This window comes from Salvelinus namaycush, chromosome 2 (genome assembly GCF_016432855.1).
Source record: "Salvelinus namaycush isolate Seneca chromosome 2, SaNama_1.0, whole genome shotgun sequence".
Taxonomy (NCBI): Eukaryota; Metazoa; Chordata; class Actinopteri; order Salmoniformes; family Salmonidae; genus Salvelinus; species Salvelinus namaycush.
In genome coordinates, this window is record NC_052308.1 from 66,136,614 (window position 1) to 66,208,702 (window position 72,089).

Below are 72,089 nucleotides of genomic sequence, written 5' to 3' on the forward strand. Positions count from 1 at the left end.
ATTCGTTCCAGTCATTGGCAGCAGCGAACTGGAAGGAAAGGAGCCCAAAGGGGGAGTTGGCTTTGGGGATGACCAGTGAAATATACCTGCTGTAGCGCGTTCTATGGGTTGGTGTTGCTATGGTGACCTGTGAGCTGAGAAGGTGGGGATTTACCTTGCAAAGACTTATAGATGACCTGGAGCCAGTGGGTTTGGTAACGAATATGAAGCGAGGACCAGCCAACGAGAGCATACAGGTGGTGGGTAGTATATGGGGCTTTGGTGACAAAACGGATGGCACTGTGATAGACTACATCCAATTTGCTGAGTAGAGTGTTGAAGGCTATTTTGTCAATTACATCGCCGAAGTCGAGGATCGGTAGGATAGTCAGTTTTACGAGGGTGTGTTTAGCAGCATAAGTGAAGGAGGCTTTGTTACAAAATAGGAAGCCGATTCTAGATTTCATTTTGGATTGGAGATGCTTAACGTTAGTCTGGAAGGAGAGTTTACAGTCAAACCAGACACCTAGGTATTTGTAGTTGTCCACATATTCTAAGTCAGAACCGTCCAGAGTAGTGATGCTAGTGTCGCGGTAGGGGATTTTGCTATAAGACCGTTAAGGTACCCCCGTCGAGAGTGATACAAGTCGTCTCACTCAGGTTCTTATGTCACCCGGCTAACAGGTGACTCACAGGTCCGCCGGACTGACCTGGTTATGTATCCTGCCCTTTATTCGGAAATTAGCCTTATTTGATGCCGTTAGGCTTTTTCCGGGATCTTAGATAATATTAATCAGACTTAGAGTACCTCACTTTCCCTTTGTATGCTCTTATATCTAGGCTCACGTAAGCTATGACGTAGTTACGATTTACAGTCTATGTCCGTCGACTAATACTACTTGAATATTAATATAGAGGATACTTGTTACAATAAAATGATTAATCTGTCCAAACCATTATATTGTCTTTAGTGTAGAAACTAGACTTATTTCCCTAGATTTGGGAGTGTCAGAGGAGTTTTCTCCCATAGGGCTTAAGATCTAGTTTCTACTTTTTATTCATTCAATGTTTGCAAAGCACACAGTTATACACGTCATTACAGTTTCTTTACGTCCTTTCAATAAAACATCAATAATCATCAAAACACTTACTACTATTAATGCCTTATTTATGTATTACAACAAGCGGTTAATTACCTTAGCGTAGGTTGACCTGCTTGGTTCCCAGAGTATGTTCTTCAACTCACAATTGCTCTACCGGTATAGCCAATCACTTCAGTATCTGTTCCTCCTGCTAGAAGTTGTACTATGACCTTTTTCTTTTTTATATATTTTTTCTGATTAGTAACGAGACTGCTATCGTAGATCAAGACCCTTTGTAACACCACTAAGAGTGTACGGGGTACTTGTCTCAGTAGGTCTCGCCCAAAAACCAGCGGTCAAAAGATACAATTGTTCTAGAGTACGAAAGTCAGATATGTATCTGTTACTCCTACTAGAAGTTGCACTATGATTTACTAATTAGTGAAGAGACGGTTCGAGAACAAGACCCTTCATAACACCCCTGACGCTATTCATCCACTCCAGCTTGGTGGATATATTCAGCGCAAGGAGTGTATAGGGTAGTTGACTCAGTATGTCTCGTTCAGAAATCAGAAGTCAAGAGATACAATTGTTCTAGAGTATGAAAGTCAGATATGACCTTTTAGGTTGATGATAGTGGAAGTATCACGCGCTGTCTGTCGGTGATAAGTCAAGTAGCACTATCACACCTTTTTTTGGGAAGGCATGCTTCTTATATACTCTCTTCGGGACCCAATCAGCTTAGCGCTGAGTCACATTCTAACATTGTGGCGAGCTATTTCTGTAAAGGGGTCAGTTTGACATGTCACTGTGAAACATTACTAATGACAGATGCACCCTCTATCCCCAATTCTTGCATCAGTTTAGATCCCCTATATCCCCTATATATGTGCAGAGCTGATCTCCACTACTCCCCTCTTCATCCTCCACTCTTTCTTCTTCCTATTATGTTTTGGGGAAGCAAGGGGTTAGTCTCTACTTTTTTTTCTATCAACTCATAATGTTTCCCAAGTATGATACACATTTGCTGTATTACCACTATGGGTACCATTGTCAGCATAATTTTCTTTCCTTTACTTAATCCAAATCGTATACAGGCACAGGTTACCGTTAGTAACATAGCTAGGCCTGTAACTACCCCATGGCCCTGTCTATTCTTACAGGCCAATACACACCATATTATTACTTGTAAAACTTCGCAAAGACAATTATTTACCATCAGGCCGGTTTCAGGGTTCAGCTGTTCATCAGTCTCATTGTCAGTCATGGAGTAGTTTGAGGCCATTTTATTGAGTTTAAATCGAGCTTGTCTTCTTAACTCTGCAAGTGGTGTCTAGCAGATAGTTGTAGTTTTTCTGAGTGTTCTAGTTTTCTGGAGTGGTTGAGTCTCAACTAATCAGCCACAATGATTTTTTTATCAACCTAGGTTCTGTATTCATCCCATACGAGCCCCCCTTTTTCTTCTACCCCTCCTTTTCACATTGTCTCTCTTTAAGCCAGAAACCTTACTTGTTTGTGGTTTCTCGGTTGTTTTATTTATACCGCCTGTTCGTCTTGGTTCTGCAGCAACCGCTGTTGCTGTTGCCCCATCATGGTTTCCTGACAGACAGAGTCGTCTTTAGGTGTTAGTACAGGCGGATGTCTAAGGACCCGTTCATACACCATACTCCAGATCACTAAGCTTCTCACCAGTTTCCATATTATTTTATAATGATTCTCATTATCCATAAGATGCATTTTAATATTTTAAGGACTGCCCAGGCTATCCCTTTCCAGAATTTATACAGCACTTTATCTACTGGAAGTCCCATTTTCTTGGCCCATCCTATTGCTAACATCAGGGCCAGAAATATTAGGATGGCTATGGTTATCCATAGACCCATCCAAAATTTAGCCACTTAGCGCTAGGGGTCAGAATCTACTTTTTTTTTCTCCAAATAACGTACCCAACGTAAACGGAAATTGTCTCTGGCCCAGATCGTAGAATATGCATATAATTTACAGATTAGGATAGAAAACACTCCAAAGTTTCCAAAACTGTCAAAATATTGTCTGAGAAAAATAATATTTATTCTGCAAGTGAAATCCTGAGAAATTAAACCGGAAGTGATATTTAAAAAATATATATATTTGTTTCCTTTCCTTTCTAACCTCCATTTAAAGGGGTATCAACCAGATTATTTTTCCAATGGCTTCCTCAGGCTGTGACCAGGCTTTAGACATACAGTGGGGCAAAAAGTGACATTCTCCCAATCTTCTTCTGGATCATCCAAATGCTCTCTAGCAAACTTCAGACGGGCCTGGACATGTACTGGCTTAAGCAGGGGGACACGTCTGGCACTGCAGGATTTGAGTCCCTGGCGGCGTAGTGTGTTACTGATGGTAGGCTTTGTTACTTTGGTCCCAGCTCTCTGCAGGTCATTCACTAGGTCCCCCCGTGTGGTTCTGGGATTTTTGCTCACCGTTCTTGTGATCATTTTGACCCCACGGGGTGAGATCTTGCGTGGAGCCCCAGATCGAGGGAGATTATCAGTGGTCTTGTATGTCTTCCATTTCCTAATAATTGCTCCCACAGTTGATTTCTTCAAACCAAGCTGCTTACCTATTGCAGATTCAGTCTTCCCAGCCTGGTGCAGGTCTACAATTTTGTTTCTGGTGTCCTTTGACAGCTCTTTGGTCTTGGCCATAGTGGAGTTTGGAGTGTGACTGTTTGAGGTTGTGGACAGGTGTCTTTTATACTGATAACAAGTTCAAACAGGTGCCATTAATACAGGTAACGAGTGGAGGACAGAGGAGCCTCTTAAAGAAGAAGTTACAGGTCTGTGAGAGCCAGAAATCTTGCTTGTTTGTAGGTGACCAAATACTTATTTTCCACCATAATTTGCAAATAAATTCATTAAAAATACTACAATTTTCCTCATTTTGTCTGTCATAGTTGAAGTGTACCTATGATGAAAATTACAGGCCTCTCTCATCTTTTTAAGTGGGAGAACTTGCACAATTTGTGGCTGACTAAATACTTTTTTGCCCCACTGTACATACTGATGGATTCTGGGTACTAACTCCTAAACTTGGGATAGGGTTAATTATCAGGTATCCTATTGAAATATTGAGTGCTTAGGTTTAGAGGGTCTACACCAGAAGTTATCTGTAGGAGGAAGGTATATGGTGTGTGTGCAATTAAGCTTGTAATGTGCTGAGGGCAGGTCAAGCGATCACACATGGCAGCATTGATAAGGGGAGAGAAATGGATTAGTGATGAAGGGGGTCGAGGTCAGGTCAGGTCACATTAAGGGAGAAAGAAAAGTTTATGGCCCATATCCTTTAGTTTCCTGACTAGCAGTAAAGATACAATATTTGTTCAGATGTGTAGGAGGAGACTCAGCCTAGGAGGAAGGGTTAAATAGCTGTTTGGCCCTTTATGATGAATAAACATGGTATGAGCTTTCATAGTGTGCGTCGAGTTCTTGCTATAATAATTAGAACCTAACAATACTGTATATTTGTTTCCTGTATGTAAATGTACATTCTGCCAGTGTGTGCTAAGTTGAGGGTCTAACATTCGAGTGATAGACTCAATGTGAACACTAGGGACTGTCATTCTAAATTTGGGTTGGATCAATGTCAAATTATGATTCGGAAAGGTGAAAAGGAGAGACAGAGAGCTGCCCCTAAACTGTGAAGAGAGCACAAAGTGAGGGGAGGGTGCACTGTTCATCTTGCAGGTGGTTTTTGAAACTAATTGAATATTCGTAAGAATCCAGTGAGTGTATGGAGGGTTCCCCACCACTACGTAGCACCGCTTCCTTTTCTGTCTGTCTGTGTGTCTTTGCAGCAGTGACTCTCAGTTTCCCTATTGGTAAGCTGCCAGAAGGACCCACTCCACAGACTGATGTTGATAAATTGAGAAAGACTCTGCCTGGGCCAGAGACCCTAGTGGCGGAAGGAGGTTACGAGCCAAAGGGACCGACGCAGGCCTGGAATATAGGCCCAGAAGTCAGAAGCAGCAGACAGAGGAGGGCATTGAAGGAACCCCCCCTGTGGAAGAACAGTCCAACTTATTTCTGAGTAGAGCTGAGTTGGTGGCTAAAGCAACAGTTAGTGAGAGGTCATGTTGGGTCTGTGGGCTTGCTCCTCAAGGGCGAAACAAGGGACTACCATATATGGGGGTCCCCCTAGGCTTGAATTACACCTTAAGTGTGATGTCATTCCTGCCCTTTGTCACCTATCCCCAAAGAGACCAGATGACATGACCTTTTACTAGATGTATAAAGCCCCCAAACTGTGTTACTTATGGACGTCCTGATAATAGTAGTAACCCCCCTATCCCTATTGTGGGTTCTCTGGTGGCCCCCTGGTGTATTTTAGTGTTTTATTTTATTTAACTAGGCAAGTCAGTTAATAACAAATTCTTATTTACAATGACGGCCTACCCCAGCCAAACCTGGACGACGCTGGGCCAATTGTGCACCACTCCTATGGGACTCCCAATCACAGCCGGATGTGAAACAGCCTGGAATTGAACCAGGGACTGTAGTGACACCTCTTGCACTGAGATGCAGTGCCTTAGAACGCTGCGCAACTCGGGAGCCCCATATTAAAGGTAAAGGTAGTAATCATGTGGGAGATACAGCCTGCAATTGTACACTTGACCAAGAGGGAATCAAAAATGTATTTATGTGTAACTCATTGGGATACTATAGATATGCTGAGGTGGTAGTACCTCCTCAGAGCTTCTGACTAACTTGTACTGAGAAGTGCTGTTTGTCTGTAATCGCTCCGCTGGCGTGAATAAACATAAAATAATTTAAGCTTGACTTTGGGGTCCTTAGTGGTAATTTCCACGACACATCCAACAAATGTTTTTAGTCACAAGCTTGATGTAGTCATTGCGTGCTATGAATATGGGACCAAATACTTAACTTTGGACTTGAATACACATTCAAGTCTTTGTACCAATACTTTTGGTCCTGTAAAATGGGGGGGACTATGCACAAAACGTGCTCTAATATATAAACGGTTCACCTGATATGGATGAAAATACCCTCAAATTGAAACTGAGAGTCTGAACTTTAACCTCAGTCATTGTATAATTTCAAATCCAAAGTGTTGGAGTAGAGCCAATAAATCTATATACTGTATTTGTCAGGGTCCCAATACTTTTGGAGCTCGCTGTATATAGACATGTAATTGCTTTATTCTTTGAAATGTCTATCAATGTGTTTTATAATCGCATATGGGATGGGCCACATAGTGTAAGTGGCATTGCACAATAATAAAATATAAATGTATATACAGAGCCCCTCCTGCTGGATCAGGTTACCAGCCTGATTGGTGATTTGCCAATAGAAATACCGCCCTTAACACCTATTATGCTTTGGTCTGATTCGTTTACGCCTGATATGTCATGGCTGTCGTCACGGCTGTCGTCACGGCTGTCGTCACGGCTGTCGTCACGGCTGTCGTCACGGCTGTCGTCACGGCTGTCGTCACGGCTGTCGTCACGGCTGTCGTCACGGCTGTCTGTGCCTGAAGCTGGAACACTCTTTCCCTAACCCATTGTTGCTACGATGGAGAAGAACAGAGAAAAAGAGTGAGAGGAAGAGACACAATAAGATGCTCCAAATGGAAATGGAAAGCAGGGTACAACATCCATTGAAGATACTGAAATTGATATTAAGTGTCAGTCACCACTCATTGCATAAACTGGCAGTACATACAGTACGTCTTTTGTGATGTCTTGGTCTGTATACTGATTGAAACTGTTTAAAACTATATATATTTAAGTCTTGAAATGAGACCAGGGTGGGTGTCAAATCAGAATTGATTTGAGAATTCCCATTCCAATTAATTTATTTTGAATTAAAATAGTAGACAACTATAAACAGTACCACCATCAGGATGTTACACTATACACAGTGCCTATAATAAGTATTCACACCCCTTTGTTATGGCAAGCTTAAATTAGTTCAGGACAAAACATTTACTTCAAATCGAATAATAAATTGCATTGATTCGCTCTGTGTGCAATGACAGTGGTTAACATGATTTTGGAATGACTGATCCATCACTGTAATGTACCCCATACACACAACATAACTGTAAGGTCCATCAGTCATCCCTGCTCAGGTATGTCACGATGAGGCTAATCTTGTCCCCAACCGGCTCTCTCTCTGTAGCAATTAAGCCTGGGGATGTGGTCACAATGAGGCCAATTGTGATTTAAAACCTAAACCTAAAGCATTTATTCTAAATTATGTATTTGCCTACGTCTGTGTGTTCTTCCTTGGTGGTGCAGTGGGGGGTTGAAGGGATCAGGTGTTTTAGTGCAGAGTGAAGAGAGGCTGTGCTTTTATAGGGTAGCGCTGACCGAGAGAGAGGGGGCATTCTCAGCCCATCACAGGTATTTAAATCCAGGTAAATGTTTTGGTTCCAGAGAATCAAAGAGAATGAAGATAATGATTAATTTCCAGATAATTCCAGATAACCTACGTGGGCGTCGCACACGGTTTAACTTATTTTATCTCAAAGTGACATACCTTTAAAACCACCCCGAGAGGTAAATCATTAAAAAGCAAGGGAGTTTGATCACTTAAAAAAACAATGATCATTCATTCATAACAATAATATCTTGTTGTTATCCAAATCTGAAAGTGGATAAAAGATTTTTAATGCACACACAAAAGACAGCGATAGTTTGGAATAAAGTTCAAAGGTGTTTTAAACATATTTTCAGATATGACCCTATGATGACATTGAAAAAGCTTAAATATATACATGTAGGCAAAATATACAGTTGGGATTCAACTACAGACAAGGTAAATGTTCGTTAGAATTTTCTTGTGGAGCATCCTTCCCTTCTTCCATCCATCCCCAGCTTCTGTTTAGCTTGTGCAGTGGTGCCCCTTATAATGAAAACATTATCTGGGGTCAGCTATGACCATGTGAGTTTTTTTGTTGTTGCTATCTATGTACAGTGGTTCTCCTGATTGTGAAAACTGAGCTCAGATCAGCTCTTAGCTAGGGTCTTGGCCTAAAGGTCTATGTACGGTGATTCTCCTGGTTTTGTCTCAGGTCCTGTTTGCGCTGGAAGCCATAGAGGCAGCGGTAGGGCTGGTTGCGACTGTGCTGACGACTGTGGGTGATGAGGTTGGAGCTCTGGCTGAAGGCTTTGCCACACACCTGGCACACATGGGGCTTCTCACCTGGGATAGGAGGGCAGAGGGGACATACTGTATTAAAGGGGAAGTTCACTCTTTTATAACTGAATGTTAGATGGTTCCTCACCCTGAAAGTGAGCCAGGAAAAATTGTAATGCATGGTTCGGTTTTCTTTAATTTAATAGCCAATACAAACTTCAGCTAACTTAATCCAAATCAATGAGAGTGGTAGGGGCATGCAGTGGCTGTTATATTTATTAATTCTAAAGGCCAAATCACTTCCCGCCGGATTCTGGCATGTATTCACTACATTTAGGCACCACATGCCCCTACCACTCTCATAGTTTTTTAAACATATTTAAAATAGATTATATGTTTCTAACGTGACTGTGACAAAGACAAGATCCCTATTTCCATAGAATAAATATTGATTCACCTGTGTGAATGAAGGTGTGTTTTTTCATATCAGATTTCTGGTGAAATCTTTTGCCACAGTATTGACAGGGGTAGGGTCGCGTGTCAGAGTGGATTAGCAGGTGAGTGGACAGGGTGGAGGAGCGCTTGAACACTTTCCCACACACCTTACAGGCAAACGTACGCTCCTGAAACACATGAGAACACAGCATATATGGCCATATATTTTGTAAAAAAAAATAGATTTATTGGGCTCAGTTTCATGAGAAGTTTAATGAATCTTATTTATTTTTTTACACCAAACAAAAACAAATATAGGCCATATAATATGGGCCATATAGTCATGTATAGGGTCTACTGTAGTGTTTTTTCCTGTATATGGTTTATAACTAGCATCAAACTCTTAAAACTCCCTAATGTTGATCTAATTAGCATAAAAAAATCCCCCAGTTTAAGATAGAGAGATGTTGTTTTTGCATTGGATGCGTCTCAATCCACCACATCCCCCGATGTTGCAGATGCTCAATCCACCGCATCCGCCTATGTCGCACTTTCACATCTGAGGTGAAAGGTGACAGAGCTAGAGCGGTATTTGTCAGACCAGGAGACATCTTGAAAATCGGTCTTCGCACAAAATCATCTGTAGTGTTCCGAATGTCCTACAAACTATTTTGACCCCTCTATGGATTGATGAGACTCTCACCAACATACATGTTCTGCTCTAGGACTCTCGCAAGACTCGTCTGAAGGTCCCCTGGTACCAGCTGAAAAAAAATGTATGGAAGTATATATGGAGACTATTTAATGCCCAAAATGTGGGGTTAAATACATGTAAAAAAATATATAATAAAAAAATATATATATATACAGTGGGGAGAACAAGTATTTGACACTGCCGATTTTGCAGGTTTTCCTACTTACAAAGCATGTAGAGGTCTGTAATTTTTATCATAGGTACACTTCAACTGTGAGAGACGGAATCGAAAGCAAAAATCCAGAAAATCACATTGTATGATTTTTAAGTAATTAATTTGCATTTTATTGCATGACATAAGTATTTGATACATCAGAAGAGCAGAACTTAATATTTGGTACAGAAACCTTTGTTTGCAATTACAGAGATCATACGTTTCCTGTAGTTCTTGACCAGGTTTGCACACACTGCAGCAGGGATTTTGGCCCACTCCTCCATACAGACCTTCTCCAGATCCTTCAGGTTTCGGGGCTGTCGCTGGGCAATACGGACTTTCAACTCCCTCCAAGATTTTTGGCAAGGCCACTCCAGGACCTTGAGATGCTTCTTACGGAGCCACTCCTTAGTTGCCCTGGCTGTGTGTTTCGGGTCATTGTCATGCTGGAAGACCCAGGCACGACCCATCTTCAATGCTCTTACTGAGGGAAGGAGGTTGTTGGCCAAGATCTCGCGATACATGGCCCCATCCATCCTCCCCTCAATACGGTGCAGTTGTCCTGTCCCCTTTGCAGAAAAGCATCCCCAAAGAATGATGTTTCCATGCTTCACGGTTGGGATGGTGTTCTTGGGGTTGTACTCATCCTTTTTCTTCCTCCAAACACAGCGAGGGGAGTTTAGACCAAAAAGCTCTATTTTTGTCTCATCAGACCACATGACCTTCTCCCATTCCTACTCTGGATCATCCAGATGGTCATTGGCAAACTTCAGAGGGGCCTGGACATGCGCTGGCTTGAGCAGGGGGACCTTGCGTGCGCTGCAGGATTTTAATCAATGACAGCGTAGTGTGTTACTAATGGTTTTCTTTGAGACTGTGGTCCCAGCTCTCTTCAGGTCATTGACCAGGTCCTGCCTTGTAGTTCTGGGCTGATCCCTCACCTTCCTCATGATCATTGATGCCCCACGAGGTGAGATCTTGCATGGAGCCAATACTCCAATACTTGTTCTCCCCACTGTATATATATATATATATTTTCTGATCTTTCTTAAATCTCTCAGATATAGGAGAGACACTTCAGAACTAACTTCCTTTTGATCTTTTTGGGGGACTATCTGTTGTTCCGTGTAGTGAATCTGTTATTCAATGCGTTTTTATGGGCTAATAACAGTAAGGACAAAAATATATTTTTTATATATTTTTTGGGTACTTCAAGGAGTCTTAAAATTCAAAATCAAATAGCTAAATTATCCTTGCTATGACCTTAAAACAATTCCATATATCTTAGTAGAACAGTGCAGTTAATAACTTGATTTCCAGTTCTTTTTATGATATTTCCATACTATGAGGTCGAAATAACATTGTGAAATTATGATAATGCCCTTTTTCTGTAAGAGCTGTATGAAAAAAATGCCTGCAATATCAGCCTTTTCAGGTGGGATGGAACTTATGTCCCACATCTTGACGTCACCATGTGATCTGATTATAATAGACCTGACCCCAGAGCTGCTTTAAAACCCTTCATTATACATGTAATGTGGCAGGTAACAGACCTTATTTGGCGTTATTAGGTGCGTTATTCCTACCTTGACCCTGTAGCTCAAACCCAGGTCTGGCCTATAGCCGTACGGCTGACTGTTAGTCTTGATGTGTGCTGATGATGACTGCTTGTGTCTGCCACCATGGGACTTGTGGACGTGGGACTCCACACTGGAGAAAGAAAAGAAACTCTGAAAAGAAAACAAACACTTTAATGTGATTTGCAGAAGTGGAGAGCAGTGTAGTAAATACAATAGACCTCTTATCTTAATCTAATCCTCACACTGGTCTTCCAGTAAAAAAAAAAACAGAATAGAGAGTTAAAGCATGTCAGACTTCAGTTGCTGCACTTTGACCTTTGGTTAATAAGAAGGCTGTGTGTAGGTCTATCCAATCACCTCAGTGCTATTCCAATGAGTCCGAATTGTTTACTATCCATGATGGAAGCAAACATAGCTTTCTCTTATCACTAATATCAAACCTTTTTGATGGAGAGGAGGATTGATGTTTAATAATTCATCTTTATTTATACTGGTAAATCAATTAAGAACATTTTATTATTTGCAATGAGGACTTGTCAGAGGGTTAGAATAACAAAACTGATTTGGGATCATCCACTAACCTTTCCACACAGTGGACATTCAGTCCCAGTGGTCCTGTGGTCACTGATCTGGGGACAGTCTCTGTGTCGGGTCTCTCCCAGGAGGGGAGAGCCCACCTCCTCAGCAGGGCTGCCAGGGTTCAACTGGGAGGGAGAGTGGTGGTGCAGCGCAGCTCTACCGTCTTAAGATGGAGAATAGCAGGAAGTTACATTAATAGCCCCTCTTACAAGCAATCACTGATCTCTAGGTCTTAAACACATTGCTGTTTCAGTCTTAACTTGAATGAAAATTGTTAAAGAATGAACGATTATGAAAGAACAATAATACACAAAACTGTCAGATGTACATGAGCTTGTGTTAGCTGAGCCTCAGTGTTCAACACCTACCTGAAGACATGGGACTGGTGGGGTGAAGGTAAGGGGGACTATATGAGGCAGGGTGGAGGGCTGGAGGTGGAGAGGGCTGTGATGGGTAGGCCTCATTGTGTGTCACTAGAGACACTGCACTCTTAGGTGACAGCTGGCCCTGAAGGGTACCCCCCTGCCTCTTGTCTGTTTCAGAGGGACCTACTGGCACCAGGGTTGTGCCCAAGCAGGGGCTACCTGCTTTGGGGCGCAGAGGGTGAGAGCCCCCCCTCCTCACCAGGAAAGAACGAGGCATGGTGGGGAAGCGAGAAGCAGCAGGAGCACAGAGGGTTTTGTAGACTCAGTCTAATGGAAGGGAAGTAGAAGGCCCTGCAATATGGAGTACATGAAAATTGACATAATAGTCCAGGTGTTATTCATATCAACCAACATACAGCAGGTGGCAGCAGTGCTTTGACTAACACGGTCACATACTACACTGCCGTATTCATAAAGCTTATCAGAGTAGTTAACTTTCAGATCATTATGAATAGGATAACAGGAACAAGGGGGACCTGATCCGAGATCAGCACACCTAATCGGAAATGCTTTCTGAGTACAGGCCCTGGTCACACAACCACTTTGAAGGTAACAGTACTGTGGGTTTTGCTGACACTAAAATTATGAAGACAACATTTTGAAACCATAAAAACGAGCTCCATAATGAAATCAGTTCAAATATGCTGAATGGAAATATAGTATTTTCCCAGCAGAGCTTTTGCTATTGTATCTATTCATAAAGGAGGTAATTTATTTGGCATTAAATGTGTGTTATGTATAATTCACAGACATCTCTAGACAGATCGCCTCAGCCAAGTCATTGCACATACTCATTACGCTTGAGCTTGGTTGGATTGCTGCATAAACTGTGGCAGCATATACTAGCACCCAGTGTTTTGAAACCATTCCACAGCAGCTACCACCCAAATTCAACCAAACACAGCAGACCGTTATGTATTATCCCGACTCACCCTGTGAGCTCTCTCCCCTCTGGTTGCACAGCCTTACAGGTGGCAAATGGTAGAGTATTGAAGACATAACAAGATAGAAGACTAGGGACAAAAAGGCTCCCAAAAATAGCAAAACTTGATTTATTTTTCCTCTGCTGGATTCATAGTGGTTAAAAGCTTCAGATATAAAATATTTCTCATTTGAAGTATTCTATGTTCTAGGCAGAATAGTTCATTTCTTTTGCCCAAGGGCCAATGGATCAGTAAATAAAACACAGAACTCTTTCTACTGTGCAATTTTGCAGATACAAGGTGATATTTGAAATAGCATAACTAAGTATGATGCAGATACACCCGTGGAGATAAATGATTAGATTGAACACATTGGCTGAATTAATTTGGTACGGTAAATGCAGAAAAACTCACCTAATAAAAGAGAAATGAGAAATCTCTGCAGCTAGCCCTCTTGGAGATGATGTCTTCAGTCAAGTCACCTGGTGAGATGACAAAAGAGCTTTGATTTTAAAAGATGGTGATACTGTAATTTATGCCATTACGGCGAGAATGGAAAATGTGAAAATCTCACTACAAAAAAGTGTTTCATACAAACTTACCAGATAAGGTTCTTTAAAAGGCATACAAATGTCAACCTTTCACATCAAGCAAATAGGCTGAACAAATACATTCAGGCTCAAATTCTAAATGAATTAAAACAAAAATAAATATCAAAATATGATATGCCAAACTGTAAACTTTACTCCTGAATCTCCAACTACGTAGTAAACGAATGAAAATTGAATAGGAAGCTCAAATCATGTATCATTACAGTAAAAATCTATCTATATGCTCAAGTTGAAGTTCTAGGCTGTATTCTGCCACTGAGACGTAGTGTTCAGTTCAGTGAAGCCCAATGAAAGTGATGGGGAAGAGCGTATCTGTATAGCATCGCTCCACTCAGCAGCAGCCACCTCAACCACAGAGCTTCCTCAGAAAGACCAGACAGACTCCACTGCTGAGCAACAGGTCTTTCTGCTGCACTAAAAACCCACTCATCGCCGCTCTGCTACAGTATATAGGACCAAACAAGTCCAGATGTACTCTCTCTAATCACTTCACTTTCAAATGACCAAATGTCCTCTTTGACTTGAGGTTGGTATACAAATCTCTAATATCAGTCTACTTCATTGTTATATCAAAATGATTCACATGATCACAAAACAGGAAGATGTGTGGAAGTGAGGCAAGAGAATACCAAGTAACTGAATGAGAGGAGGTTGGTGGGGTCACTTGAGTAATGTGCGGCAAAGTGTCGACACACACAAGTGTTGAGACAGGAGGGGGTTTCAAAATGGAAGTTAGAGCAGAGAGCGATGGAGACGAAAAGCCCAAACAGAAATTAACTGGTAACCCAATGTTGTGATGAGCAGGACGGGAGAGAAAGATAAGAGAGGGACAGAGAGCCAAAGAGGATAACAGGTTCAATGGAAGATTACAATGGATTTTATATCCAAATGAAGACAGGGGTGGAGACAATCAACACAACACCGTGCCACCTCGACATGGCATCTGAGAATGTGGTGTCAATGTTTATTTCATATCATCAAGTACAGAACACAAATGTTTTCATAATATTGTCATTAATATCATCTTTATTACTGTCATTAATATACTTGACAACACATTGGTAGAATTGCAAGAGAGATTGAACAAGGTTGGGGGGAGTAAAGTGGATACCGACCTGCTGTTACATACATGAGAGAAGTCCTACACCGGGGTTGTGTTTGAGGCACCAAATGGAAGAAAAGTGACTGAAACCGGGAGGTACTTCATGGACTTGTCCAATAAGAAACACTAATTTTTGTTTTCTGTTGCAGAACATTTAAAAAATATTTTACATTGTGTGCCCTAATGAATACAACCCAGGGTATGCATGAGGACACCGTCCATAAGGGGGAGTCTCCATGTTTAGTTTCTTTCTTCTTTGAGACACAGACAATGGCATGTATAGCGTTCCAGTTTCATTCTAACATGGTTACACACATACATACATATATATATAAATCTTAAACATATTGGGGATCCTTCAGTCCTAGCTCAACAGTGGCCTTCACCTTTGAGATATTTTTGGTGAACACCATCCTAAACCAGAGTGCAAACGCTGAACTGTCTATGAAAATTGTATTTGATATACTATGTATAAATCTACCTACATTATGGCACTATATAGATTTAAACATGGAACCCTACCATTCGCCACACCCTAAGATTTTAAACATGATCTTGGTTCAGATCAAAGAATAGCCATACCAACGCTAATCATAAAACTACACGGATGACAAATACTGAATCAGAGGGCATCTTCATGTGTATCAAAAAGTATTTTAGTCACAGTTATACCAGTTGTAGTTGGGACACTGGGGAACTCCGCGTCTGAGCACCATCTCTGAACAGCAGTATAGTGTTTGTTTTATGCAGGGTTGTTATACACCCTGGTGTTATGCGAGTGTGGAGCGAGTGCACAAGACTTTGTGTAAATTAGACACTGTCTAGTAGTGTCTAATAGTGGAGTAAAGTACTTAACTAAAAAATTATTTAAAGTACTACTTCAGTAGTTTTTTGGTATCTGTACTTTACTATTTATATTTTTGACAACTTTAGGAATTTAGTGGCGTAAAAGTTACAGAAAATACATGTACTTTTTACTTCATACATTTGATCTGAAACGCAAAAGTACTCGTTACATTTTGAATGCTTAGCAGGACAGGAAAATGGTCAAATTAACACACTTATCTAGAGAACATCCCTATTGCCTCTGATCTGGCGGACTCACTAAGCACAAATGCTTTGTTTGTAATTATATCTGAGTGTCGGTGTGCCCCTGGCTAACCATACATTTAAAAAAAGCAAGAAAATGGTGAAGTCTGGTTTGCTGAATGTAGGGAATTTGAAATGATTAATACTTTTACTTTTGATACTGATGCATATTTAAAACCAAATACTTTTACTCAAGTAGTATTTTACTGGGTGACTCATTTTTATTTGAGTAATTGTCTATTAAAAGGTATCTTTACTTTTACTCAGGTATGACTCAAGTTCTTTTTCCACCACTGACCAAGACTATACTCTACCACAGGTTGACAACACATGGCATCCGAACTCCCTCCCATTGCTAAAGTAATACCTTAACTGACTGGTTCAGGATGTTACAACAGACAACAGTGATTTCAGCTGCTGCACTGGTTTAACCTCTAAAAGGTGGTTATTTGTAATAGTTGAGCGAGTGAAAGATGGGCTACATGGCAGTGGAACCCCATTGGAGGAGCTCCCTTATTTCCTTGGCAGTTGGCGACGGGTTCCCCCTTCATTCAGCATCACTGTGCAACAAAAGCCAGGCACACACCAAATCTGAGTGCATGGCATAATTTGAACACAAGAAAACATGATACAAAGTTGGGATGCATAGGCTTGGTGGCATAGCATTATACAGTACCTCAATACTACCAAGAAATCTTGCAAGTGCTCACTAATACTGACATGAGACAGGGCCTTAGCTTGCTACACTAACCACTACAAGCATCCACTCCCATATTCCCAGAACAGCACTCACTGCTTTAAGTCAAGAGGAGATCTAGAATCTTAGATCCAGAATCTTAGGATCGTATATCCAGAATCTTAGGATCGTATATCACCCTGTTGAATATATTACTACACATCCTCTGCATCAGCAAATCAACTCAATTATTCTTGTGATATATTTATATTAATACTTCAGTTCAGGTTGTCATATGGAATATTATTTAATTATACAATATGTTTTGCTTCCACTGTTGTAAGAATATATAAAATGGGATATGTGAAGTGTCTGCCACAGACGTAAGACAATATAGAGTTTGTATGGAATCCTTTCCCCCTTGACATTGGGAAAGCAACCACATGGCGCTTCTTTCCAGTTGGCTATCATCAATTCCCATGATCAACTCTGTCCCATTGATATAAACACAGAACATTTGAATGCTTTGGAAACATGACACCGAGGCGATGCATTCGTCTCCCCACTCTAACAAGCATTTGTCATATATTCAAGACTATTGGGATGATATGCCACATAGTTAGCCAGTGAGGTATATACTAGGCAAAATACTACCCCCAGTCTGTTAACCTGTGCATTTTAGCCATCTGAAGCTGTAGTAACAGCATGCATCAGATAGTCAGACATTTTCAGTCCACACGTTCAACTGAATGTTTCCATCCATCCTATTGGTAACAGGCAGTAGAAAGAGGAAGTGATGTCACAGTTGGCTATTCTGGAAGGAGAGGTATTGATAATTCATCATACAGCACCATGACTGAGACGAGAACAACAGAGAACAGAACAACAGAGACATAAACAGAGTGATGACCCTGGTCCAACTTGATAATGATATTTATGATGATCTGATCAGTACACTTGTAGCTGGTAAATTATATATTTTTTTGCCTCCGATTGGTCAATTTCAACAAATTCTCTTTTTTTTGGTAACTTCAAATTAACCCCTTCACGTCACTCACACAGCATTTTGACGGACACATGCCAATCAGTCCCAAACTAGTAAACTCCAGCCTCACCATTAGACAAAATGAATGATTGACTGAGCCATTGCTCTTATAAACACTTGTGGGTTGATACCTGCTCTTAGGGTTTAAAAATGCCTTAACACATTTCAAATAGATTATAAAAGGAGTTGTTTATGTGTGGCTATTTCAGAAGTCATAGGTAGAGACATTATGAAGCATAGCCATAACCATTCAACAATTTCTTCACAGTAGTTTTCACACTCGCATCTGATTCCTAAGGGGTGCAAAGTTCAACTGTATGTCGTGCAGATAGAACAGAACATAAAAGAAGACTGGGAGAAAAAAGGATAATCATAGCAGCGCATTTGCTCTGTCTCTCTGACACGCATCGTCAAGGACGCCGTCCGTTGACACCTCAGCCTCGGGATTCAAGTTGGCACAAAGGACCGAGGGAACTCAACGTATATATAAAGTTTGGCCGCCGTTGGTATCTATATAGATCAGGGGTGTCAAACTCATTCCACGGAGGGCCTAGTGTCTGCAGGTTTTTGGTTTTTCCTTTCAATAAAGCCCTAGACAACCAGGTGTGGGGAGTTCCTAACTAATTAGTGATGTTAATTCATCAATCAAGTACAAGGGAGGAGCGAAAACCCGCAGACACTCGGCCCCCCGTGGAATGAGTTTGACACCTGTGATATAGATATATAAAAAAAATATTCAAATAAATAAGAACATAAATAATAGCAGAAAAATGACCTAAGATTTGGCAATGTTGAGATTTTTGTTGTTGTTGACATTAGCCATCGTAATTCGCTTGCCTTGTTTCATTTGCAAGTCATTGAGACACACACAACAAACATATTTCAGTAAGGGAAATTGTTAATATTCATCTATGCATGTCATGTCATCTAGTAACATCCCTATGATATTGATGTGTACAAGTCCATGCCATACTCCTCTCTTTTCCTACCCCTATCCTTCCTTCGTTCCCTCTCGCTCTCATTTTTTTTGAAGTGTGCATTGTGAGGTTACAGTGGATGGTTGTTTCCATTTTAACAGGCAGTGCAGGTGGCCAATGGGTCTTCTTGGAATGATGGAATGACAGAAAGAGAGATGGAGAGAGAGAGAAAAGGAGGAGGAAAGAGAAAGATGGAGGGAGACAGTACGTTCCACATCTCGCTCACGGGACAGTAAGAGCAGGGTCAAGCCCAACAAGTCATCCATCCATATCCTCTTTTACCGATCCCAAGTCCATATTGAAGTCCTTCCAAACTTGAGGGGAATCATTTCATCAAAGCGATGTCCTTTGCATCTCATAGTCACTGCTGTGTGGTATGGTTGGAGTATTGAAAGTTGAAAGCAATTTTTTGTGTCTATTTTCAATCCCTTTTATTTTCTCGGCTTTCTGTGCGGATAGGATATGCTTGCTGCACAGTGAGCGAGCATACTGAAGTTATCTGTTCTTCACTCAGGTCCGGAGTGCAATGTGGAAACTAATGCCAAGGACAGGACAAGACAGGGGAATAGGACTGGAATTGACTCTACCCCATAGGGAATACAGGGTCTGTGAGAATGTAAAGGAGAAAGAGATTGAGGGAGATAGAGGGAGATAAAGAGGGATAAGTGAAGAGAGATAGGAGTGAACAGAGAAGTAAAAGGGGGAAATGGAGAGAAGAGAATGACAAAGAGGAGAGACCATGGCACCAACACGAAGAAGGAGGGGAGGATGTCCGTTACAGGTTACAGTAGTTTAGGGTGAGAACAGTAGTACAGTAAAGTTGGGGCGAGTACAGCATCTCTAATACTAAAGAGATACTGAGTACAGTATCTTTAGTAGTCTAGGTCAGGACCAGGGAGTTCCAGGGACCTCCATGGCTCAGTTGTCCAGAACCTCAGCACACACCATGCTAGTGTAGAGCTGCTGCGAGGGGCCGTGGTGGGGGTGGTCCGGGTGGACCTCTGCTTCGCTGTCGGTGCTGCCCTCGCTGTCCAGCCTGGCCGAGGGGTGGGGCAGGGCGGGGTACATGGCGTTGGGGGGGATGGGGCTGGGGAGAAGGTCCTCATCCGAGCTCAGGTAGTCGCCTCCGGCCGACGAGGGGCTAGCTAGACACAGATCCGGGTAGCCCCCGCCCCGGGAACTAGGAGCGAACTTGGAGCGCTGCCCGCGGAGCTGCCTGATCTAAAAGAGAAAGAAATTAGGATAAGACATTCATACCCGTAGATTATTGTCACAATCATCTAGGATATTACTGATATCACAAAGAAAGGCTTTTGATGCAGTTTGTTGGTGAGAAGAGTGTGTACACTGGTTGGATAGTGACCCATTTCTATAGCAACCTGGTATGGTGGTCTAGCCTGCAGTGACAAGGTTAAATCCAGTCTGATGTGCCTGTGTGTGTCTGCGTGAGTACGCATGTGTAGATACAACACTGATTCAGTACTTACAGAAAACTCTGAGATTTGTACCGAGTTAGGCTGGTAGGAGGGGGAGGGTAGTGGTTAACCAATAGGAACACTATAACTAGGCACTCGCCCACCTCTTCCTCTTCTGTCTCGGTTTACACAGCAGAGTTCAATCATGTACACTATACTGGTCTGATTCTAGATCAGCCCTTCTCGAAGTGTATCAATACTGTACTATGTTGAAGTGTATCATATTGTTCTGGGACAATTCAGAATATTCAAAAGTCATTGGTATGACAAACACTTTATAATCATAACTTCGACAGTTACAAAACATGAATTAATTTGCAAAATAGATGCCTGAGATTTGAGACAGGAAAATTACTGCTTGCTAATTTCAACTTTGTCACAAATGTTTCGGTACTCTTTACATAAAGGCTCCATATGACAAATACAACCAACAGTATGCACTCTAAGAACTAGTGAACAGAAAAGGGCAAGGCAGTCCCATCACTCCCTCCTCTGACACATCCTTCTCACGCACAGCCGCTCTCTGAATGAGCAAGTGTATATTACGTGGTTCAGCTATGTTAGTGTGTGTGTGTTTTTAAGCATGTGAGAATCAGTGTTGTCTTGTTCTCACACGCATTTGTCGCTCTATTTCTGAGGTCTGGGGTTTTGAAGGGGTAAGGGGGGGGGGGGGGGTACGTCTGTTCTGTGTGGTTGGAAATGTCATACAGAGGAAGGCCAGAGTAGTGAATCTAGTATGTCATGCTTCATGTGGCGTCTATCATTTCAGAGAAATACAAAAAGCATGAGGGGATCTGATTCACATGTAGCTGGGTTTCAATGGCTAGACTAACCCCAGACACGAGGGCTTTTACTGTGTGTGTGTGTGTGTGTGTGTGTGTGTGTGTGTGTGTGTGTCTCAGTTGGTAGAGCATTGCGCTTGCAACACCAGGGTTGCGGGTTCCATTCCCACGGGGGACCAGTACCACAAAAAGTACAAACTCACTACTGTAAGTTGCTCTGGATAAGAGCGTCTGCTAAATAACTGTTAAATGTGTGTGACCTCATTCTTGAGTTCTCCGATCTGGTCTCGAAGCTGGGTGATATACTGCCTGGAGTCAGAGTGGTTCAGCTGGCCCTGGATCAGACCCTCCTCCTTCTGTAGGACAGGGATAGGGGGATTAAACACACACAATCTCACATGCTCACATACTCGCCCACATACGTACACAACCGAACAGTCAACGCCAAAGAAGCAGGGAAGACGATCTCTCCAATGCACACATACCACCCAGAAGAAATCTAAACACACTTGACAATGACATCCATTCAATATGGAAGTCAAGTTCAGATCTGTGTACAAACATCCCACCTGTATCTCCAGCTCAGCCATCTTCTGTCTGAGCTCAGCCATGGCGGCCATGCTGTCAGCCTCCCGCAAGCGCACCGTCATCACCTCCTCTTTACTCTACAGAGAGAGGGAAGAGTGTGGTAGAAGAGAAAAGACAAGAGAGAGAGAAATCACCTCTGGCGCACAGCCTGAGTGAAAGCCACTAGACCATCTAGTTGTGCAATGGCGTCTGTTTAGATTGCAGGCTCACACACAAAGCCCACTTATCAATGTCACCCTAGGCTGCTTCCTTTTCCCCCACCCTCTCCATCTCCTCTCCTCTCTCACCTGGCAGTCAGTCCACTTATTCCACTACCTTCCTCCATATACCTTCTCTACTCCCCCTCTCCTCCCGCTTCCATTCTCCATCCCTCTTTCTTTCTGCGCATTCATCCCCACTCTCCCTCCCCTGTCTTAACTTGCAGCACACTTATTCCACACATTTCAACGCTACCATTGGCTACCTCCATCCTCCTCTCCCCCACCTTGCAGTCGAGCTCGGCCTGTTTCCTCTTCATCTCGGTGAGCTGGGCCTGCAGCCCCTTGTTCTGGCTCGCCAGCTGCTGCAGCCTCTCCTGCATGGCGGCGCTCTCCACCTCATGGCGCCCAATCAGCTTGCTGTGAATCTGGTTCTGAAGGTGAAGAGAGAGTGGGGACAGTGTCAGAAGGCTGAAAGCGTAATTAGTCACTGGATTAGCGTCTGCTAAATTACAAGTATTTAAATGTCATGTACAGTACAAGTCAAAAGTTTGGACACCTACTCATTCAAGGGTTTTTATTTATGTTTACTATTTTCTACATTGTAGAATAATAGTGAAGACATCAAAACTATTAAATAACACATATTGAATCATGTAGTAACCAAAAGTGTTAAATCAAAATATATTTTATATTTGAGATTGTTCAAAGTAGCCACCCTTTGCCTTGATGACAGCTTTGAAAACTCTTGGCATTCTCTCAACCAGCTTCATGAGGTAGTCACCTGGAATGCATTTCAATTAACAGGTGTGCCTAGTTAAAAGTTCATTTTTGGAATTTCTTTCCTTGAGCCAATCAGTCGTGTTGTGACAAGGTAGGGGTGGTACACAGAAGATAACCCTGTTTGGTAAAAGACCAAATCCATATTATGGTAAGAACAGCTTAAATATGCAAAGAGAAACGACAGTCCATCATTACTTTAAGAAATGAAGGTCAGTCAATATGGAACATTTCAAGAACTTTGAAAGTTTCTTCAAGTGCAGTCGAAAAACCATTAAGCGCTATGATGAAACTGGCTCTCATGAGGACCACCACAGGAAAGGAAGACCCAGAGTTACCTCTGCTGCAGAGGAAAAGTTCATTAGTTACAAGCCTCAGAAATTGCAACAGAGTTCAAGTAACAGACACATCTCAACATCAACTGCTCAGAGGAAACTGCGTGAAAACAGGCCTTCATGGTCGAATTGCTGCAAAGAAACCACTACAAATGACACCAATAAGAAGAAACACGAGCAATGGACATTAGACTGGTGGAAATCTGTCCTTTGGTCTGATGAGTCCAAATTTGAGATTTTTGGTTTCAACCGCCGTGTCTTTGTGAGACGCAGAGTAGGTGAACGGATGATCTCAGCATGTGTGGTTATCCACCATGAAGCATGGAGGAGGTGGTGTGATGGTGCTTTGCTGGTGACACTGTCTGTGATTTATTTAGAATTCAAGGCACACTTAACCAGCATGGCTACCACAACATTCTGCAGCAATATGCCATCCCATCTGGTTTACGCTTAGTGGGACTATCATTTGTTTTCAACAGGACAATGACCCAAAACACACCTCCAGGCTGTGTAAGGGCTATTTGACCAAGGAGAGTGATGAGTGCTACATCAGATGACCTGGCCTCCACAATCACCCGACCCCATCCAATTGAGATGGTTTGGGATGAGTTGGACCGCAGAGTGAAGGAAAAGCAGCCAACAAGTGCTCAGCATATGTGGGAACTCCTTCAAGACTGTTGTAAAAGCATTCCAGGTGAAGCAGGTTGAGAGAATGCCAAGAGTGTGCAAAGCTGTCATCAAGGCAAAGGGTGGCTATTTGAAGAATCTCAAACATATTTGATTTGTTTAATCTTATGGCTGGGGGGCAGTATTGAGTAGCTTGGATGAATAAGGTGCCCAGAGTAAACTGCCTGCTACTCAGGCCCAGAAGCTAAGATATGCATATTATTAGTTGATTTGGATAGAAAACACTCTGAAGTTTCTAAAACTGTTTGAATGATGTCTGTGAGTATAACAGAACTCATATGGCAGGCAAAAACCTGAGAAAAAATCCAACCAGGAAGTGGGAAATCTGAGGTTTGTAGGTTTTCAAGTCTTTGCCTATCCAATATACAGTGTAAAATGTCATTCAATTGCACTTCCTAAGGCTTCCACTAGATGTCAACAGTCTTTAGAACCTTGTTTCAGGTTTCTACTGTGAAGGGGGGGGGACGAATAAGAGCTGATTGAGTCAGGTGTCTGGCAGAATGCCATGAGCTAAGTCTCGCGTGTGCCCGTGAGAGTTAGCTGCGTTCCTTTTCCTTTCTAAAGACAAAGGAATTGTCTGGTTGAAACATTATTGAAGATTTATGATAAAAACATCCTAAAGATTGATTCTATACATCGTTTCACATATTTCTACGAACTCTAATGGAACTGTCGTCTGAACTAAGTGCCTGCGCCGTGTGAATTTGGATTTGTAAACTAAACGCGCAAACAAAAAGGAGGTATTTGGACATAAATGGATTTATCGAACAAAACAAACATTTATTGTGGAACTGGGATTCCTGGGAGTGCATTCTGATGAAGATCATCAAAGAATGAGTAGTGAAGTGAATATTTATAATGCTATTTCTGACTTTTGTTGACTCCACAACATGGCGGGTATCTGTATGGCTTGTTTTGGTCTCTAAGCGCTGTACTCAGATTATTGCATGGTGTGCTTTTTCCATAAAGCTTTTTTGAAATCTGACACAGCGGTTGCATTAAGGAGAAGTTTATCTATAATTCCATGCATAACACTTGTATCTTTTATCAATGTTTATGAGTATTTCTGTAAATTAATGTGGCTCTCTGCAAAATCACCGGATGTTTTGGAAGCAAAACATTACTGAACATAACGCGCCAATGTAAACATGTATTGTGTAACATGAAGTCCTATGAGTGTCATCTGATAAAGATCATCAAAGGTTAGTGATTCATTTTATCTCTTTCTGCTTTTTGTGACTCCTCTCTTTGACTGGAAAAATGGCTGTGTTTTTCTGTGACTAGGTGCTGACCTAACATAATCGCATGTTATGCTTTCGTCGTAAAGCCTTTTTGAAATCGTACACTGTGGTGGGATTAACAACAAGTTTATCTTTAAAATGGTGTATAATACTTGTATGTTTGAGGAATTTTAATTATGAGATTTTTGTTGTTTGAATTTGGCGCCCTGCACTTTCACTGGCTGTTGTCATATCGATCCCGTTAACGGGATTTCAGCCGTAAGAAGTTAACACTTTTTTGGTTACTAAATGATGTGTTATTTCATAGTTTTGATGTCTTCACTATTATTCTAGAATGTAGAAAATAGTAAAAATAAATAAAAACCCTTGAATGAGTAGATGGGTTCAAAATGTTGACTGGTACTATATATGATATTAGTTGTCTGCCTCTATTTATTGTTAAAACACTTAGACAATCAACAGTTTGTAGCAAAAAGCTAATTTGAGAAATTAACAACTTGTACTTCCACAAATGCAAATCACCTGTTGACATCAATGCATTATTTATGTGAAACTGAGTTATGCACACATTTGTCAAGTTAGAAAAAGGCCTAAAGGCAGGTTAACGTTTATTGGGATGAATCTCGTCCTGGAGGCAGTGCCGAGAGATTTCCACTAGATGGGCAGGCTACAAAGTCAAAATTGCCTATATTGTAAACATTCATGAAAAAAAATACGCTTTTTGGTCTTAATTTAAGGTTAGGTTTAAAATCTGCTATTATGACTGGCTGTGCTAGCTCGTGACCACTCTGCAGAGCTGCCTCCAGTACATGAGTCATCCCAATAAATGCCAACCTGCGGCCCAAAGTGATGAACTGTAACAAAAATGTGTGTGTGTAGGCCTATGGTGTTGTATAGAGCTGTGAATAATCCACCACAAAAGTCAAACATCTCACTCATCAGGGTGAGAAACATGAGTGTGGAACTGAATGTTAAAACACTGAGTGAGGTACTTTCCCATAAATCAAAAAGATGAGGCAGTATATGCATCTTCCTGACCACTTTTATACTGCATTGTTCTTTCACAATGTCATATAATGTCACACTTGAACTTGTCCTAGGCATTTATCTACCATTTCCACATAGTATTTGATGTATGAGTTACCCCTTAGTCATTTAGGCCTAATGAAAGTCTCTTTTAGAAATGTGATCCAATACAATGTATTTCCCTAGGCTGGTCCCAGCACTGTCTTGCCAACTCCTATGGTCATTGTTACATGCAACAGACCTGGGATCAGACTAAGGAAATAACACAAAATGGATCACTTTTATATAGATAGAGCACAAACAGATTTGGCATCAGACTAAAGTTATTCCACTGACCTGGCTCTCCAGCTGTATGGCTTGGAGTTTGACCTCCCTGAGTTCAGCCTGGGCCTGGGCCTCTCTCAGACGCACCCCCATCAGCTTGTCCTGCAGCTCATTCAGGGCATTCTTCTTGGGGGATTCCTTCCAGTGACCCCCGCCACCTTTTGACATGTGGAGCTGGAGAGAGAGAGGAGCGGAGATGAAGAACAGGTTAGAGAGCCACAACAACCATGGTGCATCGGTTCTCTATCCATCTCTCCCTGACGTCACTCGCTCTGAGACCTTGAAGTAGTTGTTTCCCTTGCTCTGCAAGGGCCGTGGCTTTTGTGGAGAAATGGGTAACGATACTTTGAGGGTGACTGTTGTCGATGTGTGTAGAGCGTATCTGGTTCTAGCCCAGGTTGGGGCGAGGAGAGGGACGGAAGCAACACTGTTACATAAACCCTGTTCTTCTAGTCACCTCTACTATGCTCTCCCCTTCTGAAGCATTCAGTTCCCTACTGTACAGTCTTCTGTGATGTGTTACTTACCTGCCAGCGCTGGTTAAGCTCGGTCACCGTGTCCTGCATCTCTCTGAAGGAGTGCAGTGTCTCCAGCTCTCTGAGCTTCACCAGCTTCAGCTCATCCTGCAGCTGGGCCACGTTGTTCTCATCAGGCAGAGAGCTGCTCCTCTGGAACACACACACACAATGAAGATATTAAACACACAGATATAACCACACACACAGGTGTGTTCTCTTACCTTCTCTAGGTCCAGTACTTTGTCCTGCATCTCTTTGAGGGCTCCCAGTAGCTCTGCCTCCTGCAGCCGGGACTGCTCCAGCTGCGTCTGCAGACCGGTTACAAACTGCTCTGTGTACTGAGACACAACACATGGACCAATTATAAACTGAGATAACACACTGGGACCAATCCCTAACTGACACTACACATACCAACCAATCAAACTTTTCTGTGTACTAAGGCATCAGAAGATAAAGATCATCCACCCAGCAAAGTCAGAAGAGGACTGGCCACCCCTCAGAGCCTGGTTCCTCTAGGTTTCTTCCTAGGTTCCTTCCTTTCTAGGGAGTTTTTCCTAACCACTGTGCTTCTACATCTGGATTGCTTGCTGTTTTGGGAATTTAGGCTGGGTATGTGTACAGCACTTTGCGACTGCTGATGTAAAATGGCATTTTTAAAATACAATTGATTGATTGATGGGTCAGAAGAATGTCTGTCTAAAATTGCCGTTTTCTATTGATGTGGATATGGGAACCACTTACAACGTCTGGTGCATCCACCAGGTAGATTCACCTCATTTGTGTACACCCAACCAGATAAATGAGTGATGTACTAAACGGAGATGTGGAGTACGGCTCTGTGTAGCTGTGATAGTTGTGGTGGGATGGACAGAAGGGATGTGGGTTGGCAAAGGGGTCAACCAACCAAAAACATGTCCGTTTCTCACTAGATGCGTTTCAGAGAGAAGAGACAGAAAGAGAGAGATGGTGAGATAGAGAGAGAACGTTGGGACAAACCAATAACTTTGCATGTGTATGCATGGCATAAAGGCCTTTCTTTCTTTGTGAATTAAAGTACCCACTCAGTTTCAATGTGAGAGAGAAGTGAGAGGTGGGGGTGTGTGAATTCTGGCTTGGTAATACACCCAGGCTAGTCATCGGAGGCACAACACATTATCTGACCACACCTGAAACTCCAATTCCATAGCAACACCACACACACACACCTATACCACTGATTCTAGTCGATCTAAACTTAGTTCACTGATGTTGAAAGCCTGATGGAGGAGGGAGTCAAGAAACAATGGTGAGACATGCAAACTCGTGTGAACTCTCACACCATATTCGTCACATGGTGAATGAGTGTCATTAGTGTGACTGCTGTGTCTTGAGTATGAAGAGAAACAGCACATTGTTACAACACTGTACATACTGTACACAGCCATAATGACATTGGAAATGTCTCTATTCCTTTGAAACTTTTGAGAGTGTAAAGTTTACTGTTCATTTCACTTTTGTTGATTATCCATTCCGTTTGGCAATGTAAACATATGTTTCCCCTGCCAATAAATTGAAACTGTGAAACTAACGTATGTAGAAAGAGTTGTGGTTCCTGACACATTTAGTAACAGAAACACATCATCTTTTGTTTCTGCCGTAGTTGGGGACTTGCATTCAAAACGGAGTCAAGCACTAAGTGACTCACACGTGTTTGAATAGACTAAAATAGTGTGCGTGTGTGAGAAAGATAAACAATTTAAAAAAAACATGCTGCCCACATGATGCACTGCACCTAGAGGCAAAGTCACAGAGGAGCATTCAGTGTTTCTGTAGCATACAACACACACTAACACGCACAAGGACAGGCGACACACAGCCGCTAACACACAGCCACAATAGAATAACTGAACCCCTATTGTGCTGGACCAGCTGGGGTACAGGCATGGTCTGTCTGTCTACCCATTCAACATCACACTATTGTCCACTTCACCATGGCTGTCTGTCTACATCTATGCATTAGAATGCTCATACAACTGGCTTATACAACACCAGCCCTGGGTGAACACAATGTTATAACACTATGGATTTAGAACAGGTCAAACATCAAACTCTATACAGTGACTACCGCCCCGTAGCACTCACCTCGGTAGCCATGAACTGCTTTGAAAGGCCGTCCATGGCTCACCTTGACACCATCATCCCGGAAACCCTAGACCCACTCCAATTTGCATACCGCCCCAACAGATCCACAGATGATGCAATCTCTATTGCACTGCACACTGCCCTTTCCCACCTGGACAAAAGGAACACCTATGTGAGAATGCTGTTCATTCACTACAGCTCAGCGTTCCACACCATAGTGCACACAAAGCTCATCAATAAACAAAGGACCCTGGGACTAGACACCTCCCTCTGCAACTAAATCTCGGACTTCCTGACGTGCCGCCCCCAGGTGTTAAGGGTAGGTAACATCACATCTGCCATGCTGATCTTCAATACGAGGGCCACTCAGGGGTATGGGCTTCGTCCCCTCCTGTACACTCCCTTTTCACCCACGACTGCATGGCCAAGCATGACTCCAACACCATCATTAAGTTTGTTGACGACACAACAGTGGTAGGCTTGATCACTGACAACAATGAGACAGCCTATAGGGAGGTGGTCAGAGAACTGGCAGTGTGATGCAAGGGCAACAACCTCTCCCTCAACGTGAGCAAGACAAAGTAGATGATCGTGAACGACAGGAAAAGAAGGCCCAAAAAATTGGCAAAGACTCCAGTCACCCAAGTCATAGACTGTTCCCTCTGCTACTGCACGGCAAGCGTTACCGGTATGCCAAGTCTAGGTCCAAAAGGCTCCTTAACAGCTTCTACCCCAAAGCCATAATACTGCTGAACAATTAATCAAATGGCCACCCAGACTATTTGCATCGACACCCCCCCTTTGTTTTTTACACTGCTGCTACTCGCTGTTTATTATCAATGCATAGTCATTTCACCCCTAACTGCATGTACAAATTACCATAATTGCCTCGACTAACCTGTACCCCCGCACATTGACTAGGTACCGGTATCCGCTGTATATAGCGGCGTTTATATTTTATTGTGTTCATTTTTTTTTTTTAACTGTCATTTATTTAGTAAATATTTTCTTAAAACTGCATTATTGGTTAAGGGCTTGTACGTATTCGGTACATGTGACAAATAACATTTGTTTTGATTTATAATGTACGATGTTGTTCAACTGGCAACTGAAAGCAATAATTCTACATTAGAAACAGTCAATACTTTGACAAGCAACACCATCCTAAAAACACACAGAATTACTGTAAGTGAGCGTCAAACAGTTACTTTGGTAGTGATTCAGTTTCTGTATTTTAAGTGAAGTTTTCAGATATGACCAATTAAGAGAAACAAAGAAAGTGTTTGCCAGCCTGTCCACGATCAAAGCGCTACCCAAACACTTACGTTAAGACGATAATCAACTTGATCCTAAACTGACAAATCACAAACATCCATACACAGATTATTCTGAACTGTTTGGAAAACACATGTTGTTATTATGTTACATGGTATGAATAGCATAGGGGCAGAATAACATGTATACACTGCAACAGTTGACTTCTAGACCTATTTTCTTTAAAATTGTATATACACAGATAATACATTTTGAGTAAAAGTAAAGAAACCTTAATAGAAAATGACTCAAGTAAAAGTGAAAGTCACCCAGTAAAATATGACTTGAGTAAAAGTCTTAACATATTTGGTTTTAAATATACTTAAGTATCAAAAGTACGAATAATTTCTTCTTCCTTATATTAAGCAAATCAGACAGCACCATTTCTAATTTACGGATAGCCAGGGTCACACTCCAAAACTCATACATCATTTCAAAACAGAATTTGTGTTTCGTGAGTCCACCAGATCAGAGGCAGTAGGGATGACCAGGGATGTTCTGTGCGAATTGGACCATTTTCTATCCTGCTAAACATTCAAAATGTAACGAGTGCTTTTGGGTGTCAGGGAAAATGTATGGAGTAAAAAGTACATTATTTTCATTAGGAATGTAGTGGAGTAAAAGTTGTGAAAAATATAAATAGTAAAGTACAGAGACCCCAAAAAATGACTTAAGTAGCACTTTACATCACTGATTATGAGGCATACCGATACTGTCTATCATCCAACATCCACTAACTGTGTCACTCTGGCCACAACTCAACAAACTGAGTTGGGGAAATTCACATTGACACTTCACCGTTCTCACCAACACCAGCCTTTATTTTTTTTCTCGCCGAAGAATTTGTCAATGTCATCGATTTAGAACGTAATTATTTTTTAAATGACAAGTAAAATGTGCAAAAAATTTGGTCAATTATTTTACGAGCAGAAGACCAAACAAGTTCCCCAAACAAGAACAACAAAAAAATCCACAGGGGCAACCACAGTCTATACAGCCTAGTGCTGGTCATTTTCAATACCCGTCACTGGTGCATCAAAAACATGTTTTGTCATTTGTAACTTTTAGAGCTTGTTATCCATTGCAATAGACTTGTATTTGAGAATTTTACTCATAATCTCTGAGTGAAAGCCTAAAACGGGTGCACCGTTCATCAAATCCTGACTCTAGATCAGTTCTACATCTGAGTCCCTGCCCCTGCAGCATCCCAATATCTCACCCACACTGACTCCAGATCATTCCTTACCTTCTCCCGCTGCAGTTCTCCGATGGTGTCCTGGGCTTTCTCCAGGTTCTGACTGGTCACGCTGAACTGCTGCCTCACCACCGCCAGCTCCCGCTTGATCACATAGTTCTCCTCCGCCTCCTGCGCCCGCGTCACCTGACCCTGGAATAGTGAAGACACAGGGTCAGAGACCAGAGGGGGCCGTGTCAGTTATAGGGAATATGTCTGTGGGGGGCTGTATCGACAACGTTGGTTTGAATTTCGAGGGAATTGGGCTTAGCTTTAACACTTTCCCAATTGGAGGTTAGATATTAGGAGTTGACAGAGTAGAATATAAATGGCACTTCTGTATCCATTCCTATTAGGTTGTAATTACCCTACAAAGACATTTCTATCCTAATAAATGACAGAGGGCATTGTGTTTCCACATGCAGGGCTGTAGGCCTTAATATTAGAGCTCCTACCATGGACACACAGACGCACATGCGGTCAAGGGGGAGCATGGTCTGACAGACAGACGTACAGACGGACAAACAAAACATTCTCTCATGCAGAAGTCAGGCATTGATTGGTCACTGTCAAGGAGACAGAGAGAGGATGTGCAGGAGGAAGGAAGGTGTTAGAAGAGGAGAGGTGGTTTTCCAGTACGGTACCTGTATCAGCCTGTCTGCTAGAGCAGCACTTTCCTACGACACGAGTGAAGGAGAGGAAGAAGATAAGAAAAGGATAAGGAGAGAATAGGGAGAAATAAAGACAAACACGAAGAAGGAAGGATATGAACAGGGCAAACGAGTGACGGAAATGTGACAACAGAAAATAAATAAGAGAGGGTGAGAAAGAAATCGATAATACAGAGTGAAAGAGGGTTTGTGTGAGAGAAGGAATACAAAAAGAAAGGAAAAGACAAAAAGCATTACTCAGAGGACAACAGGAGAGAAGCAAGAGGGGAAGAAAAGCCAGAGTACTTGGAAAAGGAAGAGAGACTCAGTGGCTCCGGTCTAGAATAAGGCCCATCCTTTTAAATCATCCACTCACGCACACAAAATCAACAGACATGGTCTCTGTCCTTAGGTACATTCACAACTTAAGTCACCTCACTTATTCTGTAAATGTGACAGGATATAAGTCTTAGTTGGCATGGCTATATTTTAGCTTCATGTTTCTGGCTGTGTTTTATTGTACATCATAAACCTTATTCACATAAGCGCTAAAGTGAGTGTCTGACTCGAAGCCAAGTTTCCATCGCTTACCTTCTCCAATGTCTCAATCCTCTGCTTCAGAAGCCTGTTCTCTGTGCGTAACCTCTGTGGATGTGCAGACGGGTAGAGAGACAGTTAGGAAACGGTATTAGTCATTATACAAGGCAGAAAAATATATATATTCTGTCGGTCTATTAATAGATTCGCTCAAAGAAAAAGTTAGACGGGCATGTGCACACGCACACCTTGATCTCTATCTGCTCCTCCATCTCTTTGTTCTTGATTGTGGTGTACTCTTTCTCCAACCTGGCAAATAAAAGCATTTTAGTAGAGTTAGATTCAAACAATGTGTTTCTATTTTACATTTATGCATTTGACTGTGTGCAAATAAAACTGAAACGAATCATCTTAAACTGAAAGCATGCTTTGTATAGTAACAACACTACAAGCCTGGTCCCATTGGCCCATATTAACTGTAGTCTACAACCTAAAGCCAGTATTGTTATCAGAAGCAGAGCCTACTTCTTCATCCTCTTGGGGTTGTATTTGACCTGGTAGGCCCTCAGGATCAGCTTGTCTGGGCAGCTGTCAAACTGGTGGGGGATCACCTTCTGGAAGTGCTGTGAGAGAAGGAAGAGACATGGTTAGAGCTTCATAGAATACACTCTGAACGAGAATATGTCCTGTTAAGACACTCTGAACGAGAATATGTCCTGTTAAGACACTCTGAACGAGAATATGTCCTGCTAAGACACTCTGAACGAGAATATGTCCTGCTAAGACACTCTGAACGAGAATATGTCCTGCTAAGACACTCTGAACGAGAATATGTACTGTTAAGACACTCTGAACGAGAATATGTCCTGTTAAGACACTCTGAACGAGAATATGTCCTGTTAAGACACTCAGAATGAGAATATCTCCTGTTAAGACACTATGAAAGGGAATAATACATTCAGTAGGTATCACATGATAATTGAAGTAAAGACACTTCACAAATGCCCATATGCTTATACAATGGTTAATTTCACTCTTTAGTTTTTCTTGCCTTCAGTCGGTCTTGTATCTATCTACAGTGATAATTCATGATTTATACTATAGTGCAGGGGTCCCCAATTACATTTAGCTGTGGGCCGATTTTTTTTCCTTGAGTGGATGGGTGGGGGGCCGGAATCATAGTTATAAATAATTTGTACACTGCAAATTGACCGCAAGAACAGATATAGTATTTGACAAAACAATTAGAATTTCAAACCTTGATTACATTGTGATACGATCACGTGCCTCCATTTATCCGTGGGACTACTTGGGAATAGATGTCCTAAATTAAAATAACTGAGCTCATTTTCTGGTAATTTTACAGTCTTTTACATCCAAGAAAGATTTTTTATTTATTTAAATAAAATCTCAGAAAACTTGAGGGGGGGCAAATAAAATCACAAATTAGGTCTCTTAAAGCTGGATTACTTAATGGTGAAACAGCTTATTGGGGAACCCTGCTGTAGTGCCTTTCATGGGAGAAATCCCAAATGGCACCCTATTCCAAATATTGTCCACTACTTTTGACCAGAGCCCTATGGGGGGCTAGTGGTTGTTACCTGAGACATGCCCTCCATGTCCAGCTGGATGAGGTCAGTCTGGTTGTACTGCAGAATGGCCATGCCCACACGAAATATAATCTCCAGACCCTGAAGACAGGGAATCAAAGTTCAAGTCAACACAACCATAGTGCTACATCAACCTGTAAATAAAGGTTACATAATGTAATGTATATCCACTATGTTGATTTTTTCAAGTATATGTTCACCCAAACACATTCTCACACAAGACACCAGTGGTGAGTCTCTTACCTCGTACATGAAGATATCAAAGATGCGTGTGGCGACGGGCATGGGGAGGAAGGTGAGGAAGAGAGTCAGGAACCAGGAGGAGGCGTACATGGAGGTGTGGAAACTCTGAGAACGGAAGTGGACGTTCAGCTCCGGGAGCTGCTCCTGTTGTGATATGGAAAGAGAGGGGAAAGAGGGTGGATGAGAGGGAAAGATACGAGAGGAGTTAATTAAGCAATAATGCACGAGGGGGTGTGGTATATGGCCAATATACCACGGCGAAGGGCTGTCCTTATGCACGATGCAAAGCGGTGTGCCTGGACACTGTCCTTAGCTGTGGTATATTGGCCATATATCACAAATCCCAGAGGTGCCTTATTGCTATTATAAACTGGTTACCAATGTAATTAGAGCAGTAAAAATAAATGTTTTATCATACCCGTGGTATACGGTCTGATATACCATGGCTGTCAGCAAATCAGAAGTCAGGTCTCGAACCACCCAGTTTATAATAGGGGTTTTAGTTGAGCTACAAACCCGTAATGGTTTCAAAGTGGTACTATTAAAAATGTAAGGACTAACCTAGCTCAAGTCTTTGCTGTATGAATCTATTTGCTGCCCCATAGTGGACAACTTTATAATTGCAATATCTGTGCTTATTCCCCAACTACAGTACACTGTATACATACTTACTTAAAACCAGACATTTTTGAGGTAAAAAATATAATAATAATTTCAATCCCAGACACCTGCAAGGCCCTTAAGGTTTTAGTTCATTTGACAATAGATGCATCCTAAATGGCACTGTATTCCCTACATAGTGCACTACTTTTGACCTATTGGCCCTGTTCAAAAGTAGTGCACTTTATAGGGTCTAAGTTGCCATTTGGGACACATACAACCTTCTACATTGGCCAGCGTGACATATGGAGATGGATAAAGTTTATTTACCTGCAGCAGGTATTCAAACTGGTAGATACAGAGACCTAGTTCAGCCATGGTTGGTTTGAAAAGCTCCCTCAGACGGTACTCCTGCATCAGACGCACAAACACACAGAACGCCTCCTCCTCTGGCATCTAGAGGGCCACAGGAGAGACCGGGTCAGGCTGTGTGACTGTGTGCATTCACACTAAAATCAGGAGCTCAGAGGTAATTTATTCATACTGTATAAGCAACGAAAAAGGGTAGAATCAGGACAATTCCGTATGTAGCACAACGTAGCGCGATAGCAAGAGAGGGGAATGTCTAGACTAGAGGGTTGCTGAAGAGACATTACCTGCATGAGCAGCAGGCCCACGATGAAGGCACTGCCCTGGCAGTAGCCCACCTCCCGGTCCACCAGAGAATACGCCTGGACACACAGACATCAATCAATATAAACAAACCTATACTCATTGGGGAGGTTTCCCAGAAACAGATTAAGTTTAGAGATTCTACATTTGTTAAGCTTTTTAGTCCAGGACTAGGCTGAATCAGAGTCTGGGAAACCAGCCCATACAGTTTAAATACACATTTAACTCAAATCAATCACATTTATTTATAAAGCCCTAAAACCGGAAACCCAGCCTAAAACCCCAAACAGCAAGCAATGCAGATGTAACTGCTTCTAACTGTTCATCCAACTGCACATCTCACTAGTACAAAAATGACTAATCATATCAAATCCATTATGTTTGTCCATGTAAACCTAAGAGACAACATTCTAATAATGCAGTTCAAGGTCAAAGGTCAAAATATCCTCACCTTCATGACGTTGAAGAGCACCTCCTGACCCAGGCTGTCCTGGCCCTTGAAGAACTCATGCTCGGGGTAGGTGCGGGCGATGTCCCGGCGGATGAGCTTTTCGCAGGGCGAGGACATCTTGAGCAGCTCAGAGTACTGGTTCTTCACTGGCATGTCTGTGGCGTTACCAAGCAGCTGCCACACGATGGCCCGGAAGTGGTGTGGGATGCCCTTACGGATCAGCTCCTGGAGGTGAAAAGAAAGGTTTATTTTACAAATCTAATTCTCAGCTTAGTGTAGAACTCTACATCCTAGCCTATACTGAATATCTATGTCATCTCATATCTTATCTTCACTTATCATATCCCTCCATCTGTGCTCTCTCCTCATTTGTCCTCACTCCCATTTTCTCCTCTAATCTCTCCTGCTGTTCTGTTCCTCTCTCCCTGGCTCTGTCTGCTTTCCTATTTTAATTTTATTTTACCCTTATTTTACCAGGTAAGTTGACTGAGAACACATTCTCATTTACAGCAACGACCTGGGGAATAGTTACAGGGGAGAGGAGGGGGATGAATGAGCCAATTGTAAACTGGGGATGATTAGGTGACCGTGATGGTATGAGGGCCAGATTGGGAATTTAGCCAGGACACCGGGGTTAACACCCCTACTCTTACAATAAGTGCCATAGGATCTTTAGTGACCACAGAGTCAGGACACCCATTTAATGTCCCATCCGAAAGACGGCACCCTACACAGGGCAATGTCCCCAATCACTGCCCTGGGAAATTGGGATATTATTTTTAGGCCAGAGGGAAGGGTGCCTCCTACTGGCCCTCCAACACCAATTTTCCCCCTGTCCTCTCTCCATCTTCTCCCCTCTCTTCCCTTTGCTCTATCAGTTTCTCGATAACTCATCCATCCACCCCCCTCACCTTGAGCAGCTTGTCCTTCTTGCGTCTCCATTCGTCCCACTCGTTGACGATGCGTCCCCACAGGATCCAGGTGTCCTCCTCCAGGTGGGACAGGTTGGACGAGGCAGAGGAGCTGGACACCAGGGACGAGCCGCTGTTCCGCCGCGAGCCGCTCATCGAACGCATCGACTTGGAGTCCGCCTCCAGAAGTCTGGGGAGGAGGAGGGGGTATCAAGGGGTTAGAGGTCAAAGGTCGTCAGACAAGGGTCATATGAGTGAATCAAGAGCCACTTATGCTTTCATTACACTAGTCTTGTTTTGATCTTTTTATTGTTAATCCATGATGTTAAGCTTTTCAGGCTTAATGTTATATTCTCTTTTGCATTAAATTAGACTGTCTATTTGAACCGTTTTTAATTATTACCCCATGTAGTAGAAAATCACGTGTGGGAGAATGTCATCTAAAACACTGGAGGGCACAAACAACCAGCAGTACCTTTAATACTACTACGTCAAGACACTGAGCCTTGAGCACCTCTCTGATAGTGAAACACTGGGCCTATTGTTGAGATACTTATCAGTGCCAAGGCCGTAGCAGCTACTCTGATAGTAGAGACACATTGAGGTTGCATCCAAAATGGCAGATTTTTCCCTATATAGTGCACTGCTTTTGACCAGAGCTCATCTGGACCCTGGTCAAAAGTAGTGCACTACATAGGGAATAGGGTGCCATTTGGGACGCAGCCTGAGTACTGAACACATTGGTTATAATACCGTGCCAGTAACAGCAAATGTCCAGCTCACAGAGGCAAAAGAGGAAGGTTCAACAGTGCATGTTCCAGCTCTGGCATCAAAGCGTCTCACAGCTAGCCTAGCCGGCCCGCTAGGCCTTGGCCAGAAGCTCCTCCAGCCCAATGACACATCTGCTCAGTGCATCTGCTCTGAATCTACCCACAGCGGGGAGAGGCTAACCTCTGCTACCCCATACTGACCTGGAAGCCTCATAGCAATGTGCTGTAACGCAGTTGAATCGCTGGACAGTACCTGTTTGTTTATGAGTGGTCTAAGACACTGCATCTCAGTGCAAGAGTTGTCACTGCAGTACCTGGTTCGAATCCAGGCTGCATCACATCCGGCCGTGATTGGGAGTTCCATAGGGCGGTGCACAATTGGCCCAGCGACGTCCGAGTTTGGTCGGGGTAGGCCGTCATTGTAAATAAGAATTTGTTCTTAACTGACTTGTCCAGTTGCAAACGCCATTCTCACAACAGCGAAGTGATCTTGAACGCAGCCATGCGAGACCAGTCACCAGGCACAACCTAACAGTAGGTTTCCATTGAACAAAGTTAACTCGAGAAAAGCAATGTTGCAAAAACAAAATCTTTGTGACATGCGTCATGGAAACGGCCGATATAGGAGAAATGTTCTAAAGATCAACAACATTTTTATCCGTTCAATAGGGGTGGATTTTTATTTTGTAGAACTTTCCTTATTGCAACAAATGATGGAAACAGTGTTCATCTAATAAATTATTGCCAAATAATTTTTTAAGGTAGACCTACGAGGGGCACATCGACTCTACATTTAATTCTAAATGTCAACTACTTCCCAAATAAAACATTTTACTATAAAAAAAGAATGTTCCTTTGCAGTGACTTTCAATAACGCCTGAATTGCTTAGCGTTGCTTTTCTGGTCGCAAGTTCAAGATCCAATTATTTCAGATCTACAGGAGTGCAAGTTTCACCATGGCGACAAGGTGGCACAGGAGAATTATTAGAATATGGCAAATATTCATAAATGCTTGCATTCTATCCATGCTGGCTTTTGGGAGCTACCTCAGACATGAAACAGATAGGTGGGAGGGCATACATGGGAGGGCATACATGGGAGGGCATAGAGGCTGCCGCCAATTTATTAATGTGCAATTTGCCTTAAATGGATATTGGAAACATTTCAACCACTTCATTTTTATATGACACGTTTTTGCTAAAAGTTTTTGTTGTTTTTTGTGGGATGTCATTAAGTCCAGATGTTTTTAAATCGACACAAGACAGTTCAATGGAAACGCAACGTGGCAGGAAATTGTCACATCTATTTTCTATGCAAACGTTCTAAATGTCTACACAAAACCACTGGACAAGTTAATGGAAACATACAGGTAACTGCCTAAATAAATTACACTTGAGTAAATGAGGCATACAAAGTATATTGAAAGCAGGTGCTTCTACACAGGTGTGGTTCCTGAGTTAATTAAGCAATTAACATCCCATCATGCTTAGCATCCATGTATAAAAACGCCCAGTTGGCCATTAATTTGGCTACCATGTCTAAAAGAAGAGATCTCAGTGACTTTGAAAGAGGAGTCTCAAAGGAGTATAGGGGGTTTAAAGCGTGTGTCAGTCACCAGATCTCAACCCAACTGAACACTTAGGCACTGCTCCAGGATCTCCCATGAGACAGCCTTTTCCACCACCATCAACAAAACAATAAACTATGGAATTTCTCGCGGAAGAATGGTGTCGCATGCCTCCAACAGAGTTCCAGACACTTGTAGAATCTATGCCAAGGTGGATGGAAGCTGTTCTGGCCACTCGTGGTGGCCCAACGCCCTATTAAAGACAACTTATGTTGGTGTTTCCTTTATTTTGGCAGTTACCTGTAGCTACTGTGCAACACATGTGAACCCCAGTTCCCATCTCTTTCTCACCTGTTCTGCTCCTCCAGCTTGGCCAGCAGCTCTAGCTCGTCAGGGCTCAGGCAATCCGAGTCAGCGGGGGAGGCGGCGGGGGCTGAGAGCATGGCATCTTGGCAAGATGAGTCCGGGCTGAGCAGGGGGCTGCCCATGGAATGGTCCATGCCAGGGGGAGAGGAGAGGGGACACTCCAGCTGGTTGGGTCCCCCTGTGGAGCCCTCTCTCTCAGGGCTGCCGCTGGGGGTGGACATGGTTGTGGGCACAGTGCAACGCACTGTTGGACAGGGGAGGCTGTGGCTGGGTCTCCTTACCCGTCTCCCCCGCTGTAGGATCACCTGGTAGGGCGGTGCCGGAGCCAATCGGATCAGGGTTCCTCAAACCTGTTGTGAATTTAGAGAACATTTGAATTACGAGGACATACACTGAACAAAAACATGAATGCAACATGTAAAGTGTTGGTCCCATGTTTCATGAGCTGAAATAAAAGATCCCAGAAATTTTCCATATGCACAAAAAGCTTATTTCTCTTAAATTTTGTGAACAAATTTGATTACATCCCTGTTAGTGAACATTTCTCCTTTGCCAAGATAAGCCATCCACCTGACAAGTGTGGCATATCAAGAGGCTGATTAAACAGCATAATCATTACACAGGTGAACCTCGTGCTGGGGTCAATAAAAGGCCACTCTAAAATGTGCAGTTGTGTCACACAACACAATGCCACAAGTTCTGAAGCAGCGTGCAATTGGCATGGTATGGGCAGGCATTAGCTACATACAACGAACACAATTGCATTTGATCAATGTCAATTTGAACGCACAAAGATACCGTGACGAGATCCTGAGGCCCATTGTTGTGCCATTCATCAGCCGCCATCACCTCATGTTTCAGCATGATAATGCACAGCTCCATGTCGCAAGGATCTGTACACAATTCCTGGAAGCTGAAAATCTCAGTTCTTCCATGGCCCGCATACTCACCGATCAACGTATACTACAGCGTGTTCCACAGGAAACAATCAACAGCCTGATCAACTCTATTAGAAGGAGATGTCGCGCTGCATGAGGCAAATGGCGGTCACACCAGATACTGACTGGTTTTCTGATCCACGCCCTTACCTTCTTTTTTACGGTATCTGTGACTAACAGACACAGATCTGCATTCCCATTCATGTTAAATCCATAGATTAGTGCCTAATGAATTCATTTCAAATTGACTGATTTCCTTATATGAATTGTAACTCAGTAAAATCTTTGAATGCATGCTGCGTTTACATTTTTGTTCAGTATACATACAGGGCATTCGGAAAGTATTCAGACCCCTTGACTTTTTCCAAATATTGTTACTTTACAGCCTTATTCTAAAATGGATTTAAATCAAATTAAAATCTCAATCTACACACAATACCCCATAATGACAAAGCGAAAAACAGGTTTGTAGAAAGTTTTGCTAATTTATTAAAAATAAAAAATACCTTATTACCATACAGTACCAGTCAAAAGTTAGTACACACCTACTCATTCAAGGGGTTTTTCTTAATTTTCACTATTTTAGTTTTTTACAACTGCACTTGAAACTTTCAAAGTTCTTCAATTTCAGGATTTACTGACCTTCATGTCTTAAAAAGCAATGGACTGTAATGTCTCTTTGCTTATTTGAGCTGTTCTTGCCATAATATGGACACCCTACCTTGTCACAACACAACTGATTGGCTCAAACACAGTAAGGAAAGAAATTTCACAAATTAACAAGGCACACCTGTTAATTGAAATGCATTCATTCCTGGTGACTACCTCATGAAGCTGGTTGAGAGAATGCCAAGAGTATGCAAAGCTGTCATCAAGGCAAAGGGTGGCGACTTTGATTTGAACAATCTCAAATATACTTTGATTTGCTTAACACTTTTTTGGTTACTACATGATTCCATGTGTTATTTCATAGTTTTGATGTCTTAACTATTATTCTACAATGTAGAAAATAGTAAAAATAAAGAAAACCCTGTAATGAGTAGGTGACAAACTTATTCAGACTCTTTGCGATGAGACTCAAATTGAGCTCAGGTGTATCCTGTTTCCATTGAACATCCTTGAGATGTTTCTAAAACTTGATTGGAGTCCACCTGTGGTATATTTAATTGATTGGACATGATTTGGAAAGGCACACACCTGTCTATATAAGGTCCCGTAGAGCTCCGAGACAGGATTGTGTTGAGGCACATATCTGGGGAAGGGCACCAAAACATTTTTGCAGCATTGAAGGTCCCCAAGAGTGGCCTCCATCATTCTTAAAAGGAAGAAGTTTGTAAACACCAAGACTCCTAGAGCTGCCCGCCCGGCAAAACTGAGCAATTGGGGGAGAATGCCTTGGTCAGGGAGGTGACCAAGAACCCGATGGTCACTCTGACAGAGCTCCAATTTCTCTGTGGAGATGGGAGAACCTTCCAGGAGGACAACTATCTCTATTGCACTCCACCAATCAGGCCTTTATGGTAGAGTAAAAAGACATGAATTTTACTGAGGAGTTGCTTCCATGACAGCCCGCTTGGAGCTTTCCAAAAGACACCTAAAGGATGAGAAACAAGATTCTCTGGCCTGAATGCCAAGATCCACATCTGGAGGAAACCTAGCACCACCCCTACGGTGAAGCATGGTGGTGGCAGCATCATGGTGTAGGGATGTTTTTCAGTGGCAGGGACTGGGAGACTAGTCAGGATCGAGGGAAAGATTAACAGAGCAAAGTACAGAGAAATCCTTGATGAAAACCTGCTCCAGAGTGCTCCGGACCTCAGACTGGGATGAAGGTACACCTTCCAACAGGGCAACGACCCTAAGCACACAGCCAAGACAACGCAAGAGTGGCTTCGGGACAAGTCTCTGAATGTCCTTGATTTGCCCGGACTTGAACCCGATCGAACATCTATGGAGAGACCTGAAAATAGCTGTGCAGCGACGCTCCAACTTTCCCAAGTTGGATGGAAAGTTAAGTTCCTCGGCGTACACATCACGGACAAACTGAAATGGTCCACCCACAGACAGTGCGGTGAAGAAGGCGCAACAGCATCTCTTCAACCTCAGGAGGCTGAAGAAATTTGGCTTGTCACATAAAACCCTCAAACTTCTACAGATGCACAATTGAGAACATCCTGTCCGGCTATATCACCGCCTGGTATGGCAACTGCACCACCCACAACCTCAGTGCTCTAATAATGATGTTTACATACAGTTTAAGTCGGAAGTTTACATACACCTTAGCCAAATGCATTTAAACTCAGTTTTTCACAATTCCTGACATTTATTCATAGTAAAAAGTCGCTTAGGTCAGTTAGGATCACCACTTTATTTTAAGAATGTGAAATGTCAGAATAATATTAGTGATTTATTTCAGCTTTTGTTTCATTCGTCACATTCCCAGTGAGTCAGAAGTTTACTTAAACTCAATTAGTATTTGGTAGCATTGCCTTTAAATTGTTTAACTTGGGTCAAACGTTTTGGGTAGCCTTCCACAAGCTTCCCACAATAAGTTGGGTGAATTTTGGCCCATTCCTCCTGACAGAGCTGATGTAACTGACTCAGGTTTGTAGGCCTCCTTGCTCGTACACGCTTTTTCAGTTCTGCCCACAAATTTTCTATAGGATTGAGGTTAGGGCTTTGTGATGGCCACTCCAAAACCTTGACTTTGTTGTCCTTAAGCCATTTTGCCACAACTTTGGAAGTATGTTTGGGGTCATTGTCCATTTGGAAGACCCATTTGCAACCAAGCTTTAACTTCCTGACTGATGTCTTGAGATGTTGCTTCAATTTATCCACATCATTTTCCTACCTCATGATGCCATCTATTGTGTGAAGTACACCAGTCCCTCCTGCAGCAAGGCACCCCCACAACATGATGCTGCCACCCCTGTGCTTCACGGTTGGGATGGTGTTCTTCAGCTTGCAAGCCTCCCCCTTTTCCTCCAAACATAACTATGGTCATTGTGGCCAAACAGTTCTATTTTTGTTCCTTCAGACCAGAGGACATTTCTCCAAAAAGTACAATCTTTGTCCCCATGTGCAGTTGCAAACCATAGTCTGGCTTTTATATGGCGGTTTTGGAGCAGTGGCTTCTTCCTTGCTGAGCGGCCTTTCAGGTTATGTCGATATAGGATTTGTTTTACTGTGGATATAGATACTTTTGTAACTGTTTCCTCCAGCATCTTCACAAAGTCCTTTGCTGTTGTTCTGGGATTGATTTGCACTTTTTGGACCAAAGTACGTTCATCTCTAGGAGACAGAACACGTCTCCTGCCTGAGCGGTAAGACGACTGCGTGGTCCCATGGTGTTTATACTTGCGTACTATTGTTTGTACAGATGAACGTGGTACCTTCAGGCATTTGGTAATTGCTCCCAAGGATGAAAGACTTGTGGAGGTCTAAAAAAAATAGCTGAGGTCTTGGCTGATTTCCTTAGATTTTTCCATGATGTCAAGCAAAGAGGCACTGAGTTTGAAGGAAGGCCTTGAAATACATCCACAGGTGCACCTCCAAATGACTCAAATGATGTCAATTAGCCTATCAGAAGCTTCTAAAGCTATGACATTTTCTGAAATTTTCCAAGCTGTTTAAAGGCACAGTCAACTTAGTGTATGTAAACTTCTGACCCACTGGAATTGTGATACAGTGAATTATAAGTGAAATAATCTGTCTGTAAACAATGGTTGGAAAAATGACTTGTGTCATGCAAAGTAGATGTCCTAACCGACTTGCCAAAACTATAGTTTGTTGACAAGAAATTTGTGGAGTGGTTGAAAAACGAGTTTTATTGACTCCAACCTAGGTGTATGTATGTATTCTCCCCACTGTACAAGTATTTGACACACTGCCGATTTTGCAGGTTTTCCTACTTACAAAGCATGTAGAGGTCTGTAATTTATCATAGGTACACTTCAACTGTGAGAGATGGAATCTAAAACAAAAATCCAGAAAATCACATTGTATGATTTTTAAGTAATTAATTTGCATTTTGTAGCGTAACAAAATGTGGAAAAAGTCACGAGGTCTGAATACTTTCCGAATGCACTGTACATAGTCCTATGTCTCGTTAGTCAATGCTTATACGAGGTCAACTGTTGGTTGATTGCTGGGATAAATGGTTAAGTGCTATGAAAAGATCATTGGATTGTTTGACATTTTCATACAGAGCCAATTTCTATGTCAAACACAACAAACAAAAATAATTGACATACAGTCCCTCGATTCCCATCTAAGTGAATTGATCACAGTCAATCCACAGTGAACGATATTATAGCCGTCCACTTGCTAAGGGAGTGGTTATCAGGGTGTGGGCCTGAGTCACCATGGATGATGACATCACATTCTATAATGGCCATTGTCTCACTGTGGCTCAACATTCACTTACAGTCTTCTTTATAAAGAGATTGGTTTGTGTCTCAAATGCCACCCTATTCTCTATAGTGCACTACTTTTGACCAGGGCTCTGGTCAAAGGAGTGCACTATATAGGAATTAGGATGCCATTTGGGACGCACCCATTATAAGTGTATGGATTTAATGGATCATGATGTAATCCTGTATTATAAACTGGGTGGTTCGAGCCCTGAATACAGACTGGCTGAAAGCCGTGGTATATCAGACCGTATGGGTATGACAAAACATGTATTTTTACTGCTCCAATTACGTTGGTAATCAGTTTATAATAGCAATAAGGCACCTCAGGGGTTTTGTTATATAGCCAATATACCATGGATAAGGGCTGTGTCCTAGCACTCCGCGTTGCGTCATGCGTAACAGCCCTTAGCAGTGGTATATTGGCCATATACACCACACCCCCTTGGGCCTTATTGCTTAATTAGAAGTACACAGTCAACTCCCAATCATAGAAACCATCATCACAGTGTTTAATACTGTAGACACCATTTAAATCACTCACTGATTGATCAACATTAGCTAGATTACCATTAAATGTGATGTCATGAATGTTTGATGACATCATGCTGTGAATATAAAGCAAGCAGGAAGAGACTCTGAATTAAATGTGATTGGATTGGAGTCATAATTAATTATGAGATTAGCAAACTAGAAAGAATGTGTTGAGAAAGATAGGCCATGTTGATATACTAGAAATCTGCAGAGCTATGAAAATACAAAACAACATTCGTCGAAGTATTATATTTTCTAATTGTTTGTTTTCTCATGCAAATCCATTGACAAAGAAATAAATAATGGCAATTTCAGCTGAGGTTAAATCCATGAAATCCCATTTTCTGATAAGGAAGGTTTTGTGTATGCTGTTGTGGTGTGTGTGTGTGCGCACTCAGGCTTGTGATTCACAATGTGCAACATTCTACTGGCCTATGTGAGGCGAGGCCAGGTAGGCAAGGCCTGGTACACTCTCAGTCAACTACCCTATCTCCTCCCTCTAGTAAAGCCAAGAACAGACTGTGCACCGCACAATGCAGCTACTAACCACAAAACTAATAGGGGGGAACCATTGGTCAGTGATAAACCAGAGGTCCCGCTGCTACTGTTTTTTTTTGTTTTTTTTCCCACCAGGTAGGCAAGTTGAGAACAAGTTCTCATTTACAATTGCGACCTGGCCAAGATAAAGCAAAGCAGTTCGACACATACAACAACACAGAGTTACACATGGAGTAAGTCTATATACAATGTGAGCAAATGAGGTGAGATAAGGGAGGTAAAGGCAAAAAAAGGTCATGGTGGCGAAGTAAATACAATATAGCAAGTAAAACACTGGAATGGTAGATTTGCAGTGGAAGAATGTGCAAAGTAGAGATAGCAAAGGAGCAAAATAAAATAAATAAATAAATACAGTAGGGGAAGCGGTAGTTGTTTGGGCTAAATTATAGATGGGCTATGTACAGGTGCAGTAATCTGTGAGCTGCTCTGACAGCTGGTGCTTAAAGCTAGTGAGGGAGATAAGTGTTTCCAGTTTCAGAGATTTTTGTAGTTCGTTCCAGTCATTGGCAGCAGAGAACTGGAAGGTGAGGCAGCCAAAGGAGGAATTGGTTTTGGGGGTGACCAGAGAGATATACCTGCTGGAGGTGGGTGCTGAGATAAGGGGGACTTTACCTAGCAGGGTCTTGTAGATGACCTGGAGCCAGTGGGTTTGGCGACGAGTATGAAGCGAGGGCCAGCCAACGAGAGCGTACAGGTCGCAGTGGTGGGTAGTATATGGGGTTTTGGTGACAAAACGGATGGCACTGTGATAGACTGCATCCAATTTATGGAGTAGGGTATTGGAGGCAATTTTGTAAATGACATCGCCGAAGTCGAGGATCGGTAGGATGGTCAGTTTTACGAGGGTATGTTTGGCAGCATGAGTGAAGGATGCTTTGTTGCGAAATAGGGAGCCAATTCTAGATTTAACTTTGGATTGGAGATGTTTGATGTGAGTCTGGAAGGAGAGTTTACAGTCTAACCAGACACCTAGGTATTTGTAGTTGTCCACATATTCTAAGTCAAAACCATCCAGAGTAGTGATGCTGGACGGGCGGGCAGGTGCAGGTGGCGATCGGTTGAATAGCATGCATTTAGTTTTACTTGTATTTAAGAGCAGTTGGAGGCCACGGAAGGAGAGTTGTATGGCATTGAAGCTCGTCTGGAGGGTTGTTAACACAGTGTCCAAAGGGCCAGAAGTATACAGAATGGTGTCGTCTGCGTAGAGGTGGATCAGAGACTCACGAGCAGCAAGAGCGACATCATTGATGTATACAGAGAAGAGAGTCGGCCCAAGAATTGAACCCTGTGGCTGTCAGAGGCCCGGACAAAAGGCCCTCTGATTTGACACACTGAACTCTATCAGAGAAGTAGTTGGTGAACCAGGCGAGGCAATCATTTGAGAAACCAAGGCTATCGAGTCTGCCGATGAGGATGTGGTGATTGACAGAGTCAAAAGCCTTGGCCAGGTCAATGAATACGGCTGCACAGTATTGTTTCTTATCGTTGGCGGTTAAGATATCGTTTAGGACCTTGAGCGTGGCTGACGTGCACCCATGACCAGCTCTGAAACCAGATTGCATAGCGGAGAAGGTGCGGTGGGATTCGAAATGGTCGGTAATCTGTTTGTTGACTTGGCTTTCGAAGACCTTAGAAAGGCAGGGTAGGATAGATATAGGTCTGAAGCAGTTTGGGTCAAGAGTGTCCCCCCCTTTGAAGAGGGGGATGACCGCAGCTGCTTTCCAATCTTTGGGAATCTCAGACGACACGAGAGAGAGGTTGAACAGGCTAGTAATAGGGGTTGCAATAATTTTGGCAGATAGTTTTAGAAAGAAAGGGTCCAGATTGTCTAGCCCGGCTGATTTGTAGGGGTCCAGATTTTGCAGCTCATTCCGAACATCAGCTGACTGGATTTGGGAGAAGGAGAAATGGGGAAGGCTTGGGCGAGTTGCTGTGGGGGGGTGCAGTGCTGTTGACCGGGGTAGGGGTAGCCAGGTGGAAAGCATGGCCAGCCGTAGAAAAATGCTTACTGAAATTCTCAATTATAGTGGATTTATCGGTGGTGACAGAGTTTCCTATCCTCAGTGCAGTGGGCAGCTGGGAGGAGGTGTTCTTATTCTCCATAGACTTTACAGTGTCCCAGAACTTTTTTGAGTTTGTGTTGCAGGAAGCAAATTTCTGCATGAAAAAGCTAGCCTTGGCTTTTCTAACTGCCTGTGTATATTGGTTTCCAACTTCCCTGAAAAGTTGCATATCACGGGGGCTGTTCGATACTAATGCAGAACGCCATAGGATGTTTTTGTGTTGGTTAAGAGCAGTCAGGTCTGGAGAGAACCAAGGGCTATATCTGTTCCTGGTTCTAAATGTATTGAATGGGGCATGCTTATTTAAGATGGTGAGAAAGGCATTTAAAAAAAATAACCAGGCATCCTCTACTGACTGGATGAGGTCAATATCCTTCCAGGATACCCGGGCCAGGTCGATTAGAAAGGCCTGCTCGCTGAAGTGTTTCAGGGAGCGTTTGACAGTGATGAGTGGAGGTCGTTTGACCGCTGACCCATTACAGATGCAGGCAATGAGGCAGTGATCGCTGAGATCTTGGTTGAAAACAGCAGAGGTGTATTTACAGGGCAAGTTGGTTAGGATGATATCTATGAGGGTGCCCGTGTTTACGGCTTTGGGGTGGTACCTGGTAGGTTCATTGATAATTTGTGTGAGATTGAGGGCATCAAGCTTGTTTAACCATGTTAACCATGAAGGTAGCAACGCTGCTCAGCAGTTCCTCTCTGCACTCCTGTCTGTGGCAGCCAAGCTGCACCATAGAAATGGAATTACTAGAATGAGAATCCCATTGGGTGCAGCCAAATGGCGGTGGCCTGGGTTGTTTCATGTTCTACTCATTCTAGTTCTATGGTGTTTCCACTCCTGTCTGTGGCAGCCAGGCAGCACCATAGAAATAGAATTACTAGAATGAAAAAGAAACCTTGACAGCCTCATAGTCATGGCAATTTGACTGCACCCTCATAACATTTCCATTCTAGTGATTCTGTTTCTATGGACAGAAGTACAGACCTGGCCTGCATCATGTATGGGAGCGCTATTACTGGGTAAGCCGAGCTGGTGGCCCCAATCCACATAGAGGGAGAGGAGAGAGAGGCCTAACCCCAAGCCGAGGGTAATTCAGCATACATTTGACAAATGGAATCCCAGAATGTAGGGCTTATGCACATCTGCAAGTGAGATGAGGGGAATGGGCTAGCCATCATCGGAATGCTGAACAGCTCTATGACTACAACTCACACACACCCTAGCTGTTTTAATATCAGCCATAGTCACACTGATACACACGTCTACTGAAGCACGACAACAACAAGGAAAACAGAAAAACTGCCCAAAGAAGAAGAGAAAAAAGATTGTTTGAAGGGAAAAAACTGCAGAGGGATGGAGGGACAAGGACACCATTCATGTGCTGGGAGAGGCCAATCAAAAGAGCCATTAACTAGCATGAGACCAATTGCATCAGAAGAAGAGCAGCGGCTCAGGAAAACGGGCGTCCCGAAACCATCACAATACTCCCTCAAAATGACATGTAGCTAGTTCCTCCAAAACAATGTAACAATAGCAACAGAGAAAAGTTGTTCACATGTAGCCTCATTTTATCAAAGCTAATCTTATGACACTAGAAATACTGAACTTTAACCCTTGATATTTCTCACGACTGCTCACTGTGACGATGGAAATGCATATACAGTTGAAGTCGGAAGTGTACGTTCACTTAGGTTGGAGTCATTAAAACAAATTTTTCAACCACTCCACAAATTTCATGTTAACAAACTATAGTTTTGGCAAGTCGGTTAGGACATCTACTTTGTGCATGACACAAGTCATTTTCCATCAATTGTTGACAGACAGATTATTTCACGTAAATCACAATTCCAGTGGGTCAGATGTTTACATACACTAAGTTGACTGTGCCTTTAAACAGCTTGGAAAATTCCAGAAAATTAAGTCATGGCTTTAGAAGCTTCTGATAGGCTAATTGACATCATTGAGTCAATTGGAGGTGTACCTGTGGATGTATTTCAAGGCCTACCTTCAAACTCAGTGCCTCTTTGCTTGACATCATGGGAAAATCAAAAGAAATCAGCCAAGACCCCAGAAAAAAAATTGTAGACCTCCACAATTCTGGTACATCCTTGGGAGCAATTTCCAAACGCCTGAAGGTACCACGTTCATCTGTACAAACAATAGTACGCAAGTATAAACACCATGGGACCACGCAGCCGTCATACCTCTCAGGAAGGAGACTCATTCTGTCTCCTAGAGATGAACGTACTTTGGTGCGAAAAGTGCAAATCAATCCCAGAACAACAGCAAAGGACCTTGTGAATATGCTGGAGGAAACCGGTACAAAAGTATCTATATCCACAGTAAAACGAGTCCTATATCGACATAACCTGAAAGGCCGCTCAGCAAGGAAGAAGCCACTGCTCCAAAGCTGCATAAAAAAGCCAGACTATGGTTTGCAACTGCACATGGGGACAAAGATCGTACTTTTTGGAGAAATGTCCTCTGGTCTGAAGGAACAAAAATAGAACTATTTGGCCATAATGACCATTGTTATGTTTGGAGGAAAAATGGGAGGCTTGCTAGCCGAAGAACACCATCCCAACCGTGAAGCAGGGGTGGCGGCATCATGTTGTGGGGGTGCTTTGCTGCAGGAGGGACTAGTGTACTTCACAAAATAGACGGCATCATGAGGACGGAAAATGATGTGGCTATATTGAGCAACATCTCAAGACATCAGTCAGGAAGTTTAAGCTTGGTTGCAAATGAGGCTTCCAAATGGACAATGACCCCAAGCATACTTCCAAAGTTGTGGCAAAATGGCTTAAGGGCAACAAAGTCAAGGTATCACAAAACCCTGACCTCAATCCTTTAGAAAATGTATGGGTAGAACTGAAAAAGCATATGCGAACAAGGAGGCCTACAAATCTGACTCAGTTACACCAGCTCTGTCAGGAAGAACGGGCCAAAATTCACCCAACTTATTGGGTGACCCAAGTTAAACAATTTAAAGGCAATGCTACCAAATACTAATTCAGTGTATGTAAAACATCTGACCCACTGGGAATGTGATGAAAGAAATAAAAGCTGAAATAAATAATTCTCTCTACTATTATTCTGACATTTCACATTCTTAAAATAAAGTGGTGATCCTAACTGACCTAAGACAGGGAATTTTTACTAGAATTAAATGTCAGGAATTGTGAAAAACTGAGTTTAAATGTATTTGGCTAAGGTGTATATACATTTCCGACTTCAACTGTAGTTACCTTTTAAGAAACCAATGCAAGAAATAACCTTAACATCTCTGAAAATATAACACTAGTCTCCCTCTGAAAACAAATCCCCTAAATTACTGGCATCCCCATGTGTCATCTCACCAGGAATCATTCCAGTCCAGCTACAGTTGGATGTACACCAGAGGGGCTATACAGCAATGTCATTGAAGCCAGGCTGTAATCCAAACTCTGTGAGTCATGCTAGACTACAGCAATATGTGGGACAATTGCTGCTCTGGCTATCAGTGCATTAAATCTCTCTAAGGGTAACGGTAGGACAACAAAAAAATGGCACTGACTGTAGCTGAATGCAGAAGTTCTCCCATTTAGTGTGTCTGGAGGTGGTATGTTGTGCTTCCCAAATGGCACCCTCTATAGTGCACTACTTTTGATCAGAGCCCTATGGGCCCTGGTTAAAAGTACTGCACTATTTAAGGAATACGGTGCAATTTGAGACACCACCATGGTGAACTTGGGACTGCAGAGTACTGGAGATGGAGATAGCCTTGGGGGAACAAAGGCTGTACCCAGCACATGAGGGAGCTTCAATGTGAGCCCTGTTGTGTGTGTGTGTAAACAGCAGCTTCACCCTTGCCATGAATGGGGCAGCTTCAATGTGAGCACTGTGTTGTGCCTATGCACGAGTTTGTATGTAAACCTCTATCCACGTGCACAATTATCGCATTGTGTGTGCGCCTCAGCGCGTCCTATCCTCGCTTCCACTGTCCACAGCAACAGACAGACCTATTGTACCCCCAACTACCAACCCTCTCTATCCCCCATTTCTCCCCCCGAACCCCTAATCCACCCATCCCTTCCCCTCTCTCCCTCCTTGTACGTCCTGTGCCTCCCCCTCAGGCCATGCTTGACATCAAGGGCAGCCCCCACGCTAAACCCCCAGTCCTACCTCCTGTACGCCCTAACCTCGCTGTTGCTACATCTCATTTACAGCTTTGTTCCCTTCTGTCCGCTGACACGTGGCTTGTTCCTCAACGCCACAACATCCAAGTGCATGCGACTGGCAGCATCCAAAATGGCAACCTGTGATCTATATAGTGTGCTACCTGGGAATGGGCCCTGGTCAAAAGTAGTCCACTATGTAGTGCCCAGTTCTTCTCCCACTCTGGTGTCTAGGGTTAGTATTATGAACCCTGTGCTCTTCTGAAGTCACTGTTGTTGATGTATTCCCTCTGATTCTGTAATGGCTGCATATTAACCATTGTCTCTAATATGCTTGACCTCCCCATGTCATCCAAAATCGTCATGGCAATGACAGCCTGGTCTCCACATGACCTTCCTTGACAAAGTGAATTATATATACATTCATTATATCGGTCCAAGGCCCTGTACAGCAGATGTTATCTAGAATCTAGATGAATCTAATGAATAAGTTGCTTTGACGGTAAGCTTGAATGATGACCAGACACATTTGGGCTAATTAGAATGACATGTCATCCGGTGAAGCTCCCTCAGACTACCCAAGTTCCCTAAACGTAAGCACATTCAGAACAAGAATTGCTTCCTGAATTCCTAGTTTAGCTATAAGCGCCCTCCTGATAATCACATTTCCATGAATACCAAGGGGAACATGGCTTTAAAATACACATTTCCACCATCCTCCCTCCAAACGAATTCAAAAGCAATGCGATGTGACTAATAATTTATTCTGCAATGGTAGTGAGTGTTTTGTCAGAGGGGGGCTAGGCCAATCTGACCCTGATCAGGTGATTCAATAAGATACAGATTAAAAGGATCACCAGCACTGCTGCGTCATCCTCAAACGGATTACAAACAGATTAAACACTGTACACCAACATAACCCAGGGTGCCCTTGCATTTGCCTAGGCATTAACAGAAAATACACACATAAACGATACATGGGATGTCCGTGGGATTGGTTTAAGCCTCACTTTCCCACAGTAGATGAACCAACCAGATCCCCTTTTCTGGGGCACTGATCCAAACTGATCTGGGGCCAGTATAGTTAGTGCGGCATCAAACAGAAACCATCTGACCTATTACTGGCACACCTGTGCCACTTTAGTACAATAGCCACGGGACATTGTGTCACCAGTTGATTGTGTGTTCATTCAGCTCTATTTTAAAGCCATATGAAACCTCCCTCTGGGGTTTCAGAACAGGTCTGGATAGTTTACCACACACAGTGGAATGGGCCAATAGAGCGGTGACGTTAATCATACTCCCAGAGAGAGTGAACTGTGAACTGAGGTGAATCATTCCTGTACATTACCAGACACCAGTGATCCTAGAAAACAAGTGCAACCAAGACAACAGCTCTGGTGAAATGGTTGCCCAGGCTTGTTTATCATAATAAAGGGCAAGGCCCTGTTCACCTGACTAGGTGGGGAAATGGATAGGGGGGCGTGGTAGTGGGCGTGACCAACGGCGCCTTCTCCGACAAACATTTTTAGAGGCCCTCCCATGGCAGCAGAGATAAAATGTTGCTGTTTTAAAGCAAATTTGTCTGCTATTCGCAATTCTAGACATTTTGCCATGGGGAAGAGAAAACATTTTACAGTTTTAAAGCTAGTTTCCTGAAATTGTATACATTTTGCTATGTCTTATGTTGTGTTATTATGCTACACTACATGACCAAAAGCTTGTCAAACATCTCATTACAAAATCATGAGCATTAATATAGAGTTGGTCCCCACTTTGCTGCTATAACAGCCTCCACTCTTCTGGGAAGGCTTTCCACTTGATATTGGAACATTGCTGCGGGGACTTGCTTCCATTTAGCCACAAATGCATTAGTGAGGTTGGGCAATGATGCTGGGCAATTAGGCCTGGCTCGCAGTTGGCGTTCCAATTCATTCCAAAGCTGTTCGATGGGGTTAAGGTCAGGGCTCTGTGCAGGGCAGTCCAGTTATTCCACACCAACCTCAACAAACCATTTCTGTTTGGAACTCCCTTTGTGCACGGGGGCATTGTCATGTTGAAACAGGAAAGGTCCTTCCCCAAACTGTTGCCACAAAGTTGGAAGCACAGAATCATCTAGAATGTCATTGTATGCTGTAGCGTTAAGATTTCCCTTCACTGGAACTAAGGGGCCTATCCCGAACCCTGAAAAACAGCCCCAGACCATTCATTATTCCTCCTCCAAACTTTAGTTGGCACTATGCATTGGGGCAGGTAGCATACTCCTGGCATCCGCCAAACCCAGATTTGTCCTTCGGTCTGCCAACTAGTGGAGCATGATTCATCACTCCAGAGAATGCGTTTCCACTGCTCCAGAGTCCAATGGCAGCAAGCTTTACGCTACTCCGGCCAATGCTTGGCATTGCGCATGGTGATCTTAGGCTTGTGCGCGGCTGCTCGGCCATGGAAACCCCTTTCACGAAGCTCTGGATGAACAGTTCTTATGCTGACGTTGCTTCCAGAGGCAGTTGGGAACTCGGTAGTAAGTGTAGCAACCGAGGACAGATTATTTTTATGCACTACGTGCTTCAACACTCAACGGTCCCATTCTGTGTGTTTGTGTGGCCTACTACTTTGTGGCTGAGCCGTTGTTGCTCCTAGCCGTTTCCAATTCACAATAACAGCACTTACAGTTGACCAGGGCAGCTCTAGCAGGGCAGACATTTGACAAACAGACTTGTTGGAAAGGTGGCATCCTATGATAGTGCCACGTTGAAAGTCACTGAACTTGACAGTAAGGCCATTCTACTGCCAACGTTTGTCTATGGAGATTGCATGACTGTGTGCCCGATTTTATACATCTGTCAGCTGAAATGTTCGAATCCACAAATTTGAAGTGGTGTCCACATACTTTTGTATATATAGTGTATCTGAGTGACTCAAACATGATATCAAAATCAATGGGGGCCCCATGCCAAGACATTTGGAGAATTTTAGGGGAAACACTGCCATGTTGTTTTTGTATTATCACCCCTCTAGTATGTAATGTCTCTGAAACAATACAGTTATACTGATCTGTAGCATCCTGTATCTGGGCAAATAATGTTTTGCTTTGTGAGTAACTTTAACTAGTTACCATTCTATTACCGCTTGATTCCGTGCTGTAATGTAAAGTGCTACCAAAATGACAGGAACAACAGACTAGAAGGGAGCTTGTAGTAGCTGCAGTAGGGCAGGATACTGGAGTTTTAGGCTTGGTATGTCAGGTCATGGAGTTGCTCCCAGTATCTCAGCGTCAGCAGCACAGCAGGATAATGGAGTGGAACCTTTAGCACAGGGCAGGCCTCTGCTGATCGCTACAGCCAACCAACCACAGTGAGAGAGTCAGTGTGACGAACAGATAGAACCTGTCAGAGATGCAGAGACAGACATACAGAACCTGACAGCAATCCAGACAGACACAGACATCAGGACAGGTAGATGATATCCCTCCCCCCTACTACCACGGCCCTTATTGTGGCAATCAGCAGTTTGTACAGCAGAAGCACGCCACAGCCAAGCCGGTGTAAAACACAAAGACTGTTAATTTGACATCACAAAGGCCTATTAGCTTACCATTCATTCACAGTTCACCTCAGCATGGATTGCTGTAGCAACAGCAAGTAGCAGGGATGATGAGAAAGAAGTGAGGTTTACACAGCTGTGTGTGAATGCCAACTGTCACTTTTACTGAGCTGTAATGTTCAAATGCCCCATCTGCGTGTGTGTGTGGTAAACGGGTATAGCATTTCTTTTCAAAACAAGGTCATGGGGATGTGTGAAGATCAGATAATTGTTTTCTTGAGAGCCCGTGTGTTTCACTCTCTGTATGGTGAGTGCATTTCCTAGATAAGGCTAAAAGCAATGACTTGATTTCTCACTCAACACACCCTGTGCTGGTGAAATCTACCCAGCGCTTGCACTTGGTGGTGCATGTCTCTAGTCTGTTCTATTCCACCGTTTATAATATTAACCATAATTGGTCTGAAATGCAAGGTAATTTATTCCTTGAATAGTAGTCCCCAAAAGAGACTGAATGCAGACGCCTGTGGCAGAATACTTCACTTGTTTATTGTCAGCCATAATACCCCTTCCATAATAAAATGTTAGCTGCAATTCATACTAATGTTTGAGATCTTTCGCCCTCATAATATTTGAGTAAAGCCAACCCAAGGCACATCCATTTCTGACTACAATATTGTAACGGCTGTAGCATGCCTTCACTAGCAAAACGCATACATCTGAAGGACAAATAACCTGCGTTGTATAGGCTACAAAGAACTGGCTGAGGATGTAATTCCGTGGGTTTATGCCTGTTTCAGTTTATGTTTGTGTGATGGCACTTAGCCCGGATTTCAGGCCAATATGCTGATGCATATGGCTGCTACCTGTACAACAGGCTCTCGCGCTGCAGATGATGCTTCAGCAACTGTCACCAATTCAAATGGCAGCTCAAGCCTATGTCTTGCCGTGCAATGTGACAAGAAGAAGGCCATTCAAACATTGCAACGATTGTAAAACGATATATGAAATTGAGGCCGCGCAGGGGAAGAGGCCACAATGTATCCTCTTACTTCTGTGCGTAAAACAGTAGCCTACAGAAAAATAACGGGGTTGTAGCCTATTTCGGCTATTTTCTTTTTCGCTTGCCTTCCCTTTCATTTGAGGGGCCTATTCGCTTTCCGGAAATATGCAAATGAAGACCACTGTATTAATTCGACAAGAGAGAAATGGAGCAGTATCAGCCCCGCTGTCGCTGAGTAACCTCTGATGAAGATTAAGGCTTCCTCAATGTAACAATACACAGGGTCTATGTGCTTTGTTTTGGAGCATAAACGTAAACTTCGCTCGATCCATCTACATGCATAACAAATGTTTCTGTGACACATGCAATTATAACAAGAACAACAGTAAATAATACATTTATGAATAAAACAGCAATGCCTACCTGAATGTTCCCATAATCGAATCGGCTCTTGCTCGTAGCTGCTATGTCATGCCAACACACGGACACCACGAAACTAGCACAGAATAAAACCTTCACAATGTCGACTTCACCGCTTTATGAAAAATACAGTACGAAATGCTACGCCGAAGCCATCGCTCGTGCTGCTGTTTTATTAGAAAATGCGAACTCGCCCATCTGTCCGTCTGTCGGCGCTTCCTCAAGAAGACCTATAACCAGCTACAACTACTAGACAGGGAGCTGTCCACCCTTTCTCCCCTGTCCTCCCCAACTATGTAATAATACAAATAAGGCAGACATAAACATAGCTTTAAACAGCAGCGTCAATCATAAATAGAAATCATAAACAGAATGGAGTGCTTCAGAGTTTCTACACCTTTTGCCTTGAGGTGGTACACACACACCAATCAGATTACAACACAGACATGATTGACATGTTTAAAGCCAATGAATTGGCTTAATTAAGGTATCCTTTGTAGTGACACCGCAATTATCCACTCATGTCTATTCTTTATTCTGCAGGGAGGCGGGGCTTGCAGGTGTCATCGGCATACAGTGGTGTGCTTACTGTATGGTATTGAGCATAGTGTATTAGAGATGTATTCCCTCTCAAGAAAGATAAAATGCGGGAATTATTAAAATGTGACTCTTATTATGTAAATTGCAATTAGGTTAGGGCATTTAGCCTATACCTATATAGCGACAGGTAGCCTAAAAAATCTGTCGTTCTGCCCCTGAACAAGGCAGTTAACCCAATGTTCCTAGGTCATCATTGAAAATAAGAATTTGTTCTAAACTGACTTGCCTAGTTAAATAAAGGTAAAAATAAAAATAATGACTGGCACAGTGAACATACTCATAACAATGATACTGTAGACAGTACACAGCAAATTTACCTTAAGAATCTATAGCATGCAGGTGGGTCTGTAAAAAAAAGTAAAAAAGAAGATCAAAATAGCTGCAAGTTGTGTTTATTAAGTTAAATGGGGGGGGGGGGGGGGGGGGGGGTAATAAAATGGGTTGTGAGTAGCGGGGGTTGTCTCCCTCTTCTGATGGCTCTGATGTTTTTTTAGAAAGTGGGTTGGGGGAGGTGGCATCAGGGTTTCCAAAACTCGTCTCTGCACAGTTACTTTTTGCATCTTTTTTTGCAGGGGAAGCAAACTAGTTTTGCCAGGGCAGCTGTGATCCGCGGGAAGAGAGCCTGTTTTTTCTTCGGCTCATCTGCAGCCACAGTACCTGAATAGGTGACAGAGAACAGGGCATGAAATCAGGGTCGTGTTCATTAAGGCACACAGTAGCAAAATGTTTTGAAACAGAAAACAAAAACAAGCATTTGTTATTGGCAAGTTCAAGAAAGTTCCTCCCTGTTTTAGTCTGTTCTCTTCCCTTTAGTGGCTAATGAATAAGACCCTGATAGTCTCCCGTCCTTACATTACAATAGTGTGCTGAAGACAGATGCACATGTTGACTGAAAAGAAGTGAGGACTTACTATCATTGCCAAGAGGAGACACCTTGTTCTTCTTCTGGTCCTTGTTATTACCTCGCTTCTTCTTTCCTGACTTCCTCACTTCTTCCTTAATAGCCTCTTCCTTCTCCTTCTGCTTCTCCTTCTCCTTAGTAGAGAGAGAAACAGATTTGAGTCGATGCCTCACAATCAAACAGCCCAAATAACTAAACGATCTACTGGTTCTTGTCTGTCTCACATGTGTGGAGGTGATGTACTCGAGGTCTGTTAAGAGGGCACAGCTGATGGACTCGGTGCTCTCAGAAATGTAGCTAATTACCTGGGACTTCTCAGAGATGGCTGAGCTTACAATGGTCTTCTCCAAACCAGTGCTGTCATCAGCCATCTCCTCTAGGTCCTCTTCAAGGGTTTCCCTCCGGGCCAGGAGCTCCTCTGTGAGGGTGATATCACTCCTTGAGGACGTTGAGGAGTGTGACCTCCCACTAGCACGGCTCCTCCTGGCTCCAAAATGGCAGTCGGAACTCCAGTCCTCGGAATAGTCATCTATGACTTGTGTGATGGTGTCCGCCATGCACCTGATGGCTCCCTCGCCACCAGAGCGTGCGGCACGCAGTTGAGCCCGGTTGGAGTCCGAACGCAGGGACAATCTTTGAGCTGCAGTCTTCACGATGGCCTTCACCGCATCCTCCCCAATGAATTGGATGCTCTCCTCCAGGCCAAAGACGACAGAGATGTCAGCATACTTAAGGGCATGCTGGACCTCCAGAAAGAGATCCTTCATCAGCCTGAAGGGGTCATTGGCCCTCCTTGTCTGGGGGGACTCTGAGGCCTCCAGTCGGCACATGATGCCGTGGAGGATAAACTTCAGGGTCTGGGGGCTTATGACGGTGGCCCAGGGAGTGCTGCAAATGAGGATGTCCTCCTCAATAAGATTCTTGCCTGGTAGGAGGGAGGGAATCTTCTCAAGGGCCTTGGTGGGCATCAGGGAGCTGTCACTCACGTCGGACACCTCAGCTTCTCCCACCTCTTCTTCCAGGGTCTGGGAAGGAGCTGCCCGTGCTGCATGGGTGGTCGTCACAGAGTTGTCCTTCATAGAGGTGCTGGGCACTACCTCTTCTTCATCCAGGCAGGGTCTGGGCAGAAAAACATCCAGAGTCTGGGCAGGAGCTGCCCATGCTGCCTGGGTTGAGGTGGAGGGTTTAGGGTATGAGACAGTCATGGCACTCACTACTACCTCCTCTTCTTCGGGTGAAGAGGGACATTGAGAGTCAGGGAACCTTTCCCTGGCACCGGAATCCAATCCTAAGAAAACACACTCATATTCTGAAATGGTTCAAAACCACATTCATGTATAACACTATGCAGTATCTGGCACATTTACTATAATGGTAATACACTGGTTATTACACAGGTTATTACATTGTTATTACTGGTCATATGGGTAAAACAGGTTATAAGTGTACCTTTCTGGATGATGAGCCTGGCCTTGTAATCGTCGTTGCAGGTACTGTTCAGGATGTCTCCCACCCTGGAGGTCAGGACCTGGCAGACGGCCCCTAGTCAAATCAACATTTATTTAATACAGGGGTGTCAAACTCATTCCATGGGGGGCCGAGTGTCTGCAGGTTTTAGTTTTTTCCTTTCAATTAAGACCTAGACAACCAGGTGAGAGGAGTTTCTTACTAATTAGTGACCTTAATTCATCAATCAAGGGTGGAGTGAAAACCTGCAGAAACCCGGCCTTCTATAGAATGAATTTGACATTGATTCAAAGTAATACTTCACACATAAAATGTCTCCAAACACTGTATAGAAAAATAAGAAAAAAAGAGGAGAGAGAAAATGAAAATACCATTACTGACAATAAGGGAAAAGAAAGAAGGGGAATATGCGGGTGCAAAAGACAGTAAAAACAACATAATAACTAACCTAGTGCCTCCTTGTTGTCATCGGAGAGGGAGAGGGAGCCGGAGGACTGGAGGGTCTGGAATCTGCCCTTCTCCAACAGAGCGGCCCACCTCCCACGGGACTCTGCCACCTCCTCCTCCCCAAGCCCACTTGACCAGGTGGAGTCGCTGTCCCACAACTCCTCCTCGCTGGATGTGGGGGTGTTCCCCCAGCCGTCCCTATACATCCAGTTGAAGTTGTCATTCCACATAATGTCTCTACCTGGTGGGGTGGTCGGCAGACCCAAGAAGTTCTCCAGCAGATTCTTAATGGCACGTTGGATGAACATGTACAGCACGTCTGTGAAGAATTCATTGGAGAGCCTACGGTTGGCAGCCAGGTCTTTCAGGATGGGCTCGGACCTGCTCTGGCGGGCCATTGGCCTCCTGCCCATACCGCTGTCCAGAAGCATCTGATACACCTTGCAGATGAGCTCCTTCCCAAAGTAGTGGACCTTCCCCCTGAAGATCCTGTTGACCAGCCTCCACGAGGACAGGATCTGCCCCAGGGGCTCCACTGCCGGGGTTAACTTAATGTCCATGATGTCATTCAGTGAAACATCATCCTCACTGCTGAACTCCTGGTGGAGTTCCCGGTCAGTGTCGGAGTGCGCCAGATGAACAATAACATCAAAGATGTTACTGGCTGTGACTCCTGCCTCTCTGTGGCCGGTGGTGGAAATGGTGGTCTGGCTACAACTTCTGCCGCCATGCCCAGACCGGGGAATGCTGGGAGTGCTGGCAGTCTGGGTCTCGTCCATCTCCCCAGCAGGGCTGCTGGTCTCCCCAACTTCCCCTGGCCTCTCCCCAAACAGGGCAAAGACAGGGAGGGACCCCTCGCTAAGGACTTTATGGACGTCACTTCCCTTGGGACTCCTCACTGACCCCAGTTCTCCCAACTCTGTTGGTGACCCAGGGCGTCTCCCATTTCGGCTGTTGTTGCCTCTTCCAGACCTCATGTGGTGGATGCGTCTGGCGGCCTCCTGGGCACTCTCACAGGCGCCCCTGAACAGCTCTGAGAAGATGCTGGAGAGCTTCTCTTCGGTCAGAGTGATGCCTGGATGGGTGTTCTCCAGGTCATCCTCACCAGAAGAGAAGAGGTCCTCCTGGGCCCTTTTCAGGATGTTACTCACAGACAGATCTGCTATGCCCTGAAGCTCCTTGTCGGTCTCAGAAGGGGGAGTGGGCGGCTGCCCGCCCAGGAGCCTTCCCTTCGGCTCAGAACTCCGCTGGTGGAACTTTTCAGAGATGATCTGGAGCACACCTGACCCCCAGCGGAATGAGTCTGACGACTCTGGTCTGGAGGTCCTGTGCAGAGCCATCACTGGGAGGAACACCTCACTGGAGACACACACCACCCACTCGATGACTTCGTCCAGGTCGCCTATTGTCACGTTCTTAGAAAGAGAAACAGAAAACAACAATCTTTTTTTTTTTTTTTTTTTTTTTTTATCCCATTTTCTCCCCAATTTTCGTGGTATCCAATCGCTAGTAATTACTATCTTGTCTCATCGCTACAACTCCCGTACGGGCTCGGGAGAGACGAAGGTCGAAAGCCATGCGTCCTCCGAAGCACAACCCAACCAAGCCGCACTGCTTCTTAACACAGCGCGCCTCCAACCCGGAAGCCAGCCGCACCAATGTGTCGGAGGAAACACCGTGTACCTGGCCCCCTTGGTTAGCGCGCACTGCGCCCGGCCCGCCACAGGAGTCGCTGGAGCGCGATGAGACAAGGATATCCCTACCGGCCAAACCCTCCCTAACCCGGACGACGCTATGCCAATTGTGCGTCGCCCCACGGACCTCCCGGTCGCGGCCGGCTGCGACAGAGCCTGGGCGCGAACCCAGAGACTCTGGTGGCGCAGTTAGCACTGCGATGCAGTGCCCTAGACCACTGCGCCACCCGGGAGGCCCAGAAAACAACAATCTGACAGCTAGTAGTTTTTATGTTACAAGATAGTTGTTTCCGATGATCACTCCACCCTTAAAAGCAGAAAAAATGGGGGACTTACCATTTGTTTGAGGAACTTCCTGATAAGCTTTCTCTGACTGGAAAACAAACAAACACCAGGAATCATTGGCAACTTAAACTAGTGTTTATATACAGTAGATTATATTTTTTCTGCACATAATGAGGTTCACAGCAGGACTCACGGGTGAGACTTCAGGAAGTTTGTTAGAGAGAACGCCTCAGGTGAAATTGGACAGGAGGCATCATCGTTCTTAGCCTCGGACGTGACATCACTCTTTGGGGTCAGGAGGTCATCAACAGATGGAAAGGAGATCATTATCTCCCCATCATTAGGTGTCAGGGGACCTGGGGTTTCTGAAACAGAAGACAATCAGAATTACCACCGAACAAGCTAGTGACCACAGCAACGATTCTATTGAAGTTGTATAATCAGGAATAAACACTGTGTCACCAATACCCACCTGTTGTCTCCATTTTAGTAACTTTAGTGCCCTTCTTGATAGCTGGCAGGACACCTACAGAAAGAGGAGAGTCGTAGATAATAGTGGATCCTTCCACCATACTGTATGTCATTTTAGAATTCCATTAAAAAATCAAAGAATTTTGGAAGTGGAGATCAATACTCACTGTTACTGGTTGTTCGAGATAGAAGCGTTTGAGGCAGTGCCAACACACCAACTACTTGGCGGCTTAGGTTTACCACCCCTGACTTAGCCTCCCTAGCCCTTCTAGCCTTGATAGCCTCTCGGCTGGGCCTGGGGCCTTGTGGGGGCTTCGGCACAAGGTTCTGAGACAAATAACAACAGTGGGGAAATCATATCACCATAGAAACCACCTATTTCACCATAGGCATGGTGGTACTAAGTGACATGTCACATAACGGTTAACCTTAGAATTACAGTCAGAATTAAAATCAGAATTCCAATACTATTAGTTCTAACTAGTAGGTGGTCCATGTGTCTTAATGGCGTTATTATCTTGTTGTAAACTGGTTTTCAACCCGTCATATTACTAGATTACAACCAACTGGTCTCCGTTACAACCAGACGTTTTGCAACAGAACTAAAAGTTGTTTCTTACCTTTAGGGGGCTGTCCTTGGGGCAGTCTCCCAGGGCTGGCAGCCTTAGTCCATCATGGCCAGCGGAATGGACGTCAGTCTGGAGCACCTGCTCTCCAGCACTAGCTTGGAGGGTCCCAGCCTGGGGTACAGGAACATAAGGAAATACATTTAACTTGAGCCCTCCATTATTATGCCCGCTTCTCCAAATATAAATCATAACCTTAGAATTACAATCAGAATTAAAATCAGAATTCCAATACTATTAGTTCTAACTAGTAGGTGGTCCATGTGTCTTAATGGCGTTATTATCTTGTTGTAAACTGGTTTTAAACCCGTCATATTGCTAGATTTGTTAAAGGAATTTATAAAGGTTGGAGATAAATGATTAAATAATTCTACCCGGAAACTTAACCATTAGGGGTTAGAGGTTATGTAGCATAGACAAGGAGTAATTAAAGCTGATAAACATAAGTCCAAATAGGTTGGGAAGAGAGGAATGTACGTGTGTGCCGAAAGAAAGCAAAGAGAATCTTTAACCAATGTTTGAACCGACCCAGCTATAACTCTGGGGAGATAAGATAGGACAGGGAGTACCCCTCCAGGTTTCCCTTATCTTGGGGGGAATGGAACTTTCAGTTGGGTAGTGATCAACTGTGGTGAGAATTGTAGAGAGGTAGATAGGATAGCTCTCCTAATGTTAGTGTGTATGTATGTGCGTAGGTTAAGAGAATGTTATAAAAGGAACATCTTTGTATATGCACGGTAGAGCTCTCGCAAATAAATTGGATTTGACTAATTGTGAGTTGGGAATTCTGTCTGTTTCATTTAAACTAGAACTTTACACACTCTGGGTTGCAGACCTATAAAGATAATTGAAATTTATGAACATTGATTACAAAATCATACAACAATTTGGTCCTTCGAGCGGATTTCCAATATCTGTCCGTTACAACCAGACGTTTTGCAACAGAACTAAAAGCTGTTTCTTACCTTTAGGGGGCTGTCCTTGGGGCAGTCTCCCAGGCCTGGCAGCCTTAGTCCATCATGGCCAGCGGAATGGACGTCTGTCTGGAGCACCTGCTCTCCAGCACTAGCTTGGAAGGTCCCAGCCTGGGGTTTATGAACATAAGGAAATACATTTAACTTGAGCCCTCCATTATTATGCCCGCTTCTCCAACTATAAATCATAAGCTTAGAATTACAAACAGAATTAAAATCAGAATTCCAATACTATTAGTTCTAACTAGTAGGTGGTCCATGTGTCTTAATAGCGTTATTATCTTGTTGTAAACTGGCTTTTAACCCGTCATATTACTACATTACAACCAACTGGTCTCCGTTACAACCAGACGTTTTGCAACAGAACTAAAAGCTGTTTCTTACCTTTAGAGGGCTGTCCTTGAGGCAGTCTCCCAGGGCTGGCAGCCTTAGTCCATCATGGCCAGCGGAATGGACGTCTGTCTGGAGCACCTGCTCTCCAGCACTAGCTTGGAGGGTCCCAGCCTGGGGTACAGGAACATAAGGAAATACATTTAACTTGAGCCCTCCATTATTATGCCCGCTTCTCCAAATATAAATCATAACCTTAGAATAACAATCAGAATTAAAATCAGAATTCCAATACTATTAGTTCTAACTAGTAGGTGGTCCATGTGTCTTAATAGCGTTATTATCTTGTTGTAAACTGGTTTTCAACCCGTCATATTACTAGATTACAACCAACTGGTCTCCGTTACAACCAGACGTTTTGCAACAGAACTAAAAGCTGTTTCTTACCTTTAGGGGGCTGTCCTTGGGGCAGTCTCCCAGGGCTGGCAGCCTTAGTCCATCATGGCCAGCGGAATGGACGTCTGTCTGGAGCACCTGCTCTCCAGCACTAGCTTGGAGGGTCCCAGCCTGGGGTTTTTGAACATAAGGAAATACATTTAACTTGAGCCCTCCATTATTAAGCCCACTTTTCCAACTATAAATCATGTCAATCTGTTTTTACAGCATATACGCTATACTACCAATAAGATAGCCTCATTACATATCAAGAGAGAAAGCCCCAGAATTAACAAAAACAATTTTTTATCACTTATGAGACTTACCTTTTGAAGAATTATTCTCAACCGTTTATGATTTCTATCCATTGTGTTTTCAGGCACCCTTCAGATTGGACCTGACATTTTTTTTTTATAAACAAATACATTTTAAAATACTTATATATTTTTTTTATTACAAAATCTTGGCCCGTTTTGCTGTACTCACAGAATGTCGTCTTTGTCCACTCAAAGTGATTTATTTGAACATGAGGATGACTGTCCTTTGCAAATCATCAACTCAACTGAGCCAGAAGTAGGCACTGAACCTTCCCTCGAGTGCGTTTACGTCATAGGCTCATATATTACGTCATGCCATTGTACATGATTACGTCAACTACAATAGCACAGAGCGACCACTCTGGGAAATTAAGGCATTGTTTCTGATCACATACGAAATCTCTATAAAGTTTACAATGTAACCTAATTCACTTTGGTTCAGTGAGGTTTAATCGTATTTTATGGATAAATGTTGCCCTCTGTTGGCCATAACTGAAATAGTCAGGAATTAAAGTCGCGCCATCATCAGTCTGCACACTCCCACTGTTGGACTTTTAACAGCTACGGTTAAAATAACATCTATTTAGTGTCAATAAAATGGACCAACCAAATTATGGTCAAATAAATCAAATCATTGATGGGTTTGGTGAGGGAAGACAGATGTGGTAAGCTGATATGATCAAGGCAGGCCCACATATTGCCAATTATGAATAAATGGTTTAAGCCAACTGCCTATTAGTCCAAGATACTCATTACAGTCATTTCACACTTCTATCATAATTTATACAAACTGGATGAATGCAGGCTGTTGGTTTGTAAATGTTGTAAATAAATATGTATATATGGTGTATATAATTATTAATATTAATATTGTTTCATTCACTTATCTTTTTGACCTGCACTGTTGGAGTTCAGATCTTAAGAATTTCACTGTACCCTGCAATTACATCTGCGACCCTATGTATGTGACTAATAAATGAATCTAATCGATTCGAATCTAAATTCAGAAATCATTCCTGGGTTAGGAAACCTAGTCATACGTAGCTATAATTTACAGAAATCAGAAATGTTTACATTATTGCTGAATAAGGCTATCTCAGTGTACTTTTTTCATAACAGTGTTGTCAAACAAGAAATGATGCCCACAATTAAGTTAAGGGTAGCTGGTGAAATCCCGCCTTATTTACTGTCATTTTCAAGATCGGCATTTGAATAGGCCAATCATGGTTCGTTTTCAGACCGGTTTGGGGAGATTGCCTTTTAAATTAACCAATAGTGGCCACGACGACACGAGCACAGTGCTTCCGGACTTGAGTACTGCCCCTGTGAACCTAGCTAGCAGTGATAGTCGAAGCCGATTTGAATTAACACCGAGAAGTAAGTGTATTTTAAATGCATAAGAAATGTGCTGTATTGAGTAATTTTCAATATCGCATGGATTATAAAATGGAGACATCTATTTCTCTTTCCATAACGCTCAAAAATAGCAGCAATGTTCGACTATATTTTTGTTAGTCTTTGCTAAAACCTTGTGCGATCTGGCTAGCTAACACATTTAGCATTGCGTCAAGCTAATGCTAGTACGGTCATGTCAGTTAGCAGTTAACTTCTGCTAGCAGTGTGTCGCAGGTTGGTTCCGAGAATTACATTTTAGGTGAAGTAAGGCCCTAGAAATGTCTTGCTTGTTATTAATTTGAGTCAACGTTGTTTCTGAATGTTCACCCTGTATTTGGAACCTATTATTGTCCTTTTTTATAGCACTTTTCTGTCAAAGTTTGAATGAGTGGAGGCGGCTGCCATTGTTTGTGAGGCATGACTCCCTATTCAACTTAATTGAATCTGGCAACTGGCTAACTACTGTAAACTGGGTGGTCGCTGGTCCAATCCTTGTTTCTAGCTAGGTACATTGTAATGATTGTGTCAAATGTATTCGCTTCCCATTTTGTATACTATCAAACTTTGGTGGTGTGAGTGCGGCCTGCTACTAGCATTATTAGCAGCCTAGCCGTTAGCTAGCTAATGCTATGTAGGAATACACGTCAGACCAGCGTTTCCCAAACTCGGTCCTAAGGGTTGCACGTTTTGGTTCTTGCCGTAGCACTATACAGCTGATTCAAATAATGAACTCATCAAGCTTTGATTATTTGAGTCAGCTGTATAATGATAGGGCAAAAAAAACGTGCACCCCTTACAGTCCCCAGGACCGAGTATGAGAAACTCTGTGCTAGACCGTGATGTTTCAGTAGGATTCAATTCGGGAAGTTAAGTCACAAGAATCGTAATCATTTAATATAACTAAGGTTAGATGGTGAATAATTTTAGATAGATTATTGAATTGGCATTTCAATTAACCTTCTGAATTTACTGTTCATACAGTCCCGCCCCCCCCCCCCACTACTAGTCTCCAGTCTTTCCTAGCTTCAACTAACGCAAGTACCCCTTCTCTAGAATGGCAGAGAATGACGTTGACAACGAGCTGTTGGACTATGAAGAGGATGAGGAGCCTCAAGTTGCCCCGGAGACCGCCACACCTGCGGGCAAGAAGGAGGTAAAGGGCTCTTATGTCTCCATCCACAGCTCCGGTTTCCGAGACTTCCTGCTCAAACCAGAGCTGCTCCGCGCCATTGTCGACTGTGGCTTTGAACATCCCTCTGAAGGTGAGTCTCACAGGCACTGCCTACTGTCAACCAAGGACCGTCTTTGACTTTGTCCATTCTGTGTGTCTCAAATAGCACCCTATTCCTGGCGTAGTGTATTACTTTTGAGCAGGGCCCATAGGGCTTTGTTCAAAAGTAGTGCTCCATATATGGGCCCTGGTCGAAAGTAATTAACTATGACTAATACATGTATGCCCCTTAAAGGATCACATCATACTTAAACTGGTCATCTCTGTATACCTCTAGCAAGACCCACTGGTTGATGCTTATTTATAAAACCCTCTTAGGCCTCACTCCCCCTTATCTGAGATCTACTGCAGCCCTCATCCTCCACATACAACACCCGTTCTGCCAGTCACATTCTGTTAAATGTCCCCAAAGCGCGCACATCCCTGGGTCGCTTGTCTCTAAAGCAATAAACACTCAAACTGGACCGTTTTTATCTCAATCTCTTCATTCAAAGACTCAATTATGGACACTTACTGACAGTTGTAGCAGTTTTGTGTGACGTATTGTTGTCTCTACCTTTCCGTTTGTGCTGTTGTCTGTGCCCAATGTTTGTACCATGTTTTGTGCTACTACCATGTTGCTACCATGCTGTGTTGTCATGTGTTGCTGCCTTGCTATGTTGTCTTAGGTCTCTCTATGTAGTTTTGTGTCCCTGCCTTTTCGTAGGCCGTCATTGTAAATAAGAATTTGTTCTAAACTGACTTGACTAGTTAAATAAAATAAAAAATACTTCTGACTTGTGTTTCTGTCTTTCAGTCCAACACGAGTGTATCCCACAGGCCATCCTGGGCATGGACATCCTGTGCCAGGCCAAGTCTGGTATGGGCAAGACGGCTGTGTTTGTACTGGCCACCCTGCAGCAGATTGAACCTGTGGATGGGCAGGTGAGTGTTGAATAATGAAATTTGTCTTTACACTGTGGACGCAGCCATTGAATTGCAGTTACATTGAAGCCTAGTCCTCCTGGACTAAAAATGGCTTTCACTGGAGAATCCATTGAGTGCTTTTAAGTTTAGAAATAGGCTTAATCTGTATCTGGGAAACTTGCATAAAGTGTTTACATCTAATCGCCAACTTTTTATTTAACTAGGCAAGTCAGTTAACAAATGCTTATTTACAGTGCCAGCCTACCTCGGTCAAACCCTAATGTGCTGTCTGAATTTGTTCTGCTTTTATTATCACTGTTTTACACAGCGCTTTTCTATCCTATTGGATAATCTTTTTTTTTTTTTTTTTTGATGTCCAGAGAGCTCTGTATTAAACATCCTCCCCTACCTACCTCTCTCTCTGTCTACCAGGTGTCTGTGCTGGTGATGTGCCACACACGAGAGCTAGCCTTCCAGATCAGCAAAGAGTATGAGCGCTTCTCCAAGTACATGCCCACCGTCAAGGCGGCTGTGTTCTTCGGGGGCCTGTCCATCAAGAAGGATGAGGACGTGCTGAAGAAGAACTGCCCCCACATCGTGGTGGGAACGCCCGGCCGCATCCTGGCCCTCATCCGCAACAAGACCCTGAACCTGAAGAACGTGAAGCACTTTGTCCTGGATGAGTGTGACAAGATGCTGGAGCAGCTGGGTGAGTAGGACAGGGGGGGGGGGGGTGATGTCAGATGTGTGTGCGTGACGGGAGTAAGTTGAAACTTCAAAGATGAACGGTTAATTGAAAACGTGTTCAATGTACCTACTAGCATACAACTTAGAATGCACTTCTAATACACTTTCATGCTAAGTAGTATTGGATCTTGGAACAGATTGTGATAGATGGTCTGACTTAAGTAAGGATTTAGCCAAAACATAGTAAAGTGTATTTAAATGTTATTTTATGTAGTACTCGGATTTCAGACTGAGTGGGTTGACATTTTTGTGACTGACATATTATTTTCCTATCGTCTCTCCCTCAGACATGAGGCGTGATGTTCAGGACATCTTCAGGCTCACACCCCATGAGAAGCAGTGCATGATGTTCAGTGCCACCCTAAGCAAAGAGATCCGCCCTGTCTGCCGCAAGTTCATGCAGGATGTAAGTTGGAAGGGGTTCCCGTAACCACAAGTTATGTACATGTTCTGAAACATAAAGTAGCAGTTTTACACACACACACACAGATTAGCCAATCTCCCTAAATTGCACTTTGAAAGAGGCAATCGGCAGTAGAAACATGAAGTATATTCCTCGCCCCGTTTCGGTAAAAAGCTGAGGGATAGATCTGGAGAAATTTACCCACTCTCAAATTCGTAGAGCTATGGATTAGAGGTTGGCCGATTTCAAGTTTTCATAACAATCGGCATTTTTGGACACCGATCATGGCCGATTACATTGCACTCCACGAGGAGACTGCGTGGCAGGCTGACTACCTGTTATGCGAGTGCAGCAAGGAGCCAAGGTAAGGTGCTAGCTAGCATTAAACTTATAAAAAACAATCAATCTTAACATAATCACTATTTGCCTACACATGGTTGATGATATTACTAGTTTATCTAGCTTGTCCTGCGTTGCATATAATCGATGCGGTGCCTGTTAATTTATCATTGAATCATAGCCTACTTTGCCAAACAGGTGATTTAACAAGCGCATTTGTGAAAAAAGCACTGGCGTTGCACCAATGTGTACCTAACCATAAACATCAACGCCTTAAAATCAATACACAAGTATATATAATAATCCTATAATAACCTAAAACTTCTTACCTGGGAATATTGATGACTCATGTTAAAAGGAACCACCAGCTTTCATATGTGCTCATGTTCTGAGCAAGGAACTTAAACTTTAGCTTTTTTACATGGCACATATTGCACTTTTACTTTCTTCTCCAACACTTTGTTTTTGCATTATTTAAACCAAATTGAACATGTTTAATTATTTATTTGAGGCTAAATTGATTTTATTGATGTATTATATTAAGTTAAAATAAGTGTTCAGTATTACAAAAAAAATGGCAAATATATCGGCCGATTAATCGGTATCAGCTTTTTTGGGGTCCTCCAATAATCGGTATCGGCTTTGCAAAATCATAATCGGTCGACCTCTCTATGGATGCAAGGACTGACCATCAATGATATCAGAATTATCATTTTGAAAATGTTTTGAGGCTGTAGTTTTTACGTTTACTTTGTTTACAAATATTGGAGTGAAACAAACAAGCTTATTTGGGATTCTGATGGGGTATGAAAGTTGAACTAAGCTCATGAGGCATTTGTTATTCTTTTAATTTAAATGTCCAAAAATGTATGTAGAAACTGCTGATTGCCCCTTTTTTAAAGGGATAGTTAAGTGATTTTTGCATATGGTTTAATATTCATGTAAAAGTTCCAGTCAAGCCTCTACGCTTTGCCTGCTCGTGACTGTCCGTGTCACATGTGGCCATACCAGGGGGGGGCAGAGTGACTCTTAACCTGGGTCTAGGGCTCTAACCCTGCCTCTGGACATTTTTGGGAGGAACAGTCCTTGCATTAAAGCTATAAGTTCCATCCAGCTCTAGTACTAGTAATTGACGTTCACAATCACATTTGTAGTTCTTCATTCACCAACACAGAATGTGGTTACTCAGGTATTCACTTAATGTAGCTAGGTTTATAGAACTGGCCCAAAGAGTGAAACTTTCCCCATGTTAGATTCATTAGGACACACTGTAGCAAAAGGTTTTGCAATGAAAGTCCAGGTTGTCCCTCCCTGTGTTCTTTTTGGTGCTTAATGACTAT

General features: G+C 43.1%; 3 protein-coding genes across 3 annotated transcripts in view; 1 reads left to right on the forward strand and 2 right to left on the reverse strand.

The window, feature by feature from the left end:
* Window positions 1–8,102: 8,102 nt before the first annotated feature.
* On the reverse strand, window positions 8,103–12,344 carry LOC120022996 (zinc finger protein Gfi-1b-like). The gene is made up of 5 exons (XM_038966951.1): window positions 12,071–12,344; window positions 11,705–11,865; window positions 11,130–11,273; window positions 8,658–8,823; window positions 8,103–8,266 (listed from the first exon to the last, which is right to left on the reverse strand). Exons 1-5 carry the CDS (start codon window positions 12,342–12,344, stop codon window positions 8,103–8,105), a joined length of 909 nt encoding a protein of 302 aa, XP_038822879.1.
* A 5,948-nt stretch (window positions 12,345–18,292) lies between these two features.
* LOC120027656 (EVI5-like protein) lies at window positions 18,293–57,467 on the reverse strand. Its single transcript, XM_038972653.1, has 19 exons — window positions 57,185–57,467; window positions 39,538–39,902; window positions 36,850–37,039; window positions 35,939–36,163; window positions 35,472–35,546; window positions 35,146–35,271; window positions 34,216–34,359; window positions 33,964–34,053; window positions 32,888–32,985; window positions 32,611–32,671; window positions 32,417–32,470; window positions 31,188–31,328; window positions 26,725–26,841; window positions 26,513–26,653; window positions 25,998–26,159; window positions 21,880–22,026; window positions 21,377–21,472; window positions 21,068–21,163; window positions 18,293–19,771 (listed from the first exon to the last, which is right to left on the reverse strand). The coding sequence occupies exons 2-19, from the start codon at window positions 39,771–39,773 to the stop codon at window positions 19,469–19,471; spliced, it is 2,502 nt and encodes an 833-aa protein (XP_038828581.1). The 5' UTR covers window positions 39,774–39,902; window positions 57,185–57,467; the 3' UTR covers window positions 18,293–19,468.
* Window positions 57,468–67,029: 9,562 nt separating this feature from the next.
* LOC120027667 (ATP-dependent RNA helicase DDX39A) overlaps window positions 67,030–72,089 on the forward strand; it is a 7,288-nt gene continuing 2,228 nt past the window's right edge. The window contains exons 1-5 of the mRNA XM_038972665.1: window positions 67,030–67,105; window positions 68,177–68,385; window positions 69,151–69,278; window positions 69,693–69,969; window positions 70,295–70,413. Coding sequence (XP_038828593.1) covers window positions 68,178–68,385; window positions 69,151–69,278; window positions 69,693–69,969; window positions 70,295–70,413 — 732 coding nt within the window. The 5' untranslated portion in view covers window positions 67,030–67,105; window position 68,177. The remainder of the gene's footprint in view (window positions 67,106–68,176; window positions 68,386–69,150; window positions 69,279–69,692; window positions 69,970–70,294; window positions 70,414–72,089) is intronic.

Bases quoted from the DNA above. Each gene is read 5' to 3' on its own strand.
- LOC120022996 (XM_038966951.1), bottom strand. From the start codon at position 12,344: ATGCCTCGTTCTTTCCTGGTGAGGAGGGGGGGCTCTCACCCTCTGCGC. The intron at 11,274-11,704 runs GTTAGTGGATGA...TTTTCTTTTCAG, and splicing joins AATGTCCACTGTGTGGAAAG to AGTTTCTTTTCTTTCTCCAG. The intron at 8,267-8,657 runs GTGAATCAATAT...CTCCTATCCCAG, and splicing joins ACACACCTTCATTCACACAG to GTGAGAAGCCCCATGTGTGC.
- LOC120027656 (XM_038972653.1), bottom strand. From the start codon at position 39,773: ATGTCCACCCCCAGCGGCAGCCCTGAGAGAGAGGGCTCCACAGGGGGA. The intron at 35,272-35,471 runs GTAATGTCTCTT...GTGGCCCTCTAG, and splicing joins TGGGCCTGCTGCTCATGCAG to ATGCCAGAGGAGGAGGCGTT. The intron at 32,471-32,610 runs GTGTGCGTGTGC...GCACATCCACAG, and splicing joins AGGAGCAGATAGAGATCAAG to AGGTTACGCACAGAGAACAG.